This window comes from Diadema setosum, chromosome 19 (genome assembly GCF_964275005.1).
Source record: "Diadema setosum chromosome 19, eeDiaSeto1, whole genome shotgun sequence".
NCBI classification, from domain to species: domain Eukaryota; kingdom Metazoa; phylum Echinodermata; class Echinoidea; order Diadematoida; family Diadematidae; genus Diadema; species Diadema setosum.
The window spans coordinates 22,860,404-22,932,492 of record NC_092703.1 but is presented as its reverse complement, the minus strand read 5'-3'; the positions used below and the strand labels follow the sequence as shown (position 1 = coordinate 22,932,492).

The window sequence follows — 72,089 nt, the reverse complement described above, 5'->3', positions numbered from 1 at the left end:
GATGATTATGCAATGAGACACGAGTCAATTGTCTTTCTATCTGCGCGGCAGATCCAGTTTTCCACATGCTTCAAATACTTTCGAGTGGCGGCATCAAACGTGACTTCAAAGGAAATACGACAGTTGTGACTCCACTCTCTTGAACCTCCTTGATTATACGTACATCGTATATGATTATGCACATAGTACATGTACGTACATAATTATACATACATATATGTATATTCATTTATATGAGCGCGTGCGCATGTGTATGTGTACTGCAAAATTAATCATACATTTTACGAAAACAAGCCTATCTAAACCATTTCGCTAGATGGTATGTATGTATGTATGTATGTACACTCTTTCTTTTCATCCCCTCTTCTTCTTTCAACAGGACAGTAGAATTCTCATATACACGACGTGCGGAGTGGTTTTGTTACGACCGTCAGGGTCTTCCAGCGTTGAATCGATTTAATGGCTGATTCGATATTTGATTTTGACTTCAGTCGTTTGAATGAACAGGATTTCAATGATTTATTTGTATCTGATTCAAATAATCAGAATGCCACTGCTTCACTGTCATTTGACAACCTAATATCCAAAGATATTAATTTTCATACAAACGATATTTTTAATGATAAATTTCAAGATATTTCTTCGCCATATGTCACTGTTAATCAATTAAAGTCAAAAGATGTTAGCGAAAAGTTCTCCCTGATGTATATGAATATAAGAAGTTTGAATAAAAATTTTGAAAATTTGCGTATTTTTAAAGATAATTTTATAGACTCATTTTTTTCTGTAATTGGGCTTACAGAAACATGGCTCACTGATAATACTGCCTCTTTATCTAATCTCCCAGGATATCATTTGATAAATAATGACAGATGTAATAGAAGTGGTGGGGGTGTTGCTTTCTATGTTAAATCCAACTGATTTTTTTCATTCGAAAAGATATCTGTCGAATGGAAAGTTTTGTTGAATCCTTATTTATAGAAATCAAAGTGCCTAATCGGAAAGATATTTTATTAGGCATAATATACAGGCCCCCTGACGCTAATATAAAATTATTTTTTTTTATCATTTTAATGAATTACTACAAGAATCTTCAGTTTTGAATAAGGAATGTTATTTAATGGGTGACTTCAATATTGATTTAAGTAAATGTAATGATTTTTACTATCCCGAGGAATTTCTCAATATTATGCTCTCTGCATATTTCTCACCCTTGATATCAAAACCAACCCGTGTAACAGAACAATCTGCCACTTTGATAGATAATATTTTTTGTAATGTAAACCCTCTTCCTGATTCTGCTATTATACTTACGGATACATCTGATCATTATGCTATTTATATGTGTTCATCCTTACAGTTAAAGAATAAAATAGCTCAGAATTATGAAAGAAGGCGTAAGTTCACACCTCAGAATATAGCCCAGTTTCAAGAATCTTTGATGGAAATTGACTGGTCTGACTTATATGTGGTGTAAGATACGAATGTAGCTTATGATTTTTTTTTTTTTTTATAAATAAGATTGTTACTTTGTTAGATACACATATTCCATTAGTTAAAAAGAAGTTGGGTAGTTATAAACGTGATCCAAGATTGCCATGGGTGTCAAAGTCATTATTACGTTCAATTAATCGTAAAAATAATTTGTATTATGTAAGTAAGGCTAAAAAAACACAGCAATCCCGTGATAAGTATACTGCATATAAAAATACTCTCACTATGGTATTGCGTAAAGAAAAAAGGAATTATTATATGAGAAAATTAGATTTGTTTAAAAATGATATGCGTAATACTTGGAAATTGATAAATGAAACATTGAATAAGCATAAGGAAGGAAATGTTATTTCTAAAATTAAGAATGATGGATTTGAAATAAAAGATTTACGTATGATAGCAGAAATATTTAATTCACATTTTTCAACTGTTGGCCGGAATCTTTGTGCAAATATTCCGTTGTCTTCTAAAGAATTTTACGATTACCTGGACGTAGGTAATCAAAATTCAATCTTTTTTTCCCTGTAACAGTATATGAGATTATAGATATTGTTCATAATTTACCGTCTAAAAGAAGTTCTGGTTATGATGATATTGATAATATACTGTTAAAAAATATAATACCTTATATTGTTGATCCTTTGTTTCATATTTTTAATTTATCAATATCACAAGGGCAGGTACCAGATGCTGTGAAAATATCAAAAATAGTTCCAATTTTTAAAAAGGGTAATAGGGAAAAATTGAATAATTACAGACCTATTTCACTTTTGCCTAATATATCTAAAATATTAGAAAAGATAATATATTCTCGAGTTATAGATTTCTTTGACATTTTGTCAAAATATCAATTTGGATTTCGCAAGAAACATAGCACAGCACGTGCAATATTATCTTTCACTGAAAAAGTATCTCGAGCAATTGATAAGTTTCAACATACTGCGGGAATCTTCATGGACCTCTCCAAATCCTTCGACACAATTAACCACGACATTCTTCTTTATAAACTTAATCATTATGGTATACGTGGGAAGGCCTTGGAGTGGTTCAGAAGCTATTTGAAAGACAGAAAACAATTTGTTTGTATAAACAATGAAAAATCTTCTTTGCGCTCAGTTGATTGTGGAGTTCCACAAGGAAGTATACTAGGGTCGTTACTTTTTATTATCTACATCAATGATTTTCCAAAATCTTCAATGTTCTTTCTTTTATATTATTTGCAGATGATTTTAATCTTTTCTTTTCTCATTCAAATCCTCATACATTAGTTGATGTCATGAATATAGAATTGAACAAGATAATGCAATGGTTAAGAGCAAATAGATTATCGCTTAATTTGCAGAAAACAAATGTGATGTTGTTTAGTAATACCCTTGATAAATTGCCACATGATATAATTTTTGAAAATGAAGTGATAAAACAGGTTTATTCCGTTAGATTTCTTGGTGTAACTGTAGACAGTAAGCTTTCTTGGAAACAGCATATACATTGTATATGCCGCACAATTTCCAGTAACATAGGTGTAATTAAAAAGTAAAGTTTTGTTTTCCTGTTAAAAAGTTGCTATAATGTTATATACAACGTTAATTTTACCTTATTTAACGTATGGAATTATAGTATGGGGAAACACACATTCAACTTATTTGGACAGATTATTTTTGTTACAAAAAAAGCACTTCGAGTAATATGTAAAACCTCCAAATATTCCCATACTGACGGATTATTTGTGGAGAATAAGGTTTTGAAAGTAAGAGATTTGTATTATTATCACCTTGGTCAATTTATGTACAGTTTGTATAATAATTCACTTCCTTTAGTTTTTGAAAATATGTTTAATAAGAATAAGAATATAATTCATAAATACCCCACTCGTCAAACAGATGAGTATCATTTGCCCCTTACCCGAACTCTATTTACAAAATCCACGTTTGTTTACAGTGGCCCCAAATTTTGGAATTCCCTTGGGAAAAATATAAAAGATTCCATTAGTTTGAAATCATTTTCTAGTAATTTAAAGAAATATATATATGTACCCCATGATTAGTTTGACTGTTTGGAATTGTTGTTCTTTTTTCTTCACCCTGCATCGAGAATGCTGACCTGCCCTTCGCTCCCTCTACTCCCCCCTCTCTCCCTCCCTCTCTCTCATTCCCAACTCTCTTCTGTGTGTGCACAATGTATGTGGATGGAAACATGTGTGTGTACGTGCGTGTGTGTGCGTATGTGTATGTGTGTACGTGCGTGTGTATGCGTAAGTGTGTGTGTGTGTGTATGTGCTTGTGTGCGGGTGTGTGTGTATGTGTATGTGTATGTGTATGTGTATGTGTATGTGTATACATGTGAAAGCGTATATTTCATGTAACCATCCGATTCGATTGAATGAAAACTGTATACTTTCAATGATTAGCTTATACGGTATATGTATCGTTGTATTGTGTTATAGTCATATATAATTAATGTATTGTAGTAATGTAACGTAAGTGAGGGGACTGCAATCTACAAGTTCGCTTTTTAGCAGCCCCTCAATTTTCATTTCCATGAAGTTCTTTTAAGAACCAATGTGTATTATGTTCCAATATATGTAATCATGTCAAAGTGTATTACCTGTGTTTGACTGGAAATGAAAATAAAAAAACATGCATGTGAACATGCATGTGTGAAATGAAATGAAATGAAATGGTTCGTTATTAAATAACCAATGCTGATAAACTTTTCAATTGGTAGGCTAAGGGTGAGGTCCAGAGTCTACAGTGCCACACAAAGCTATCAGCTCCCAAACAGATAAAGCTCTGGCTTGAGATTAGTTGCAGTTTTGATGAGGATATATATATATATATATATATATATATATATATATATATATATATATATATATATTTAATCTGGACAAATATTCAGTTGTTTCATTCAACTTAACAATATAACTTAATATAACGAACATGGTAATGCGAGAAACGGGTGTTCACGGAACAAGGTAATGCAGAAACGGGTGTTCAATACCCACGTTATAAGATGAGACATGGAACAGGTAGATATTGAAAAACGCGACCATTCACCTTACTCTGAGATTTGGATGCACGGTGACAACTCAGACTAAAACAACGTTCAAAGTTCACGATGCGTAACAATGACACGGCAAAATAGTGAGCAAACAGGACTGGCACAACATTGCTTATACGAGGAGGTACTAGGCCAGTCCCTTCTGTGGGTATTATATTAAAGTGACCCTCTTATTAGGCCAGGTGCTTCAAGTCGAGCTCGCGCTCCAAGCTGGATCGCCGCTTTAAATGACAAGGTAAAAATGTCATTTTATATTGAAGTCTCTCCAGGAGGCGCTATATTTAACTCCACCTTGCTCTTACCTGCAAGTTATAAGTATTATTTAGGCCTACATACTGCACGCTTATAATATGCTTCACATTTTCGTGGATTTTGGTGTGTATAGATTCTCGGGATTAGATTAAAACGTACGAGTATTCCTGCAGCTGACTTTACAGGCAAGTTCGCTCAGATTGTCAGATCTTCCTCAAGGTTCACTGATGCGCTTTCTACTATTTTTTGCTGTATTCAATCCACATATCATAATCCTTTTTGGTTTCATTCTTCCTTAATAACCAAACTGGCACAGCCGACCCCCTCGGTAGTAACATCACTCGGTGTTGACCGTCAGGCGGTCGTCAGGCAGTCGTCATGGCAGTCGATCAGGGAATCGACTACGCCGCCCTCGGCGCGAAGATTCGTGCTGCAGCAGCAATGGCGTTGGGATCTGGTGCCGGAGGGCCTGGTCGTGGGGGCAAACCCCCAGCCATGCCCAGGGTGCTCGGAGAGCCTGAGACGGCGGCAAGGACGTTGAGGGCGTTCAAAGACTATCTCAATTCGGAGGAAGTTCAGAAGATTTTCAACGAAAAGCTGGACTTCCGCGACGCAAACGTATTCGTCGAGACGCAGGTAAAGAACACACACACACTCACACACACACACACACACACACACACAGAGATCTTTCTCTCTCCCTCTCTCTCTCTCTCTTTATGTACGTTTACACATGGCTAAATAAGTACAATACATTTTGGAGATGTCAATAGCTGCCGCTGGGATTAAGACCCCGTTTACAGTGCGAGGCTCGGCCGCGGCTCGGCCACGGCATTTCGGTGTAAACGCGCAAAAGGCCAAATACCCACGGGACAAAACGCACGAGGAACAAATGGGTAATGCATGAGGGGTACATCGAACGTCACAGAACCATTCATGTGACGAATCAATTGCAACAAGGCCGGTACATATTCGTTAAACATCGGCTTCATGTCCTGTTCATGTGTTGTAGATATCCTGTAAATATGCTGTAGGACCTAATCACTTACAGTAGCTATATGGCCATCGTGTCCATTTGTCATTCGTTACTATATAAGTATCGGACAAGGGTCAGATCGCGCTATCCGGTTTTGGTGTTGTTGCTTTTTTTTTTTTTTTTTTGGTGAGAAAAATCTTTGTGCATGCACAAAGTTTTCTGGCCGCTCTGACGGAAATCACGGGAAGATAAACTTCTATCCACAGGATATTTTAACGGATGCTAATCCTGACATTTCCATCTCAATCTGATGATAATAAAAGAAGTAATAGTATAGTTGTAATAATAATAACAATAATAATAATAACAATAGTAGTAGTAATAATAATAATAATAACAATAACAATATGATGATGATGATGAAACAGCATTCACATAGCGCCATTTATCTGTTGAAACATTCACAATAATAACGCATGGTCAGATTTTCATCAAGCTTGCCGGGTATTCTTGCTGACGTGATCTGTCCAAGTGAGACCATTCCTAGGCAGATTGATCCCTGCAGTTTCATGACAGATCCGAGAGTGGGTCGGTGGGGAAGGTGGGGATCGCGAGGGGGAACAAACTGAGGCCAAATTTCACATTCTCATCTTCTTGAAAATGCATGTCAGACTTTCACCAAACTTGGTAGATAGTATCTTTGGAGTAAATGTTTGTACAACTAGGCACCATTCCCCCACTTGAGAGCTCCCAGTGGCACAATGCCCGTGAGTTGGGGAGGGTACTTAATTGGGGTGCGACAAAGCCCCCAAATCAGGAATATTAACAAATCTTCTTCTTTAGAACCAGAAGTAATAAGCTATAGTATGTAACTACTATGAGTAAGTATATTGCACACTGTATTTTAAAGGAAACCCAAACCCAAGAGAAATGTGGATTGCGTTAAAACACCAACATTAGTAGAGCACATCAGTGAAAGTTTGAGGAAAATCGGACAATGATGCAAAGGTTATGAATTTTGTTAACTTTTGGTGTTGGAACCTCTATAAGGTATGAGGAGACCACAAGAGGTTATGATGTATGTGTGGACAACAATATAAAGAAATACATTCCACAAAAGTTTCTTTTTCAATGATAATTATACATTCCGTCAACTTGATACTGACATATGTTAAGGGTAACAGTCCATTCCCTGAAATCGTTTAGTCAAGTGCTCTTTCATTACGCTAGAAAAGTGATTATTTTTTATTCAATTTATATTTTCTGACAGTTATATGATATGATAAGCAAATGGACAGCATGTGCCCTCAAAGTCCCCCCCCCCCCCTTTCCCTTACCCCTGTCCCCATAAACAAAGAAGTTTGGTATGTCATATTCACATATAGTTGTCAGCAGGAATGCGCGGAAGATGAACTCAGGTGAGTGCGTGACCCCCCCCCCCCCCCACACACCTCTTTTTCTAAATCGAATAATATTCATTTCCATTACATATCGCAGTAACTATCAAATAAGTATAAGAGAGTAGTTGTATATCACAATAACCAATCAAATTGTTTCAGAATTCAATAGCATCTCTTATCTATTGTTCATGCTTTTTTCTCATAATTTTTGTTTCCGTTAACTCCAGAGAGCTCAGCTGGAGCTAAGTCTGGAATTCCTCGATAAAAATGGATTGAATCATCTGAAACCCATGTTTGGACTTGACAAAATCTACACTTTGAGGGCTCTTGGCTTCGCTTGCTACAATGATTGTCCCGTGGTAAGTACACTCTATTAAATGAAATGATGAGTTGAGGTTTAAAAATAAAAAAATCGTAAAGGTGCATGGTCCCGGTGTTTTAGTCAAATGCGTACGCGGGCGCACGGCGCAAGTTTCCTATAGAGACCAAAGATAGTAGAGATAATAAGATACGTCCCGATACGAAGGCGCGCGATAACAATGGACACAAAATGGCTACCCTACATGACGATACAAAAGAGAGCTAAGTACAAACTCAGTACACCTAGGAACATCATTCATTTCCAAAGGTAGTGGTATCTTTATTATCTTAAAAAGATTTAAAAATTATAGTCGTAGCTTTTTTTCGATTAAGGGGATTATTTTGAAGAACGAGATTTTAGAGTAATAAGGATTATTTCGTGGAGGTAAAAATTTGGCAACGACATGATCTCACAATCAAAACGCTTGATAAACAACAACAACATTTTCAAAGACAGCGCGTCTCAGGCAAAGGCACACATCACCTGAGACGCGCTGTCCCTGAAGCCGCTGCTGTTGTTTATCAAGCGTCAAGGCAGCGCGTCTCAGGTGATGTGCGTATACGCTTGAAGACCGCGCGCTGTCCATTTGTTTTGTACAGGATTAGCGCGCACTTTCGTGTCTTATTAGTTAAGCGTCTTTCAGCGTGTTTCTACAGAGAATCCGATAGACCTAGCATTTGCAAGCGCGTAATCAAACAGTGCGCTAACGCAGAACCGGGTTGTTTCCACAGAAAGCGCATAATCGGATTGAATCCGATTCTTCACCTGAATGCAGGTGTGACCGGATGTCTGGAAAGTTGGCTGGTGCATTGTGGGCCCTAGCCCGGGTCAAGCATCTACTGATGAATATGCGGATGGGGTCCTACTAATTGACGCAAACTAATGCAAACTAATACAAACTAATGCAAACTAATGCAAACTAATGCAAACTGACGCAAACTAATACAAACTCAATGCAAACTCAATACAAACTACTAATCAATGCAAACTAATGCAAAATACTAATTAATGCAAACTAATACAAACCATTAGCGGTGAAAATTAGGGTGAATTACAGTACCTGGACCTGGCTCTTCCGAGGCCACTCTCACGTTAGTCCTCTCGAAACAAAAACTAGTATCGATCAAGTAAATCCATTCTATCGAAGAATGACTAACGCAACTGCTCAACAGTCAACACTAACTTGAAAAAAAAAAACCAAATCACACATTTTATGAAAATATCATTAAATTCACATTTCTTGACCAAATAGATATCATTTTGAATATATTTCGCTTTCAAAATTCAGAAAATGTAAAGCAGAATGATGCCCAGAAATACGGATATTAATGATCGATCATAAATGCCGAAATACTAATTGATGCAAACTCGACGCAAACTCCAAAACACAACGCTATCCTATGCGAAAACAACCTATATCGATTACAAATATCGGGAAATGACACCCCGAAATACTAATTAATGCAAACTCAACGCAAACTCAAAAACACAACGCTATCCTATGCGAAAACAACCTATATCGATTACAAATATCGGGAAATGACACCCCGAAATACTAATTAATGCAAACATCAATGCAAACTCCAAGACATAACGCTATTCTATGCGAAAACAACCTATATCGATTACAAATATCGGGAAATGACACCCCGAAATACTAATTAATGCAAACTCAACACAAACTCAAAAACACAACGCTATCCTATGTGAAAACCTCCTATATCGATTACAAATATCGGAAAATGACATCCCGAAATAATACTTAATGCAAACTCCAAGTCACAATGTTTTCGAATGTGAAAACAATGTAAATTGATCATGAATATCGGAAATTGACACATTGAAACACTATAGTAATGCAAACTCCAAAACAAAAAGTTTTCCTACGTGAAAACTATCTAAATTAATTACAAATATCGGAATATAACACCTTGATATAAAAAGAACAAAAATTGTCTCACAGTATTCTATCACATATATCAAATTTCACTCTTGCAGAAGCGCAAATTTATTTAACTCCAGATTGAATTGCAGTTTCAAGCAAAAGTGGGGGTAGTGATGTAGAAGAATTTTCATTCTCTATTTTAGAACTCTCGAATTATCAAGCAGGAGCTTTATTTTGATAAATACTCCCAACACTTAAATGATTCTCAGATAATTTTTTAATGAAAATTCTGTTGTGTTAATCCCAAATTGCCAATTGTTTCTGGAAGATGATATAATCACATTCCTGGAAATTAAAGATTTTGTACCCACTGCAATAAGAATGATATTGGCGATGAATTTCATTACCTTTTCATTGCAGCCTCTTCAATGAACAGCAAAAGAAATACTTAATAAGATATCACAGGAAATACCAAAAAATGAAGGTGGATCAATTATCTAATTGTGAAAAGAGGGCAGTTCTTTCTAGTTTAACCAAGTTTTACAATTGATAATGACATTATTATATAGGCCTACATGAGTATATTTCGACCTTCTCTTAGTTACTTGTTTATGTCTTTTTACAGGCCGTGCTTCCTATATATTGAGTAATCTGCGGAACTTGTCTTCCCACTCTCCCCTCTTTCTCTTCCTTTCTCTTCTTGCTCTCGCATGCCCATATATTTCCTTCATTCTTTGTTCACCTATTGTCTGAATATATTTCTGTACTTTTTTTAACGTTACTTAATCTTTTTTGTTGTTTTTATCAATGATATGTCACTCGTATTTCTTTTATTGTTAATATGTCCAAGGAATTTGTCATCAGCTTTGTGTCCTTCTCACTGTTCCCTATTACTTTTTATTAATCCTCTCTCTCTCTCTCTCATCTCTCTTCATATTTTCTTGTCTGTTTTGTTCACTATTATCAAACCGTGTATTTCTGTACATTCTTCTTTGTTTTTATTTTCATCAATCGCACTTCACTCCTATTTACCTTATCATAGTTGTTTTGTATAAACTTAAAGTTACTTGCAACTCTGTTTGATTTATTGAAGTAATAATGTGAAATATGACTTTTAATTGGACCCCGATAGCCAGAATATGGGTTGTTGAGTAAAATGAACTTTGAACTTTAGACTCAGTAATATCACAGTCCTGCAAACACGTCGTGAAAGGAAGGTGTCGATCGATTAACCCTATAAAGCCCGGGGGGGGGGGGGGCACATTGTGCCCCCTACCAGATTTCATTCGCCACTCCTTCGCCCTTAATCCAATTTCAACCAAATTTTGTGACTTTCCCTAAAATCTTATTCCAAACATTTTGATATATAAGTTAGCTATATCTGATATTGCTGGTTGCCATGGCAACCATAAATGACAACCATATCAGTCAGATTTTGCGTATTTTTCTGTTCAAATTCCAATTAACAATATATTGTGTATGAAATGGGCGTTTCTTGGCTGAAATTTGCTGAAGAAGCAAAATGTGAAGTAATTATGGCCCTGAAATGTTTTTCCTATTATTTCCTTTGTTTTCATGTGACAATGGCATAAAACTATAGAAATAATAGAGATAATTGAAAACAACAGTATTTTCCAAAGATTGCCGTTCTATTTTGCGTTATTTTGATTCCTTCACCCAAGTTATAACTCTAACATCATCTCTTTATCACATTATCAATCTGCAAACTTAAAAATCCAATATTATGGAAATATGAAATGTGATAACTACGCATATACCTATCCAAAACAATGCATCGAGGTCTCATGATGTATGTCTTTATGTTGTTATTACGTAATAGCGCCCCATGTGGTGACCCTGAGAAATTTCAATCATAACAAATAACTTGCACATCATTTGTGGGAAATATGAAAATGATTGATCCATCATTAAACACATACACTTGGGATAAAGAAGTTATACAGAAAAAGCATTTTTTTAAAGCATATTTCCTATGTATTTCTTCATATTTTGGTGAATAGCTCCCTCTATGGGTGACCTTGAGAAAAATCAAATGTGCAGTCATGTAGAGTATGAGATGCTCTACTTATGTGCCAAGTATGACGATGAAACATTAAACAATAACAAAGTTATACAGGGGGGGGGGGCACAATGTACCCCCCCCCCCCCTTGGGCGTGGGAAGGGTCAAAATAGCTTGGGCTTTATAGGGTTAACAGGTCGTCAATGCAAACTCCTGAGCGCATTTGATCGATTTTCTTTATAAAATCTGATTCCTACAAATTGCTGTCGATGACTGTACCGAAACCATGGAATAGTACATATGAGTGTATCTAAATTGATAATTGAGTTATATGTGTATGTTAATACTTTCATAAATGCTTGTTCACAACAACAGGTAAAACAAAATGCACCGTAGATCATAATAGTAACCAATTTATGAATAACTTAGTCACATCGACAGTATGTCGGAAGGGGCGCAATTTCTTATGTTTATTTTATCGCTGCGGTGTGTCATGTCTGCGCCATTGTCAAAGCCAACAAAGTTCCACATAATTATCAGTCTTAAGTATTGTTTCCTAACATATTGAATCTTTCAGTTGAATGCAATGCGCGTAATATCATCAACATATACTTCAACGACAGTAGTCATTGTTATACATTATTATTTTTTATAGAAGTAGCCAACTAACCGACAAAATCCAACAATAGGCATATTGCCACAATATTTGATATTATGGTACTTGGTGTACAGGTGATAATAGAGCTCCCTGTTCGTCTTTAATTTACAGCTTCATCAATTAGTTCGCTGAATTGACTTTGTATTACTTCTATGTATGAAAAAGATAGTTAGAAAAGGAATGGAATATGTTTGATAAATAGAGTAATCGGGAAAATAAAAAGCGGCAGGTATGGTACATTAAAGGCCTTTTACAGGTACATGTACTTTACTCATCTCCTTACTAAACAATGCTAAGTTAGGTAAAAGAAGTCAGGTATATTTGGAGGATTATGCTGGCCCATGTCCTTACGGGGATATTGGATTTCCATGGAAGTATTTGCGGCTATTTAGTGTATATATTCAATACTCACCTACTGAATTATTCTCCATAGAATATATTTTGACATTCGAAGTGTCTTCTTAACACCCTGTCATACACTGTAACAAAACTGGAATCATATTGACGGAATAAAGTATCAAAGTCTGCATGACTTGAACACAAAAAAAAAGAGAAAATACAAACAGCTGGACTCCTTTACATCTATATATTTTGAGAAAGTGAAAATAGTTACTCTGTTAAAAAGATCATTGCGCTAGTATCCTTCTTTTTCCAAATTCCTGCCCGGACTCTTTAACAAAAAAACAAAACAAAAAAACAGATTACTTTTTTCTAAGTTACTTTTATTCTCTGTGGCAACTTTATTTCCACTTTTCATTACAGGGATACTTTTGTTGAAATTATGTTATATAAAAATGGACATTTTCCAGGAAAATTTTACCCCTAAATAATTTCGTAACACTTTGTTAAGGCAGAGGTAACGACCAATCGGGAACCCGAAGTACTAATTACTGAAAACCACAAAACACAATGTTATCTGATAGGAAAATGACATGAAGCTCGCCTATAGCACCTCCTTGATGGAGCGATATGAAACAAAAATCTGTGTTAAAGAAACAACTCAAGTTTCCATAAAGATAAATGTTTTATTATGAAATAAAATTCCTTAATACACTCTTCATGCTACCCTTTATAATCTTATGTTACTATTCTGTATATCACTATAGTCATAGTCTTTCTACGTCACAGTTTACCAGGCATGCGATTCGCTTTCATATCGATCTCATGTTTTTTTTTTTATGTTCCCTTAGTTCTTTCATTTGATATACAGTATGAAATATTTGGCATATCCCATTATCATCTTACCGTGAGTAATGTCAACGAAGCTTTGAATTTGATTGATAGTTCGATTCGGAACTGGCATACTGCATTGAATTCTTGACTACGTCTGGTCAAATTTCGAAATAAATTGTGTAAGTATTTGAATTATGTCTACCATTATCCTCCAGTATTTGGCACTGAAAATAAGCCAGGGCCACCGACTCTTTAATCAATATAGCCTATATAACGTTGACAACGTCAAGTGACATAGCCCTACAGGTATACATGCTATGACGCGCGCTACGTGGGACCATCTGCAAATTACGTAGGAAAAAAAAACAAAAAACAAAACAAAAACGAACAACAACAAATGATACCGCCATAACTGACCCCCTCCATTTCCTGAATCATTGCAAACGATGATGACCCTGATGACTCAGTCAGGATGCATCTATGGGCATACACAGCGATGATCAGGGGCGTCGATCCTACGGGGGGGGGGGGGGGGGGAGTGGAGGGTGTGCAAAGGGCCATTTGCCATGCCCTCATGGAAATGTTGGGGGCAAACAACCAAACAATTCCCGAGATGAGGAAAAAAAATACATCTCGAACTTTCTTGATTGGAAATTGTCCAAAATAAATACCGCCAAAAATTCTTATGCACCAGATCGTTGAATTGCAATCATAGACATACAAAAGCTTCCCCACTGGGTCCCTTTCGACAGACTTTGTACACTTTTGAGATTGATGTATTTCCTGATGTTATATTAAAAGTGTGCAGCAGATATTTCACTTACAAAAGTTTCCTCATAATAATGCAGAGGCGTCGATGGGGGGAGGGGATGGTTCCCTCCCATAAAAGTATTGGGGGCAAACATTATTACTTTGCCCCTCCTCGTTATTCCGGAGATGTGGAAATTTTCTCTCTTTTTTTTTTTAATAGAAAACTGTCTAGATATATTACCCCAAGATGGCAGAATTTCAATTTTGAAAATACAAAACAGTCAACAGTCAACAGAGGGGAACAGTCCTACCCCCTTCCATACCCTCCTCATTCTAACCTTTGTACTTCATACACTTTTAGATTTCCAAATATTTCATCTAAAGTGTGCACCATGCAGGTCTTTCATTCGGTCAAAAAAATTCAAACGTTTCTTCTGGTGGGTGGGAGGAGATAAACTGTGGGGTTCTTCCACCTCCACAGATTTAATTAGTACTCACTTTTGGGATTGGAATTTTCCCAGATTCCATCATGAACGTGTTTACGAGATATTTTCATTTTGATTTGAATAAACACATAAGCTCCCTCGTATGCAGGGGTGTCGATCCTAGTAGGGCTATACAGGGGGCAAACATGTCATTTTGTCCCCAATATTTCCCGAAATGAGGAAGATTTTCCTGCTTTTTGATTGAAACCTGTCCAAATATTTAACCCATATTATGCACCTGGTCTTCGAATTTCAATATTGTCAAAATGCGAAATTTTTCTTGCGTCGGAGGGTGATACCCCTTTCCACACTCTTCCCCATTTGCCTATTATATACTTAATACACTTCGGAAAGTTGGGCAAATGCAGAATATTTCATCACAAAGTGTGCATCAAATCTGTCACTTCAATTCTAATAAACTCAAATGTTCCCCCATCCTCTTTAAATTCGCCCTTTCCTCACTCGGGTCCTATCCTTAGAATTAGATCTGGCATACTTTGGTGATTGACAATTTTCCGAACATGGCGCAAATGTGTGCATCAGATCGTTCTATTTCAATTGTAAAAATGCAAAAAGTCTGTCGTGTGCAAGGGGACTATCCTCTCCCACATAGTCACCTCCCCCCGTCAACTTCCATATATTTGGTACTGAGATACCGCGATTTAGTCATTCATAGTATATGTGAATATTTATTTTTCTTAGTTTTTTTTTGACAGGAAAATAATCCAAAAATTTCACCAAAAGTGAGCACCAGATCTCCGAATTTCAGATCTGAAAAAGCATATCTTCCTCGTGTGGGAGTGGGCACAGTCACTCCCCCCCCCCCCATTCTTCTAATTCTAGTTTATATTTTACTATAGAATACTTACGCTTTTCACAAAAACAAAACTCGAATATCTCACCAAAAGTGTGCACCATATCTCTGAATTCCAGGCCTCCCTTGCGTGAGAAAGGACCTATCCCCCTTCACAGCACATTTTCGTGAATACAATTTAATGTTTCTTACTTTTGTGACAGAAGCAATATTTCACACACACACACACGCACACACACACACACACACACACACACAAAATGTGTGCACCTAGATCTCTGAAGTAAAGGTCTGATATTGCAAAATCTCCCTCATGTTGGAGGGGGTAACTCCCTCCCTTATAGGGGCGTCGATCCTGGGGGCGCAGGGGGTAGTTACTCCCCCCCCCCCTAAAACATTGGAGGGGCAAACATATTATTTTGTCAAATAATCAACCAACACTTGTTGTGACATTGAATGATACATACAGAAGATTAGTCCAAATTGAAATAACACATGTTCTTAAATCATCTGTCGTCAAACACAAAGACATACCTTAGCTTTTTTTTTTTTTTTTTTGGCAGACACACTCACACACACATCCATCTTAAGTGTACGGAGAAATAGAGATGAGAAAAAGAAAGGTAGTGGAAGAAAGGAAGTCTAGTCAGTCATGGATACCTTCTGTCTAAATACACTCTGTTTATATAGAACTTTACACCTAGAAAATGTAGTGGTAGATTTAAGGTCACCATCAATAGAATTACATGTTTTGACACCTGTAAAATATATAGATTGCAATCCGCTTAGAGTTGAATAAGTCAAAGGTTTACGAAAATTATAGCGTTCCCGAATTGGATATGAATGGAGTGAGGAATTCATCCGGAACATGTATAAACATACATAAACAACAAAACATTCAGTTTGACCGGATCAAAAATTGGAAGCATCCGAAATTGCACAAAGAGTGGTGAACTTGTTAATATAATGACTATTGCTTATTATACGTAAAGCTCGTTTTTTAAGCATATTATAATCTGTGAATGTGTACCCTGTTTGTGTTCCCCCAATTCATTGCAATAATCAAGATGAGGTAAAATTATTGCATTATAAATTTTTACCAAGATATTAGAAAGTAGTACACTTTGGCAGTTTGAAAAAAAAAAGACTTAAAACACTATCACGTCTGATTCTGCAGAAGAATATGATTGAATATTCCTTCTTGATTTAGGAGGTTTGGGTCCCCTAGGGACCCAAAGGGGAGCATGGTGCCAATTTGAACACATTGAGATTCTATCCCCTGGGAATGCTACTTGCCAAGTTTAGTGGATATCCAATATGTTATTATCAAGGACAACATGAAAATGTTGAAAGTTTAAGCACGGCGAACGCCGGACGAAGAGCGATCGCAATAGCTCACTTACTTGAGCCTTCGGCTCAGATGAGCTAAAATGCAAAAGCTCCCTCGTATACGGGGGCCTCAATCTTAGAAGGGGGGGGGGGGCAAACATATCATTTTGTTCCCCTAATGATTCCCGCAATGGGGACAATTTCTTGCTTTTGATAGAAAACTGTCCAAATATTTCATCAAAGTGTGCACCAGATCGCTGAATTTCAATTCTGAAAATGCAAAATCTCTCTCGCCTGGTAGGGGGATACCCATCCAAAAATGTTTCATCTAAATCGGGGTTCCCACTGTTGTGTGATCCATTGCGAACGACACGATTGGACATTCGTAACTGATCGTGGAAGTTTTGTTGAACTCGTCTGAAATTCACGTTTGCATACGAGGTTATGCCAGTCAATACGTGTTGGTTCGCTTGGATGCGACATGGTCACGATCGGTCTATTTCAAGCAATACGATCTGTCACGATCTGGACTCCCTTTCAAATACGACCAGATAGGATTGTCCCGATTGAGTCTACGATTGGTTTTGATCTTATATGATCATTACTATCAGGATCCCCGATCTGGTGCGTGCAGCTACGTTCTGATAAGTTCCAATACCAAGAGTCCTATGAAGGTGATTAATGAAGTTCTCATGCAGAGTTAATGATAAATCAGAACAAGTGAAGGAAATATCTCAGCATGGTATCTTGATCCAAGATCTGTACATGTTGATTATGCGTTTTATGATTTTGTTGTTGTTGTTGTTGATTTAGGCCCCAGTCTTGCTGGTAATGTACCAGTAACATCAGATAAAGAATTTCATTATTTTCTAATTGATCCAAATCCTCAGGAGGTGTTTTTTATTCCCATCCAAGAATACGAGGTGAGGGACGTAGTTCACAAGTTAAAAACAAAAAAGAGTGCTGGAAATGATGGCATTACGAATTTTTTATTGAAAAATACTATATCCACAATATTGTCTCCTTTAACATAATCATATATTAAATTTGTCCCTTGTTACTGGCGTAGTACCCAGTCAAATGAAAATTGCTAAAGTTGTTCAGGTTTATAAAAAAGGTAATAAAGAAGAAGTAAGTAATTGTCGTCCAATTTCTCATTTGACCGCGATTTCCAAGATTCTCGAACATTTGATATATTCTCTTGTTATTAAGTTCTTACACGAATGTAATACTTTTTGTGATTCTCAATTTGGATTTAGAACAAAAAGCCACACTCTACTACTCACGCTGTGCTTGCTTTTATCGATAAAATAGCCCACGCTATTGACGACTCATCACATACAGCTGGTATATTCCCGGACCTGTCCAAGGCCTTTGACACTATCAATCACGATAGTTTGTTATATGAACTCTCGCATTATGGGATACGTGAAAAGGCCTTGGACTGGTTCAGGAGCTACCTAACCAACAGGAAACATTTTGTCAATATCAACGGCTCTATAGTTCAAGTTTAAAAACACTATCTTGCGGGGTCCCTCAATGATCCCTCTTAAGCCCACTTTTGTTCATTCTTTGTATAAATGACTTCAAAAAAAAAATCATCTAATGCTTTATCTTTTCTTCTTTTTGCCGATGATTCAAATATCTTTTTTTTCACATCGAAACCCTAAAGCCCATTTAGATGTAGTGATCAGGGAATAACGTCGGTTCAAATGTGGATTCAAGCAAACAAATTGCCTCACATGTAAACAAAACCGTTTGTATATATGTTATTTAGTAATTCTGTTACCCACTTGCCTGAGGATATAAAAATGAATAATGATTGTTTGATTCAAGTTGAATCGTTTAAATTTTTAGGTCTATGTATTGACCATGAATGAGTATGGAAATATCACATAGATTATTTATCGAAGATGCTCTCAAGAAATACTGGGATTTTAAATAAGCTAAAACATTTTTCCCAAGTATATTGTGAAAAACTTATATTTAACGCTTATTTCACCCTATCTAGGTTACGGTATACTTGCCTGGGGAAACTGTGCAAAATCACACATTGATAACATTTTCAAAATACAAAAACGGGCTATTCGTGCAATCAATCTAGCCGATTTTTATTGCCACACGAATTATTTCTTCTTTGAAAACAGACTCCTTATGGTTGCTGCTTGCTTGCCTGACGTATTTACCATGGGCGTATGGGGGATGGGGAATATATCCCCCTCCCCCCCCCCCCCCCCAATGAAGGTGGGGGATGGCCTGTACAATCACCCACCCCACCACCCCCCCCCCCCCCTGAAATTTGGAAAATAAAATGGAGGAAGCAGAAATGTGATTGTATCAATTTTGGTATATTGCATGCCATTCTTACGGGGTCATCCCACTAGACCGGCACCCATGAATCACACGGGGGCATCCCACGAGACCGACACCCACGAGTCATACGGTCCACGAGACCGACATCAATAATAGGTCCATGAGTCATAGAGCCCACGAGTTATACGGCTCAGGAGTCATACAGCCCATGAGTTCGACACTACGCACAAAAGGCTCATGAGACCGACACTAAGCAAACATAGCCCACGAGACCGACACTAAGCAATAAAGGCTCATGAGACCGACACTAAGCAAAGAAAGCCCACGAGACCGACACTACGCTAAAAAGGCTCACGAGACCGACAATAAGCAAAGAAAGCCCACGAGACCGACAGTAGGCAAAGAAGGCCCACGAGACCGACAGGATAAACAGCGCCATCTACATGTCAATCACCTGTACAGGGTGTTCCATGAACGGAAAAATAACATACTGGCGGTTGTAATTTCGTCATGCTATCAATTGAAAGATGGTGACCTTCTACATAAATATGAACGACGTCAAACATGTATTTCTACATACTGGGGGGGGGGGGGGGGGTGGGCAAGTGTGTCAGGGAGTGACGTTGTTTCCAAGTAGAAAAATAGAAATGTGTTCTTCATGCCCCCCCCAAAAAAAAAATAGAAGAATTAGTATTCTTCATCCCCCCCCCAAAAAAAAAAGCGACAAAAAACAACAATCCACAAATGAATTAAAAAGAGGGCAAGAACGATGTATGGATTAATTTTAGAGCTTTGATAATGCCATCGTGCTATTTTAATAGGCTTTCCCAGTTTTTAGCTAGAAGATGGACAGGATTTGATTTTAACCTCTTCTCTTTTCCGATTCACTAGTTCCTTTTTCTGTTAGATATTCTACGCTCCTGCTTGGAAGTTTTGCAGTGAGATCTATTTGTACTTTTCTCTGTAACTATAATGTAATGCTACTGATTAAAACGTTTTATATCGCAGGGATTCACCTCAATTTGTGGCTTGTGTTATTCTCCTGCAAACAGTACATTTTTTCGTGAAATACAATAGCTGTTTTCATGGATGCATCTAATATTTTCCGAATCCCTTACGTACCTTAATAGACGATTACGTTATTCTTATTTTTAATTAATACTAATTCAACACCCTCGCAGGTTTACTGTGGAAAGATCTGTTACACACTTTTACTGTACTTTGTTCTTTTTTTTTCACAAACAAACACCCATGCAAACACAATTAAAGATCCTGATCATTTCAGGGGGAGGGGGGGGGGGGGCAACTGATGGGGTTACACCCTGCCGGAGATGGCAACTCTTCTTTTCCATCTCTCATATCTTCCTCTGCTATTATCAGGACACCCTATACAATTTATTGGTCTGTAGGTGGCGCTGTTCATCCTGTCGGTCTCGTGGGCCTTCTTTGCTTAGTGTCGGTCTCGTGAACCTCTTTTGCGTAATGTCGGTCTCGTGAGCCTTGTATGCGTAGCGTCGGTCTCGTGGACCTTTTAAGTGTAGTGTCGGTCTCGTGGGCTTTGTTTGCTTACTGTCGGTCTCATGAGCCTTTTGTGCGTTGTGTCGGTCTCGTGAGCCGTATAACTCCTGGGCTTATTTTACTTGATGTCAAACTCGTGGGCTCTATTTACTCAGTGTCGAAGTCGTGGGCTGTATAACTGGTGGGCTGTATGACTTGTGAGCTGTATGACTCGTGGGCTGCATGACTTGTGAGCTGTATAACTTGTGGGCTGTATGACTCGTGGGTGTCGGTCTCGTGACGTGCACCCAATCACACAGCCCACGAGTTCGACATTGAAAACAGGTCCATGAGTCATACAGCCCATGAGTTCGACACTAGGCAAATAAAGCCCATGAGTTCGACACTACGTAGGGAACAGCCCACGAGTTCGACAGATACAACATGGCGCGTAATGTGTCGGTCTCGTGGGCCTTGTTTGCTTAGTGTCGGACTCATGGGCTGTGACTTGTGGGCTGCATGACTCGCGGGCTGTATGACTCTTGTGAGCTGTATGATGTGTGGGCTGTATGACTCGTGGACGTCGGTCTCGTGACGTGCACCCGTTCTTACGCCCGCCTTTAGAGAGGTAACAGAGCTGAACAGTATTCTGTCTTGTAGGATAATGTATACATTATTTTCTCAAGCGCTCTGATTGACAAATTTCCAGATATTCCAACAAAAGTGTGCACCATATTATTAAATTTCAGTTTGAAAACTGATAAAAGCTCCCTCGAATATAGGAGAGGTATCTTGCCACCCTCCTTTTGCTTGGTCCCCTCTACAGACTAAGTACACTTGAGGGAATGACAATTTGTGAATTTTCCACAAAAAGTGTGCTTCAGATCGCTTTATTTAAATTCTGATAACACAAAAGCTCCGTCGAGTGGGAGGGGGAATCCCCCTCCCACACCCTCTCTTTACGCTCTACCTTACTATAGACTTTGTACATACACGCACACATGATGCACACTCGGAATAAGAGCTAAATTCCGTGATTTTAAAACTTCCCTGAAAAAAACCCAATTTATTTCCATTTTTTTGGGGGGGGGGCGCTGAAAAATAAGTGTTGCACCAAAATGTTGCACCAGATTGCTGAATTTCAGGTCTGAAAATGCAAAATCACCTTCGTGTGGGAGGAGAAATGTTCCTTGTCTACGCTGTCGTGTGCTTGCTTTTTCTGTTTAATATACAGCGTTCATGATAATTATTGCAGGAATTAATACAATTAGTTTATTTAAATGATAACATTTTATAGGCAAATTGTTCAATTTAATCTACATCAAAACATACTGTTAAACAAGTGGGACTGTTTCAAGTCAATAAAACACGCAAACAGGCATAAAATATACGGTTATACGGCCCATGATATTTTTCCTCACCAGAAACCAAGAACATCTAGTTATATATTACCGCAACATGTAGCAAAGCTGAAGTCTTTTAAAACGGAGTATTATACTTTTTCAGTTTTGCACCATAACATAAGGAGTTTGATTAAAAACATTGATCAATTAAACTTTTTTCTTGATACTTTGAATGTAAAACTCTCAGTATTGGGGTTGTGTGAAACCTGGATGACCAAAAATTTCACTTCTCTAGTACAATTAGACGGTTATACACTGGTCACAAATAATAGAGTTTGTAAAAGGGGTGGAGGTGTGGCATTTTATGTGAAGAATGATTTAAAATTTGAAATGGTAACCCAGTTGAATTACATGTCGGATTCAATTGAAAGTATTTTAATTGATATAAGTATGCCAGACGGTAAGAATGTATTAATAGGAGAAATTTATAAGCCACCGAACTGTAATCATTCTGATTTTATGTCAATCCTTGAATTTATTTTAGATTCGCCCTATCTCCGCAACAAACACAGTTATATAATGGGCGACTTTAATTTAGACTTACTCGATTATGAAAAGCCACAAACACGTGATTTTCTAAATACCATGGTATCATCCTTTTTCACTCCTTGTATCACCAAGCCAACAAGATTATGTGGAGCTTCCGCAACACTGATTGATAATGTATTTTCAAACAATCACACTTATGGTGATCAATGTATTGTTGTAACAGACATATCAGATCATTTTCCCGTTATAGTTTCTACTAATCCTGTTATACCTGAATCACAGAAACAAAAGATGTGTAATAATTCATCGCAAACAAGAATATTTTCTGATTATAATATTCAGCTGTTTAAACATAGTTTATCCTCAATGGAATGGAATGAAGTTTTTGATTCCATTGACCCGAATGATGCGTATGATAGATTTATGAACACTTTGTTACCCTTATTTCACTCACATTTTCCATTGAGAAATCAAAGAGGAAATTATAAAACAGTTCCACGATCACCTTGGATAACTAAAGCTTTACTTAGATCCATAAACAAGAAAAATACTCTGTTTTACAGATATAAATCACATAACACAGCTTTGAATAAATCAAAGTACATCAAGTATCGAAATACCCTTACATCCCTGTTACGTAAAGCGAAAAAGGATTATTTTTGTTCTTTGTTTGAACAGCATAAGTCAGATGTAAAATCTACTTGGTGTATAATTAATAATGTAATTCATAAACATGAAAATAAAAGTGTAATTGATAAGATTGTCTATGAAGGCAATAATATAACAGATGATGGAGAAATTGCGGAAGCATTTAATTCTTTTTTTGTTAACATTGGTCCAAATTTGGCACGCAACATTTCGTCTGCACACAGACCTTTCCACTCATACCTACTAAATTCCAATCCTCAGTCTTTATTTTTTCTCCCTGTATTTGAAGCAGAGGTCTTAGACATTATCAATTCTCTTTCCCCCAAGAAGAGTGCAGGTCACGATGGATTTTCTAATCATCTCATAAAATGTATTATAAATGAAATTCTTTCACCATTAGTCCACATTTTGAATTTGTCTTTACTTACCGGCATTGTGCCCGCTCAAATGAAAATTGCCAAAGTTTTACCAATCTATAAGAAGGGTAGAGAGGATGAGTTGGGAAATTATCGACCAATATCATTACTGTCTTCTTTTTCTAAAATACTTGAGAAGGTGGTTTATAATCGTTTACTTAAATTCTTAAATGAATGTGATATTTTAGCTGATAATCAATTCGGATTCCGGAAAAAACATGCAACCACTCATGCTATATTATTATTTGTAGAGAAAGTTGCGAAAGCTATAGACTCAAAGTCGCATACAGTCGGCTTGTTTCTGGACTACTCCAAGGCCTTTGACACAATAGACCACGAAATACTTTTGTACAAATTAAATCATTACGGCATTCGTGGAAAGGCCTTGGAGTGGTTCAGAAGTTATCTTACCGAAAGAACTCAGTTTGTTACTGTGAATAGCCACGACTCAGAAATAGGTTCGATTTGCTGTGGCGTTCCACAGGGCTCCCTCTTAGGTCCTCTTTTATTTATTCTTTATATTAATGACTTCCGCAACTCATCCTCTCTGCTGTCTTTTCTTCTGTTTGCGGATGACACAAGTCTTTTTTATTCTCACTCAGATCCTTATGTGTTGCTTGATTCTGTGAATAACGAACTGCAACTGGTATTTGAATGGATACAGGCGAATAAATTATCGCTCAATATAAACAAGACTAATTATATGGTTTTTAGTAATACAATAAAGTTTCTTCCAGGTTCAGTATTAGTGAATGGTTTGCAGTTAAATCAAATAGATTCAACAAAATTTTTAGGTATTTATATTGATAGTAATCTTTCTTGGAAGGTTCATGTTGATTATTTATGTAAGTTGTTGTGTAAAAACGTTGGAGTTGTTCACAAATTGAAGTACCTCTTCCCCAAGCCAATATTGCATTCCCTCTATTCAACTCTATTATTACCTTACTTAAATTACGGAATATTGGCCTGGGGTAATTGCTCTAAGACTAAAATAGATTCGTTATTTTTTATTCAGAAAAAGGCCTTGCGGATTATAAATCGTGCACATTTTTTGGATCATACAGATGAATTGTTTGTTTCCAGTAAATTACTAAAAGTTTCTGATTTGTATTTGTATCACGTTGGAATTTTTATGTATAAGTTGAGCATTGGCGATCTTCCTAGTTTATTTTCCTCAATGTTTGTTAAAAACAGTGAAATTCATAATTACCCTACAAGACAAAGTGGATCATATCACTTTTCTCCCGTTCGTACAGTTCTAGCCCTTAAGACAATTACTTCTACCGGTCCTTCTTTCTGGAATGAGTTAGATTCTGTTCGGCTGCAATCAAGTTCTCTAAGTTCCTTTAAGCAAAATCTAAAAGCCATTTTTTTACAATCTTATGTATAGTTACTTGCTGTGACCATTTTGATATATCTGTTCTTATTCTCAATGATGCCTCGCTCGGGTGTCTTCATTTGACTTCATTTGACTATATTTCTTTGACCAATAGTGCAATTTTATGGAGCATTGAATCCCTGAGTTTTACCTTGACCATCATAAACTATTTTGTACATTGTGTAGAGTTTATTATCATCTCGACATACCGATTTTCGCTTGTGTTTCGTCATCTTTCGTAATTTAGCATGTTGTACTAAACGCTTATATTGTTTCTTTGGAACCTACATCCTACAAGCATTGCTTTTTAGTAGGTTCCTCATATTTACACATCATTTTATTACATGTCCTTATACATTTGTGAAATTATGTCTAAAATTGAATGTTGTGTTATACATATTTTACTCTGAAATCAAATGGAATATGAAGCCTGAATATGGAATGTGGAATATGGAACTTGAATAAAAAAAAAAAAAAAAAAAAAAATTGCACCATTTACAACTTGCATCAAAAATGCAAACAGTTCTCATCGTGGTATGGGAACACCTCCCCCCTTCCACACCCCCCCCCCCCCTTGCTCGATCCACGCACTTGAGCTCGGTCGCATTCATGACATTCAGTGTAACAATTAATACAAGAAGTTTATTCAAAGGATACCATTTAAGGCGAATTGTTCAATAATAATCTACATCAAAATAAATCACTACCTTCAAAACAGTGGGACTGCAGAATAGATAAAACACGCAAAAACATGCATCAAATTACACCTTTACATCATCGAAATGTGAAAAGTTCTCACCGTGAGAGGGGGACACCCCCCCCCCCCTCCCACACTGAAGTTTACAAGAAAATGTTTCACAAAATGGCTACTGTTGCAGTGCACACTTGCTTTGCATGATATGTTAGGGGAACAGTCATCTGCAAAGCTGTTGATTTAGTATAAATTCGCAGAAATAATATGTAATCGTCTATAACATCAAGGAATCGTTAAGGATTCGGAAAAAAAGAACATGAATCCATGAAATCAGCCATTCTATTTCATGAAAAATGTACCGTTTTGAGGAGAATGATTTAACAAATACAAGCCACAAATCTAGGTGAATCTCTGCGATATAAAACGTTTTCATCCTTTGAAATGTCATACATTATAGTTACAGAAAACAATTACAAACTGAACTCCAAGGAGGCGGGTATAAGCAGGAGGATAGGTTCTCTAATCCAAATTTCTTGGAGTCATCATTGATGATCATTTAACATGGAGATATCATGTCAACGAAGTATGCTGCAAAGTCTCCAGAGCAATAGGTGCAATCAATAGCATACGTGCAATCGTACCCTCTGAAATTCTTATAAAGTTATATTATACTTTGATTATGCCTCATTTATCTTACTGTAACATAATATGGGGAAATTGTGCAAAGTATCTCTTAGAGCGCATTTTTATTTTACAAAAGCGTGCAATTCGTATGATTAGTAATCGATCATTCCTTAGCCACACAGGTCCTTTATTTAAACAGCATAACTTATTGACGATTTTTGATATGCACAAATTCTTTCTCGCTGTTTTCATGTACACATATATGAACAACATTTTGCCAAAGTTTCTTGATACTTCCTTCATCCAAAATAAGAATTATTACAATACTAGACAGATGAATAGATTGCATATCCCAAATTTTAAATACTGTGTTTCAAGATATACTTTTAAATATACGGGACATGTCTTATGGAATGATTTGCCAAATGTAGTAAAGTTGTCTAATAGACTGTCAATATTTAAAAGAAGTTATAAATTTTTTCTTGTTCATAAAAATATGCTATAAGTCTCAAGTTTTATTCAGTGTATAAGCATGCCATTATGGAGACTCTTGCCTTCTTAAATGTATGTGTTTTTTCGGTAGTATAGTTTTCTTGTTTGTATTCCATCAATGTAACTATCTTATTTGTAATACTTGGGATCAGCCATAGAAAGACCAAACGGTCTATGTTGATCCCCCCACAAACTGATCGAATTGCTTTTATGTTGTGTATGTATGGTGTGGAATTGTTATAAGTTGAACATTTTTCTGTATTTCAAAAAATTCTCATCTAGTTGGGCTGTTTGGTTCAAATTCTTCCAAAAGCACCAAATTTGGCTCATAGGTCCCTTGTACCATACTCTTTCGATTTTTGATGGGCGCCAAGACTAATAACCCTTGGGGCCGCCATATTGGTGAAATCCAATATGGCCGCCATCCGGGTTAAGGGTCAACTGCAGTTACAAATTGAAAAGGTTGATTAATGTTATGAATATAAGAGAAATAAGAGAATGTGATTCTAAATATCATTTCTGCAATTCAAGGTTACTCTCACCTCTCAAGGTCACTTTCAAGGTCAAATAAGGGTCAAATCAGGCATTTTGTGCATTTTTCGAAATGGTGTCTGTGAGCATTAAACTGCAGTTCACTGGTACCTCTATTTTGTCCCATCTGTCACCTCTTCCATACTCCTTCAATGGTGAATTAGGGCCAAGAGCGGTTCCATTCCCCTACATATCAATTATGATTATGAAAAATAAATGAAAAATTATATTTGATACATATATATTTATATTCAAGTTGAAATCTTTGAGCACAGAACACGGGCTTCCATTGGTTTCGTTTTCTTTTCTCATTTTCTTTGGTGAAAGTTTTCACTATTTATCAATTGTTTCTGGTCAGTTTTTCCTTCCTTTGTTTCAATATATAATATATATATATATATATATATATATATATATATATATATATATATATATGTATACATGCTTAAATGCGGCCGCCACCCTATTCCAAGGTGCCGAATCAGGGTGCAATGGTAAATAGGGTAATAACACGCCTAATCTTATTTTGTCTTCGTTTTTCCGTCTGACGAGATAGCTGGATAGCCCGTATACAACTAGCTGGTCAGTTGTATGTACTTGGGGTGGACCACTTTACCGATTTATGCACCTTGAGTTTTCCGATAACGAAATGCCGATTCGGGATCTTTTCATGTGTCTGGGTTTGTGATTCTTTCACACAAGGGACTTCCACTTTTTATATCCAAGTGATGAGGTGCAAAGTGTTGTGCCTCTACCACACACACCATTGCTCAGCTAGACTTGAGATAAGTGGGATTCGAACCCGCGCCGTAACACAATTGGACCGCAAGCCATACGCTACCGACTGAGCCACCTCGTCACCTTTCATGGTCAATTACATAACTTTCCAGCTGGCAAGCGATATGATTCTCCTCCTGCTGAATTGGTGTACGCCTGCTCTCCCTTGACAAGACAGCGTCTGCTTCTTCAGTGAAGGAAGCAATGGCCGAAGCTTCCAAGGAATCGAGCTCCTCAATCCAGGTCAGACCAATATTCTAGGGGCAGTTAACTAAATTCGATAATTAAAGTCCTTTAATTGCAGTATATCATCAGAGTTGGTGAAGATTATTCAGCTGAAGGTTTTTTTCTCATCTCTTTTTATTCTCTTTTTATCAAACGGAACCGTTTCTGTACTGAAAGCGCAAAAGACTAGGGAAACTGAACACCTATTGATGTTGTATGGGATACTGACCCTGAAGAAAATAATCTTTACATTTTTGCGCAGCAACACTGTCCAGTCCTCTGACAAGAGATGGTGATGGCACCACTCAAATCTCAAGTTATGATTGGAAGAGCGTAGCGTCTTCCTGAAAATTAAGATTGAAATATAAAGAACTGCCCTCATTTATCAGCGCACAAATATCCAAGAATAAATGGGACGGACAACTCATCCTGAGCACCTTATTCGAGACGGAAATATCCAACAGGAATTGTGATCTTACAACCCTTCAGCTTTCCAACAACTTACATGCGATCTACGCAAAGATATCCTCACAAAGGATGACATAATGTTTTCTGAAAGCATTTTCTGAAAACAGTGTACAATCGCACGGATGAGCATAACATTACATTTTCGGTAGTATGCTTTTTTTTTTTTTTAAATCCCTTTGATCTGAGTTACGGGTGGGTTGTCATGGTCCGTGGTATTGAAAAGATAGAGACCTTTTCAGCTCTTTCCTGTACAGCATACCTCTCTTCCAGAGCACAACATCAGGCACTGACAGGATGCGACATTACTTCAGACTTGCTTTGATGTGGCATGCAAAATGCCTAAGTAGTATGGGTCAGCAAACCAGAGCTCACTGACACATTAACTACTTTAATAATCGTGCTCATGTCCAGCAAGGACTGATGAGCAACAAGGTTTATGGGGCAGCCAGCGTCAACGAGGGTAGGCATCATCTCGTCATAACGTGGGAGCAGATCATCAGAAACCACCCTATCTGCTCAAGCGGCGCTGTATCAACATTTTGAAGATGAGTGCTGCTGCAAGTGAGTTTCTACTGGAATCATGACAGCATGGGTCATGATGTGATCCCTGACTTCAGGGAGTGGAGCTGGAGGAAAGATGGCACAGGTACATGGCGATTACTAGTACTATCAGCCACTCTCCGCAATGCTTCAGAACCAAATTTCATTCTTCTGCACCACAACTGTTTCAAGGTATGCATTGGGAGGTGGAAAACATGAAAATGGAAAAAAAAAGATAATGAAATGAATGAATGAATGAATGAATGAATGAATGAATGAATGAATGAATGAATGAACGAAGGTGAAAATGCACAATGTAGAGCAGTTGTCAGACGAGCCATGGTCAGTAGTTTGATATTGCTGCAAACTTAGAGTGGGGGTGGGGGAGGGGATTGAGGGCCTATCTGACGGGAGGAGACATTGCCGCAATACCAGCGTCTCGAAGAAATTATTTCCAGGGCGACGTCCATGACGTCTTCAAACAAAGGGACAACTTATTTGCTTGGAAGTCACGGGGATGTTGGCACGGCTTTTGCAGTCGCAGGGACTTATCAGAGACGTCTTTTCTCAGCGACTTCCCCCATTCGTCGCCATTATGTTATTACGGTCTCCACAAGATGCGGGGACATCTCGAAGCTGTTGCAGACAAATTTAGTCCCCACGACATGGCCATAGTAATGGAGACTTCACATAGACGTCTCGGAGAGCTGGAAGACGGAAATAGTTTCAAAAAATCAAAAATGTTCGATTCTCCTGTGAATCCCGGAGATTGGGCTCGTCTCCAGATGCGTCGTATATAGAGATGTTGAGGAGAGTAGAGTTGCAACCTATAGTCTTCAGACCAACGAGATACCATTTTATAAAGTCTTGTGATATCATACCAATTTGCGTCCAAGCACTTTGGATAGAATCTTAATAGACCCTAGAAGGTGTCATGAAAGTTTTACTATAGCATATCTAATCTGTACCCTGTTGGTGTCACTGTGGCACCTGTGAAATATGCTTGTTCCCTAAATGGCGTTACCAGGACCGTCATGTTCTCTGAACGGCATATTTAGCTGTGGAGGCACATTTCCTATATGGACGTTAGAGTCGAACTTTCTTACACAAGTTCGAAAATAGCAAATTGATGCCAACCTGATGTTCTTACAAGTATTATGATATCACACAGAAATCATCTTTTAAGGAAAACAATCTGTCTGACATAAGTTTACCTCAGATATTTCTTTTATTGTACCAGACAACAGTGAGTCTATTCTCTTTCTCTTTTTTATATCCAATCCTATGCATTCATACCGGCATATGCACCCAATCAATCGCAATATCAAACCAGGGAGCGTTTTATTGTTTTATTATTGCATTTCCATCATGAAGTACAGTATGCTTGTGTCCACGATGGCGTGTGTTGTACCATAGTCTCATTTCCCCCTTTTTGTTCTTTTTCTTTCTTTCTCTTTCCTTTTTCTTCTTTTTTTTTCCTTCCTAAGTTAATTTCATGTCAGTTGACATTGGTTTCTTTGATTTTGTGTACGTATTTTTCGAGGGTCCCATACCCTACAAGCTTTGCTTTTTAGTGGGACCCTCCATTTCCATTCCAATCTTTGTATTAGGTATACCTTAGAAAGGAAATTCTGTTGTTACTTGTGACCACTTGTACGTTTTCTTTGAAATTGTTACAAACATGTTCTGTAAATGTATTGTATATAATTTCTGTTTATTCAATGGAAATGGAAATAAAATTGAATTGAATTGAATTTAATTGAATAAAAACTCTCTTAAACACGACAGATTTTTTTTTTCTTTTTTCATCCAGATGAGGGGTGATCTTCATAATTATTATTGCATTGAATTTAAATCTGAATTATGAATATCTACTGTGATTGAGGATCCCTGAACTGCAACAGAGAAATAAAAACACTTCTCTTTTTAGTGGCAACGTCAAGGACGCTGGTAATATAGAGAGCAACCCCCCCCCCTTATTGCTAAACTATTAATATATTAGGTAGCAATAGGATCCTATTTCTTATATATGTATGTTTTCATTGCATTCCTTGCAGATGAAGATGAAAATAATCCGATAATCAAATCTTGAAAACTTTTTGAAAGGGCATTACCCATAATTCAAACTAACTCTTTTGGCTGTCATTAAAGCAAATGCAAATATATTGAATTCCGCAAATATGACCAGTCGGTGAGGACATTTCTTCTTAGCGCCTGTAATGCAAAAATGATTAATGGAATGACTGTGACATGAACTATGATATTTCATAGCTTTGGACAGACCCTCACTAAAAAGCTTGTGTAGCCATATTATAACAGGCCATAATTGAAATGATGCAGAAAAAAAAAATCACCGTAAGTAATCATTAAAAATGAAATTGAAGGGTTACTATGAAAGTCTTCAAATTTAATTGTGAAATAAGGATCTGAGTAAGATCCCTTAAACCTAATTACTCTCAGAAAGGGATCTTATCATAATTCATGAGTGTATACCTAGTGATTGAAATCTTAACACGAAAGCAGATATATTGATGTTACTCGTGAGAAAGCCCACCTCTCCCTCTCTCACAGCCCTCAACAACTGCAATTCTATTAGCAGGGCTGGCATTCCTCCTATATTGACTATAGGCAAGCCATTTTCTAAATTACCTATTGTGAATATAATGGTTTGACCCCAAATGACCTTTAGGGAGACGTGGTAGGGAAAAGTTGACATCAGACCATAAAAATAACTTCAGAATCTAATTCCTTGACCTATAAAACCTCTAGAGCTGACTTTTCAATTCATTGTAACACTTTAAAGGCTTTTAATTGTTATACTGACCTTTAAACGTAAGTGGCAGCCATATTGGATTTTGCAAATATGTCGCCCCGGAGGGCGCCTTTCACAAGAAATACGCCTTCTTTTTTTTTTTTTTTTTCAGCCGTCGACAACTGCAATTCTATTACTAAGGCTGGCATTCCGGGAATACTGACCACGGGCAAGCCATTTTTTTCAATAAACTGTTATGAATACAATGGCTTGACCCCTATATGACCTTAAGGTGACCTTATAAGGAAAAATTTACTTCAGACCATGAGAACAACTTCAGATTCGAATTCCTTGACCCAGAAAACCTCTTAACCTGACTTTTCAAATGATTGTAACTCTTCTATGTTTTTAAATGCAAGTGACCTTTAAACCTATATGGCGGCCATATTGGATTTTGCCAATATGGCCGCCCCAGAGGGCGCCCTTCTTGGCGCCCATCAAAAATCGAAATAGTATGGTTTGGGCTACATGTGTGCCAAATTTTGGTGCTTTTGGAAAAATTTGAACCACAAATCCCTTGCGCCCCCACTAATCGTGGGACGCACAAGAACATGCATCATGTTATTGCACAATGCTCTCACCATGGCAGGGGGAATCCCCCCCCCCCTTCCCGCTCGCTCCGCTCGTTCGATCTCGGTCGCGTTCATGATATTCGGTGTAATAATTAATACAAGATGTCCATTCGAATGATACCATTTTATTGCCAAATTGTTTAATAATAATCAACATCAAAATGTATTACTACCTTAAACAAGTGGGACTGTTTCAATTCGACAAAACGTGCAAAAACATGCATGAAATTGCACCATGCACAACATCAAAAAGGAAAGGTTCGCGCCATGGTAGGGGGAATCCCCCCTCCCGCACCATCCTCCCCCCCCCCCCCCCCCCCTCGCTTGCTCCGCTCGCTCGGGTTCGGTCGCTTCGCTCCCTCGCATCTAACCCCCCACCCTCCCGCCAGGATCAAATCCTGGCTTCACCGGTTATAGGCCCAACTATTTAGTAGGCCTACACAGTGATGTCGCACAGGCGGAGCAAGAGCTGAGATACCACGGTTAAGTCATTCAATGATATATGAATATTTCTTTATCGTATTTGTTTTTTGATAGGAAAAATCCAAAATTTCACCAAAAGTTTGCACCAGATTGCCGAATTTCAAGTCTGAAAATGCAAAATTTTCCTCGTGTCGGAGGGGGGTATCCCCCTCCCACACACTCCCCCCGCTCCGTTGCTCGGCTCCCTTGGACAGATATTCCAACTCCAAGCTGCTGCCTCACCCAGCATCATTAAAATGGAACGATGCCCCTGGAGATGATGGCTTTATTGACTTAAATCAAGAAAATTGAAAAATACAATAGCTACGTGAAAATATCTACTGCATTATTACATACAAAGAAATGGAGATCCATCTTACCATTCTATTGATTTTATTTGAAATAAAATCAAAAGACAAATAGAAACAGCAACAAAATAGTCTTACTACTTTTAAGGTCTGATTTTCCGCCGAAAGTCGGCTGACAAGCAATAAAAAAGCAAACATACTGCATGAACAAAAAGTCGTCACACTTTTGCTGCCACTTAATTCCCTCCAACTTTATATTTCATGCAAAAGAGTGGGGGATGCAAACATTTGTTCCCTTTAAAGTGTGCGTGTGTGTGTGTGTGGGGGGGGGGGGGGCATGCAGCCCCCACCAAGCTTCTCTCCCCCCCCCCCCCCCCATCCCCCACAAGGCTGCGCCGGTCCGGTTATGGCCTTGTCAATTGTATTCGTGGTGATGATGACTATCGCCGACCATCCTCCCCACTCCTCAGTACGGATTTACGTCGTTGGTATAAATCCACGTGTTTCAGAAAAAAAACCAAAAAACTATGCAGTTTATGCTTACCCCATAAGACAAAGAGACTAATTTCACCTTCCACGTACTCGCACACTCCTTAGTCAAAAACACTGTATTGTTTTTACCGGACCCAAATTCTGGAATGATCTTCCCGCAGACTTAATCAAATGTTCTAATTATTATGTTTACATTTAAACAAAAATTAAAATCAACGTTACTTAATGAATATAACTTGCCTGATTAGAATTTTTTGATATGCTATCTGCAGTATCCTCATCCAATGTATGACGCATCAACCTGCAGTGTATGATCGATTTACCTCTGGTTTATTATCCCATTTATATAATCCCTACATCAGTATTTACATTTTGAAGTCGTTATGGACTTGATTCTAGATATGTGCTCGTATACTTGTGTATCTATATGCTATGTTTACACTGAGTTCTTATTCTGTGGTTTCTTGTTTTTCCTTTTTCTTTTTCTCCTCTTTTATTTCTTCTTCCCTTTGTACCTTGATTTAAATATTTTAGATTCCATATAGTTTCGTCATTATTACTGTGTGTCCTATCTCCATTGATTGCATAGCAAATTTACATTGGTAATTTTTTCCTGGAAGCTGCGCTTACAAACTTTGCTTTTGCGGTTCCATCATATTTCACACGTTATAGACAATTGTCTTATGTACATGCTGACACAGTTTCTATTCATGACCCGACTTATATCATATTTTGTATCTCGCTTGTTTGTATTCTTTTTGTGATGTATCTTGATGTCAAGTGAAATATGAAAATAAACGTGCTGGAACTGTTCACTGTGTCTTGAGTGTAAGACCAGTGCCGTTTCAGTTATTCAATTCAAGTATTCAATTCAATACGAATACCGCGAACCAATGCGGGCTGTTGAGATAAGATACAATATCTTTCACAATCGGGATCGGGATTGGACCTGAATGGGAATATTATAGTTCAGCTGACAATTGATTTTATTGTTTCGTTAACTTCTGCAGAGTGATTATAGGCCTACTATCCACAACCATCGATGATAGCTGAGGGTTGGCAGGTTTATAGGATGATGACAACGTGACCTGTGCAGTATTGCGAATGACGATTACGTTATCATCAGAGAGAAGTATCACCTAGGTCAGCCACAACTTCAGATTGGCCCTCCATTCATTCAACCTAAAGAAATTAATAGATTATTGAATCAACATGCTCGGCCTTCCCCTCCCCTTCCCCCACCCCCCCCCCCCCAAAAAAAAAACAAAAACAAAAACAAAAACAAAAACAAAAACGCATACAGAAGATCAGGGGCCCGTTTCATAAAACTTGTCATCAGTAACAACTACTACATTTCTATGACAAATTCGCTCTCAGCCAATCAGATGCAAGGATTTCAGCAGCTTGTCACATCTATGACAACTTGTCACTAATGACACGTTTTATGAACGGGCCCCAGATCATCGCCCCATCTTCCCTAGAAAAAAAAAAGAAAGATTAAGATAAATGCTTTCGCCTTCCTTTGAAATACATGAAGAAAATATGATGAAATGGGAGATAAAAAAAGAGGATGGAATCTTTTTGAATGCTAACATGATATACGTTCAATATAAAAAAGTTGGCCGAACTGATAGTACTGCTTATATGTTTGCATTCATAACTGCATAGTATGTATCTTATGCCTTTTTATTTTAAAATGTCGTTATCTCATGGGGTATTGAAAGTTTGGTAGGTTTGGCTTGATTTATTGTTTTATTTAACAGTATTTAACATAACCGATATACACACTCCCCTAAAATAATCTCACTTAACGAAAAAATAAGTTTTAAGCAAAATCAATTCGCAGGGATATTGCTACACTTATTGACAAACTTCTATGTGGAAAATAATTACAGTGATCTTTATAGTCATGTAGGAGTGACAATGGTCACTTTTCAAAAGTCACAAAAGTTACTTTTGTGGGGTTCAGCTTCCGGTGAATGTTTTAGTGGTGTTGTTATTTCATGATTCATTGTACCACCACTCCCTTATTCAATATCAAGAGTATAGTTTTGCAGTTTTTACTCCATCTTTAAAGTGTACGTGCTTACTCAATGAAGACACAACTACTCTTTCTTATTCTAACTCGACATGGGTTGCTAGATCTTGGCTGCATTATCTTACAACAATCCTAAACTAAATGGATTTTGCAGTTTAATGAGAGTTGACACAGCTATTTTCCTCACAAAAAAAAAAAAAACATGAAAAGCGTCACAGTTGATGTGAAGGGGTCGAAGTGATGGATGATGAAACAGCAACAGCGATTAATCATTATATACAATACACAACAAACAGCATACGTGACACCCCCCCCCCCCGAAAAAAAAAATAAGACCGTAATATACTTTCAAAAAGTAACCAAATTTGCCTTTGATGTGTGCTCACTCATCCACGATTCAGGAAATCATTCTCATTTTTGTACTGACGTTAGTCAATACGTGCAGACATACCATTGCCATTTTATTTTTGCTCCTTTTTATTTTCGTTTAAAAAAAAATACCAAATTTTATTACGGTGAACTATTGTGAGTGTGTGTGTGTGTGTGTCTGTCTGTGTTATGGTAATATGATAATACTGATATTATCTCATGAAAATATCTAATTATTTATGATAGAACTTCATTTCATGAAATTATAAACAAATAGATGTTATACCTTACGAATAATGCTAATAAAATGCTTATACACAATTATACAATTTACCACTTGGAAATGATCATCTACTCTCTAAAAAAAAATCGAGTGAAAATAATAGATTATTCACTCTTAAAAGAGTGAATACAAAAAAGAGTGAATTTAGAGTGAAATTGGAGTGAATTTTGAGTGAAAATGTTCATTTTCACTCATTTTAGAGTGACCTCAGGGATCACTCGAAGATTTATATATATATATATATATATATATATATATATATATATATATATATATATATAGAGAGAGAGAGAGAGAGAGAGAGAGAGAGAGAGAGAGATATATAAGGATGTACAATTGCTAATTTTCGCACCTTATGACATTCTTTCCCTTTAGAATAGAACACACCAGGATGATCTAAGAAACCAGATTCTTTCATGTCATCTCAAAGCCTGGTAAATTTCCTTTCAGGAAATGTATGGTTTGGTGCCTGTTGGGTGACTTTTGACTGATATTTTGCATTTGACAGAGGGACTTAAAACTTAAAAATAAGGTAAAATAATAATCAATAATCAAAAATAAAACAATAATCTAATATCTGACCTTGGATCTGACATATCATGGGTATTTACCACAAAACTATAAGAACTTTATGAGCACGTATGAAATTACAGAGAACAATTGAAATATCAAAGCCCTAAATTGACGAACGTCCGTGATGCTTTTATTTCTATAGCTGCTGCAAATTCCACTTTGTTGTCCCAACTGTATACGAAAATTTGGTGTTTCAGTGCAAAAATTGTACGTCTACTGACTGTACATGGGACGTAACATTCTTTTATGCAAGATTATACTCAGTTTTCGTCACGGACGTGCGTCCGCTATTTATGCCTACTAATAGAGATCGTATCAGAACATTAAACGTTATTGGCGATATTGTTCTGAGTCGTAATCAAGTAAGATCTAGCTACACGATAATATGTACGTTTTGAGTTTCTTTCCATCCCTTGTCAAATGCGAACCAAAATGACATTTTTAGCCTAATCTCCGAGAAAAAACAGAACATCCGTGATGATTAAACCTATCAAGCCCAAGCTATTTTGACCCCTCGCAGGCCGAAGGGGGGCACATTGTGCCCTCCTATATAACTTTTTTATTATTTGATGTATCATCGTCATATTTGGCACTAGGTAGAGTAACTAATACTCTACATGACCGTACATTTGAATTTTCACAAGGTCACCCATGGAGGGCGCTATTTACCGAAATATAAAGAAATACATAGGAAATATGCTAAAAACATGATTTTCTGAATAATTTCTTTATCCCCATTGGATATGTCTTATCATAGACCGACCATTTTCATATTTGCCACAAATGATAAGCAAGTGGAATTTTGTTATTTTTATGTTTGAAATTTCTCAAGGTCACCACATGGGGGCGCTATTCATATCAACACAGTGATACATTATGAGACCTGAGATGAAATGTTTGGGATGGGTACATGTATAGTTATGGCATTTCATATTTGCATAATACTGGAATTTTGAGATTGCAAATTGATAATAAGATAAACTAATGATATACTCAGTAAGAGGCATAACTTGGGTGAAGGAATCAAAATAACTCAAAATATAAGGGCAATCTTCAGAAAATATTATTGTTCAATTATCTCTATTATATCTATTGTTTTATGCCTTTGTCACATAAAAACAAAGGAAATAATTAGAAAAACTTTCCAGGACCATAATTGCTTCAAATTTTGCTCCTTCAACAAATTTCAGCCAAGAAACACTCATTTCATACACTGTAATGCTGTTAAATGAAATGGGAACAGAAAAAAGATGCAAAATCTGACTGACATGGTTGTCAGCTTATGAATGCCATGGCAACTAGCAACATCAAATATAGCTAAATTATGTATCAAAATGTTTGCAATAAGATTTTAGGAAAAGTCACCAAATTTGGTTGAAATCGGATTAAGGGCGAAGGAGTGGCAAACGAAAATCTGGTAGGGAGCACAATGTGCCCCCCTTGGGCTTTATAGGGTTAAAACGTTATCGAGTGGGGCACCATCTTGCTTTGATGGCGAAGGTATACATTTTACCTTTGGCTCTCTAGCCGAGGAACTGCATGTCATGTTTAGAGCGGACTGGGGCTCGTCTGCAGTTTTTGGAACATAACGATTCACCGAAAACCTATTTTCTCTGAAAATTCATCCTCTAATCCCTCTCTGAGCAATATATATGCTGAAAGAGTGTCAAATTTCTTATAATTTGCATTGACAATACCTTTTCAATTTTTGGAAAGAGTTAGGAAGGCTACGTACTCTCCGTCGATTAGTTACCCGTCCTGGAACATGACCCTGTGTAGTAGTATACAGAACGAACGTCCGTGACGATAATCAGCGAACGTTCGTGACGTATGCAATCCGACCGATAGGGATAACTTGTTTCGAAAGTGTCCTTTAAATCTTTTAGCTCCAATAGCGACAAATAAAATTTTACAAAGTAAGCAATGAGCTTAGAGCAGTAGTTTCAGAATTTTAAAGGCGGTATTTGATCGTGATGAACAGGCAGCTCAGAATTTACTCACAAATTTATGCTTGTTTTTCTTCTGATTACATAAAAACAGCTAAACACTGAAAACAAGGAAAATGGAATTTTGCGTAATCTGTAATTTCTGTGCATTTGAATTTCTTTCTGATGAGGTTTTGGAGACAATTTGCACTGTTATAGGTTCTGAAAATTTCGCTCACGGACGTTCGGTCGGAGAAAGGAAATTTCTGATAATTACAATATATCACTGTATACATTAAGTTAATGTTACTTGAAAATATTACCAAATCACTGAGTTTCTCATACCCAAAAGTGAATAACGTTCAGCATTCGATTTACCTGTAATAACAAAAGGAAAACGTTTTGCTCACGGATGTTCGTTGGTAGAATATGTCCATGGATTACATAGTAGGAGATAGAAGAACAGTGCCACTTTTTTGTGACAGATGCTCCTCGTGTATATCTTTTGAGTAAGGTAGCTGCCATCCAGTTTTGGTCTCCATCACGGACATTCGCTGTTATTGTCATAATATTCTCATGCCTTGATACATTCTCATTTTTCTCTTCACAACGATTTTTCTCTCATTCCCTAAGTAGCCTGAACATGCTGCGACCAAACAGAAAAGTGCTCCGCAGTAACATTCAGAATATATTGAAACAAAAAGGATGAAATGAAGGAAGAAGTCTGTAATGGGCATGTGTCAAGAAGAAACGTACAAGTTTCAAAAGGACGTGGAAGCAGTTGAATGAAAATGAGAAGAAACAGAGAAGGGATCGAGCTCCAACACACAGAGAAAAGAATTGCCAGTGCAGTCCCGTTATACCAAATTCCTCTGGAGGAGCTTTTTTGTTTGTTTGTTTGTTTGTTTATTTTTTATTCGTCGAAATGTCGTCATAAGCGAACAAAAATAATGCATTATACGATTTATTGTCTGATGAAAACACGCAAATCTTCCATTTATCATGACATGGTGTTTTTTATACTCATCAATGAAAAGCGATGTTACTTTGCAGTTCTGTCCGAATTGTTGTTTTTTTTTTTTACCTTAAAGAGACAGAGAGATCTTCAAGTTGTTTGTGCTTTTGTGCTTACTTTGAAAACACATTTTAAAAAAGTGATGATCTAATAACAGGATTACACTCTTAAAAGGAAAAGGGTTAATCAACATCTAAAAGGGGCGAGGAGTGACAGCGTTTTTAAAATGTTGTATTCACCCTTTTATCCAGCTGAATCCAACAGTTAGATGTGCTAGATACAGCAAGAAATGGGGTGAATACAACATTTTTTAAACGCTGTCACTCCTCGCCCCTTTTAAAACGCTGATTTACTCTTTTCTTTTTAAGAGTGTAAGGTCGCACTTTGATGCGTTCGCTCTTCCAAAGACTCGTTACTCCGAATGTCCAAAGGTTTGTTATTCCGAAAATGAAAAAAAAAAAAAAAGGTTCGTAGTTATTTCAGGATTTTTCTTATCAAAAATGTTCATATTCCGAAAGTTTGTTAATCCGAAAATGAATTATTAAGATTCACTATCCTTTAGGTCCGCATTCTTCTAAAAGTGGAATGGGCCTTATTTTAGTTTAGGTGAAAGCGATTATTATGAGGTTTTGAAATCTGGGGGATTTGGTTGTTAGTTTGATTCTCCACATTTGGATAAACGAACAGGATTTTTCATGTTCCAATTAACAATCCTTTCGATTAACCTTCGGAGATTCCTATCATTTACCGAATAATATAGCTTCATAATTATACGAACCTTAACCAATTTTCGGATTGACAAACCGTATGAATAGCGATCCTCCGAAATGACGCGCTTATACAAAATGTTTGTTATAACGAACAATATTGTATAATATCGAAGTCGCAAACATCCATCCAAGTTATATGGACTTACTGTGTCTTGTTATGACGAAACTTCGGAGTATAGGACCGTATATCATTTCTGAATAAATAACACAAATTCTCCTTGGTAACAGTGTGTAACACAAGGAGCAAACGCAGAGGGATTTCTTCCTATACACATTGAAAGGTATTCGTTTGCCCTCCCGAGCTAAACATCGTATACGATAACGGAGCACATTTATTTTGTTTTTCTATGTCAATTCTTAATTGTCATATTTTGCTGTGACCATGTTCGTTATAAGCAAATTTTGCATTGTAGACTTTAGATAACAAATTTAGGAGCTAAATCTTTACTTCATGATTACAAAATTTTGATAAATTATATTCCTTCTTAAGGATGCACAGATACATCACTGAGATTACACGTACGTTTGTACGTTCATGTACGAGAGATGGAAAAAGTGTTTTCTTTCATTCCTCAGCATGGAAAGATAAACAAACTTTTATAATTGAGAATCGGTAGTAATTATTTAGGACTTTGCAGAGGAGTTTGTTCTCGACATGAAATCGCTGTTTGTTGTGAGTAGAATGCTTTTCCAACTCAAAAGAACTGCATTGTTCAATATCTTGTTTGCTCCGAACGTCCGTGAGCTATATGCGAACCTCCGTGATGAAAACTATGTTATATTTGTTGGGTTATAGCGACTGCCCAGATCAGATACATCTTTAAAAAGTATCTTATCATTTTTGAGTAAGGTTTAAAGTATGGGATAGTGAAATAAGAGGTCGAAATATTGAGTTTCTGTAAAATGCGCGTAAATTGGAGAAAGTATTTTGTGAATAGCGGAAGAGTAATATTTCAACAGAAATGACGTATTTGGTTAAATAATCAGTTGTCTACCATAACGTACAGGTTAAGAGTACAAGCATAATATTCTGCCAACACATACACATGTCCCATAAGATATTTGGTTACGATTTTGAACTGAATCAGATTGTTGCAAGCATATGAAGGGGTCGGTGTAATATAGTGCTAACCCACACTTTTGTCAAAATTGAGTTACATGCATTTTCATAATCCTTATCCTTCACTCTAACCTCCGTGAAAATATCATATTTGAATTCAACCAATGAGATGATAAAAATGCATGCATTCATGTTTTATTAATGTACAATGTATGGACTTTCCAAACATTCAACAGCAATAATCTCAAAATGACTATTGTGTGGGTTAGCACTATATTGCACCGACCCCTTGATATGTTAAATGGTATTCAAAATGTATGTGCAGTGCTATTCCTCACGGACGTTCGCTGCTCTGGACATGGTAAACTTCCGCGGTGAATAAAAAATTTGTTCCTCTGGGAAATTCCTAGTATAATTGGGTTCATATTAATGTTTGAATTATACTCAGATAAAATAAATTATTTTGAGGATTTCCTACTTTTTAAATTTTGCGTTGTTTTGGCTCAATTGTACATCGTTCAAAATTCTGACCCATATATATTATGTATATATACATACATTTTGACCGGTTGTAGGATATTTAGTAGCCTAAAGTGAAGCGTATCAATAAGGGAATTATTCGCTTCTCAAAAACAAGCGATGATTATTTTGATAGCCAAAGAAGGTAAAGATGTGTTGCAGAAAAAAAAAATGTTTATCGGCCCATTTCTTTGATGAAATTAATGTGGATTTTAAAATTCTTTCTGATACCCCGTCCAACCAGAGGCGGAATGAGCCGGAATGTCGTTGGAATGAAAATTCTTCCTGCATTCCTGCATATTCGAAGTGCATTCTAAAAATTTTGACGACATTCTGAGTGTGTTCGGGCCCATTCTTGAGGCCAGCTCGAATGTTTTACCCATGCCTAAAACATTCGAGGAGCATTCGAAATGGAAAGTATTGATCTGCATTCGAAGAGTATTCTAATTGGACTCTGATTGCACTCTGATTGCAGCCGCTTAATAGGAAATATCATTTCCTCTCCTCTCCTTTTTCTAGATGTTCAGTTTGTTTTATCGTATTTCCAGATGTTTGTACATGTGCGTTCACTTCATTTTTATATTTGACTGTATTACGTGTCCCGTTGCTGATCAGCCACAATTTGTAATATCTATTTTTAAACAAATTGTTTTCTTATTGTTGGTGTTGTTACCGTTGTTGATGTTGTTCATGTTTCATGGATTTTTATGAAAACAGAGCCCTGAGGAAGACCGGCAGTTAGTCTATTTTAAATCTGTGTGATTGTATGATATTATTTTATTTAAATACTTGATGTGTGTGATTACTTTATACTGTTTTGAAATGTAATATTTTTTACTGTTTATATATTTCATGCTGATCAGGCTACTCTGGATAAAGAATTGCAATAAATAAATAAATAAATAAATAAATAAAATTGCATCATAAATATTCCTACGGCATTCTAAATATTCCAACGGCAGTCTAACAGCATTTGAAACAATCTTAACTTGAAACTGCAATTCAATCTGGTGTTGAATAGATTTGCGCTTCTGCAAGAGTGAAATTTGATACAGGACTGTGATAGAATACTGTGAGACCATTTTTTTTTTCTTTTTAATGTCGAGGTGTTATTTTCCGATATTTGTAATCCATTTAGGTAGTTTTCACGTAGGAAAACTTTTTGTTTTGGAGTTTGCATTACTACAGTGTTTCGATGTGTCAATTTCCGATATTCGTAGTTCATAGCTGTAACATTTATCGAATTACACATACTGTCGTACATGTTTTGAATTGATTGTAAGCGCTTTAGGCCTTGTGGGAAAAGTGCACTATAAATAATAGTAATAGTTATAATAATAATAATAATAATAATAATAATAATAAAAATGATAACAATAACAATAATAATCATGATCAATTTACATTGTTTTCACATTGGAAAACGTTATAATGTGACTTGGAGTTTGCGCATTCGGGGTGTCATTTTCCGATATGTGTAATCGATATAGGTGGTTTTCACATAGGATAGCGTTGTGTCTTGGAGATTGCGTTGAGTTTGCATTAATTAGTATTTCGGGGTGTCATTTCCCGATATTTGTAATCGATATAGGTTGTTTTCGCATAGGATAGCGTTGTGTTTTGGAGTTTGCGTCGAGTTTGCATCAATTAGTATTTCGGCATTTATGATCGATCATTAATATCCGTATTTCTGGGCATCATTCTGCTTTACATTTTCTGAATTTTGAAAGCGAAATATATTCAAAACGATATCTATTTGGTCCAGAAATATGAATTTAATGATATATTCATAAAATGTTTTTTTTTTTTTTTTTCAAGTTAGTGTTGACTGTTGAGCAGTTGCGTTAGTCATTCTTCGATAGAATGGAATTACTTGATCGATACTAGTTTTTGTTTCGAGAGGACTAACGTGAGAGTGGCCTCGGAAGAGCCAGGTCCAGGTACTGTAAATTCAACCTAATTTTCACCACTAATGGTTTGTATTAGTTTGCATTAATTAGTATTTTGCATTAGTTTGCATTGATTAGTAGTTTGCATTGAGTTTGCATTGAGTTTGTATTAGTTTGCGTTAGTTTGCATTAGTTTGTATTAGTTTGCATTAGTTTGCATTAGTTTGCGTCAATTAGTAGGACCGTGCGGATGCGATCACCGGTTAACGAAACTGAGCACAGGGACTGCCGGCCCTGGGCCGGTCCGGCGCCGGCCTAGTGTGGGTACAAGTACAACATACAAGTTACAACCGGCTGCTGGACGAATTTGTTTTCATCTAACTTAACGTTAGGGCTCCTACTCTAACGTTAGCTCTTCACAGCGTTTATATGGATTAGAAACTAGTTTTCTACCAATACGTCAATTTTTCACGGATTTTAAGATTGGATTTTTGTAACTGGTGCCGAGACAACATCAGTTCACAGAGACACAGCTTCTGTCGCGTCTGAGTTCTGTAAGTTCTATCTAGATTCTAACTAGGATCTAGTTCTAACAAGTTAGAGTAGAAGTAGTTTTCTAGAACCTCTAACGTAGTGACTCAACTGTTGGGCTAGGCCCTACGTTAGGCATATTTCTAGTCTAACATTTAACGTTAACAAGTTAAGATAAAAAATTATTTTAGATTAGGGCCTAGGCCTACACGTTTTACTAGGTGTAACGTTATGATAGATAGATCTAGGGCCTATATCTAACAATTGTTAGATGATCCCATAAATAGGCCATAGGGCCTAACTTAGAGTCGTTAGGCTTACTGCGACTGGATACTATCTAACTTGTTACAGCTCTAATATTACTTCTACTTGTTAGATTAGAGTCTTTCTATTCATGTTACTAGTTAGTGATTTCCACATCATTACTTGTCATTAGGCCTAACGTTAGATTCTAACGTAACTAAGGCCTACGAGTAGGCCTACTTTTACTATTAGGCCTACTAACGATAAAGGGGCCCTGAAATCCAATTTTATTTGAAAACATCACTTTTGCCGTGAAACAAATATCTCCATTGTTACAAGGGGGGTTCTAAGAAACATTCCATAGGCTCTAGCCTACTAGATTCTACTTTTTAACATTTTTTTTCTTCTATTTTTCTTGAGATTACTTGGGAACGCCCACAAAAAAAAAAAAAAATCCTTCTAAACTAACATGTTAATCAATAGACTCTAGTTTTAACGTTAACGTTAACAGTTAGAACTAGATCCAGTCTAAGTATTATTCTGATATAAATATTCTTGAGATGACATCATCTGTCAATCATTGCTGAAGTAGGCCCCTACAGAAAATGAGAAATGTTTAACAAAAGACATTTGGATTTGGAATGCACCTTCCTTTCGACTCAGCATAACTTAGATTAGAAGTTGCATGTTTCTATCATATAATATCATTGGGACTAACAAAAAACATGGCGAGGGAAGGTGTAACTGTTAATGTTATTCTAAATCTAATGTATTTTGTTAAATATTTCAGTATTTTAGTCTTTACCAATGACTGACAGATGAGGTCATCTCTAGAATAATATTGATTAGAAATGTCTTAAAGTAGATAGGACCTATAGCTGTTAGCCCGTTAGAACTAACATGTAAGTTTGAAATGTGTGTGTGTGTTTTTTTTTTTTTTTTTTTTTTTTTTGGGCGTTGCCAAGTAGAACTCTAGAGTCTAATCTGAAGAATACAATAGTCGTTAAAAATAAATGGAATGTTTATAACGTTAGAATATTCGTTTCACCAATAAAGTGATGTTGAGAACTTGAGGGTATTTTAAATCAACACAAATCAACATGCATTTGAATTTCAGGGCCCCTTTAAATTAGGCCCTAGACCTAGAGAACCACTCTAACTTAACAAATTAGAATGTTCAGTAGTCTAACTGTTAAGAGTATTAAACACAAACGGCCTAACGTTACAACTAAACTAAGGATCGACTGTGTGTCATTGGATTTATAAGTAACGTTAGAACAAAGGCCTAACGACGTTAACGTGAATAGGGCTAACGTTAACTGTTAACTGTGTTAGACCTCTTTCTTTGGGCAGGTAGGATTTAATTCAGGTAGAAACTCGGGTCTATGTAACATCTACTACACTAGAACTGTAGTAACGTTAACGTTAGTTATATTCCAAGTCAACGTTAGATTTTAGAATAGAAGTAGCTGTTGCTAGGATGCCTCACAAAACAGTTAACGGTTATCGTTAGATAGCGTTGATTTTAAAGTTTGTTAGTTAGGCACCCTGCCTCTAAATCTAACGTTAACTAGACATCTAACGTTACACCCCAAGTGGACTCACTTTTTCCGTTATTGGATTGACAAAATGTGCTTTAAATGTTTCGAAAAATCAATGTTTTAATTTCCTTTCATTTTCGGACTAACGAAACGTATTTTTATAGGCCCTACCATCAAGATCCATATTTGATTCTTTGTCGGATTAACAAACTATAAAAGACCCTAGTAACGAACCTCTAGAATAATGACAAAAAGTTCGTAAAACAAACCCTAACACTAGTTTGCCAGTGCTAGACTTGATTAGAGTTTGTCTTTTCCGAACTAAAAAGTATTACTAATAAATTAGGCCTAGAATATTTATTTAGACCCCAATGTGCATCTCACACGTATTGTTAGCGCTAGTAGTAGTAGGTATTCCTATAGTATTGTCAATAATAGAATGTAACAAGTTAGTCGTACTCGTACTAAGTCGTAGAACTAGCGATAGGTTCTAGACTGAGTAGTCTAGATCTAGGCCTAGTAGATCTAGGCCTAGCTCGAATCTAACGTTAACTGTTAGGCCCTACTAGTGTTAGTTGCCTTGGTTTTAAAATCACAGCGCAACGGTGTTAAAATAACACCCCTGCCCCTGTTCGTGTGTCTTTTCTTTATGCTAAAATTCAGAGTATTTTCTTTACAAGTTTGTCAAATCTGAGGCAAATTGTGACTAGTAACGTTAGAACCTGATACTCGGCCGTGTTGGAGACACCCAACTAACGTTAGATAAATAGCTGCAGCATGCATGCAAAACATAAAACTAAAGTCATGGCCACATTACCGTACACGTGTGTGTCAAACTGGTGATTGTCTTCCGGGTCAGTATCGGATTATTGAACCTGGCGTGTTTCTACAGCGCTGACACTGGAACACACATATCTGTGCACTGGAAACTGCCCCGGAAAGAACTACCTCATTAGACGGTTAAGTTAAGGGTTGTTTTACAATCAGGGTACGCACTTCAGATTTGGACATTATCAGCGTCCAGCAAAAAAACAGTGTACATTAATACAAAATCTGGTATGGCATGTTATTAGGCCTAGTTACCTCAACCTTAAACAGCGAAAACAATTTTGATAAAGCTTACAAAATTTTCAAAATATGTCAAAATGAGCCAATTTGGGCAGTTTTTACAGTCTCATTTGATTTTTTCAAAATTTGAGAATGAACATCTATGAAACCGACGACCATAACACAGAAATAGAATATCAGAATGAGCAAATGAAATGTGGATATTAAAAACTGTGTGTGTCATGATATCTACGACACAGTTTAAAAATTTGGGTTTGAAGCATGATTGATATGCATATTCCGTCCAAAAATGTCCTCTCCGAAAACAGTTTAATAACTTTTTTGAAGACTTCAGAACTCAAACAATTACATACCCTCTGCAGAGTCTCACTCATACCCTACACATACAGGGTATTTGTGTAACCCACACTCATTTAATTTTCAGGCAGTGCACATTTGAATTTTGATGGTTTCAATTCCGTCCAAAAGCGTCCTCTCCGAAAAATGACATATTTGTTCAGTACTCCACAGGAATATGTACGTTTTAAATCCTAGTTGTGTTATTATCAGTGCTAATAGTTGTCTATCATTTACATGTATCAAGACTTATTCATATGCTTTTCTTCATTTATTTAACTCATGTCAAACAAAAAATGTCCTCTCCGAATGGTAGTTACACATGAATGAAAATGAGAATTAGATGTAACAAACTTACAAAATATTGCTAAAAAGTGAGTTATGATTTATTGAAAACATTTTACAATCATATTGCCCCCATATTTCATAATATGAATGCTTTTGAATGGAAATGCCCCTTTGACTTATAATATCATTTTAAACTCCCATTGATGAAACTGCAAATAAAAAAAGAAGAAGTGAGGAACATTCAGCATTCTTTGTTTTCTATTAGTATGTATATCATATTTAATGATGTTCATCACACACTGAACATAACCAGAGTCCTTCGGTTCGCTGTACAGACATTTATATTCACAGAATCAATCATTTCGGAGAGGACAATTACTTTGACACATTCACCATATGAATGGAATATAAACAAGAAAAATGAATGAAAACACACAGTCACCAAGATTTATGCACAAGCACACAGAAAACACATTACTATGGTTATGGTTTAATTACCCTATCCCCCCAACAAAACAGATGAATCATAAATAAACTCCACATGTGTAAATACATAATACTCTGCATTGCAGCACAATGTAGTGTGCTCCCAAAAACGAAAATGTACTGGGTATGATCCATGCGATATAAAATCTGAAAGAAAAGCTCCTGTAATAGGTTACATTATTTCACATTGCAAACAACTTGAATTGAGAATTCTGCCCTCATAGTGCATTAGGAGCCCTTCTGCCTTAACAACCATATAAATATTAGAAGCAAAATGTTATTCTGTGGAAACTGGTCCAAAACATTTTGGATTTTGGGCCTATTTGATTTTTCTTATTTGTAATACATGTTGATTTAATTCAAAGACTTACTACATGTGTAATTAGACATAATAAAGAATGCTTTTATCACACACGCACACACAAAGAATGCCTAGATAATGAAACAAAAATGCCTTCCCCTTTTACTTGTTCATGCAGGCATCTCAAATAATTGATATATCAAGAGTATTACAAGTTGCTTGTTCATGTAAGAAACTGTTTGGATTTCAAAAAATATAAGAGAAGTCAGCTTGGAACACACCATACAATGTTAATTTACACTATGTGAACATGTTTTACCATGATAGGGTTTAATTTGTAATGTGATGCAATATGATAATCAAGAAAGTCATAAGCATCACTTTTTACTGACACTTTGTAAACTGCAGATAACAATGAAGAGCCACACCTGCACCCATTCTCTATGTATACATCTATCTTGAGCGCAATTTTTGTGAATGTCAATAATATGTCCTCTTTGAGAAGAGGTATACTCTCCAAAGTGACATTTCAAATGTTTTTAGTAAACATTATGTCACAGTGCATTTAAGATTTGCATACAAAAACACCTCTGGTGCTACACAACATTATTATGCAGTACTTTACCTGAGATACAAACTTTTTAAAACTTTCGCCTCTTTGAGGATTTACAGGACTTGTAATTTATGTAGCCCAATCTAAGTATTCTTCAGGGATTCTCAGTATCATCCAATTCTTTGATTTTTATTGAAATTCATAGAAAAAAAATTGAAAATATGTCCTTGTTGTTGAATAAATAATGCTACTTTTCATAAATTGAAAAGGGGAAAGAGTATCATGTTTTCATACAGTATCTTTATGTGTCAAAAAAGTCCTCTCCGAATGATGTACACATATACACAATGTACATTGGTCTTCTAATATCTCATTTACCACTTATCAAAGGACATTCAAAGATTACATGTAAAACAACTCTTTAAAAGTGTTGTGAAGTCCAATCAATCTGGCACAACTGCATGTCTAAATTATGGGTTGCGCTTCTCTTTTCTTTTCTTTTTCTTTGTCACAACCTTTATGGGGGTGTTGGTATGGCTTGTTTATCACATGATGTGAAATTGCTCTACATTTCGATAAAATGTATCAAAGGAAATGTTCTTTTTGAACTTGACAATCATAATTTTCATCAATCATTTAAGGGCTAAACATTTTAAAAGTATTTGTTATGTTGTTATCTATATGTCAAAAAAATATGTCCTCTCCGAAAAAGAAATGTCCTCTCCGAATGATTTTTTTGACACTACTTATCTCGGCAACCATTAACCACAGGGCATTCAAACTCTGCCTGTAAAAGCACCCTTGATATGCCTATCGGGGATATAAAAGAAATCTGGTATAACTGATTTGTGGAGTTTAGGATCATTAATTCTTCAATGTCATGGTGACTGCCTTGGGGATTTTTCCATGAAAATCATGAATTTTCAAGAACAAAAGTGTTTAAAACTTAAAAACATGACTTGCTTTCATATTCACCATCCTTCAATTATCAAAAAATGTGTTAATTTTTCACCTGAAGTTGTAATTTCTAGTCAGGGTGTGGTAAGATGGTATCAGAGGTCTGAGGGCTAGATTTTTATCACCACTGGCATGTTTCATGCAATAAAAAGAAAAGTTGAAGACTTTAAGCTCCAATTTTTTAGATTATTTAAATTTAACTATCCTACAATGCAGCGACAAAAAATCAGGGAATACGAAAAAACTTTTTTTTTCACCCCCATGAGACAGAAGTGCGTACCCTGATTGTAAAACAACCCTTAAGCGGAATCGGTATCAGAATCTGCATCGGAAAGAAACCGTTACTGGTGTGTTTCTACAGCCCCCTCTATCGGATACAATCCGATAGACCCGGAATTTGGGGTTCAGTAGAAACACGCTGTTTGATAGAGACCTACCACAGATATAAAGAGATTTTTCTCCTCCCCACCACTAGAGGGCGGACTCTACTATGGAGTCAGTGATTTCAGGCGGACTTTGCGTACTATGTATACATTTCTACAGCATTACGCGAACTTCTGAACTTTTACGCGAGTACGCACTTGATTTTGGCTGCTCCTCGGTTGCTCGTTTGCTAGCGTGTTAGCACGAGGGGTGAGCCTACCGTTGTACCGCCTCGTTGTCATCCAATGCTCCCCTTGCGCTCACAAAGCAATAGTACAGGGCGTATGAAGACTCCGCACTCTAGCAGTCACTGGGGAAAATCTCTTTGTACGCTATCGACTTCTCTTTGGCGCTTACGCTTTGGCCCACTTTACCGAGTCCGAAGAAGTCCGATTCAGTGTAGTCAGTGGTCCGATCACAGTTCGGCTCATGAATCGGCTGAGGGGGATGACAGCTTTAGCAAACTTCTTTTGTGATGTCACAATAACAAGCACATATGCACGCACCCTGGCATTATTACAGACTGCGCGATGCGCTAAGAAGACAACAAAGGCAACGTTACTTAGCAACACCAACGCACTTTACTCTTGATGACAGCTCAACTTCGGTAATCTTCGTATCAATGCTAACAATGATCGGCAGTATCATCAACAGCGCCATCTACACTACCGGGACTATGCCCCTTTAAAGGTGGATAGTCCCGGTAGTGTCAAAAAATACGTCTTGCACATCTACAACCCAAGGCACACATCTGTGCCAAGTTTTATTGGAATCGGTTGAAAACTGAGGAAGTAGTTCGCGACGCAAGATTTGCAACGGACCGACCGCCCGACCGCCCGACCGCCCGACCGCCCGACCGCCCGACCGTCCGCTGATTCCTATATACCCCCTTCAAACTTCGTTTGGCGGGGGTGTATATATACGCGTCCCGGTGTTTTAGTCAAGAATGCGTACGCGGGCGCACGGCGCAAGTTTCCTATAGAGACCTACGCTATCGACTCCTCTTTAGCGCTTACGCTGTGGCCCACTTCCGAGTTCAAAGAAGTCCGATTCACTGTAGTCTGTAGCTGTGATAAGAGCGATGGTATAATACAATCAGTATGTTGGATCTTTGGTAACTGAATTTTCCATATCATTGTCTTTTTTGTTTGTTTGTTTGTTTGTTTGTTCAACGGCGCTTCAATTTATCTTCCCATTGATGTTCTCTACCAGAGGGGGCCAACATTCTACAAACTCTGCCTTTTTAGTGGGTCCCTCCATTTTTTCTCACTTTGCGCAATGTTGTATTTTGGCCACTTCTGTTTTCATTACGACCTATCAAATAGTACTATAAGGTTCCTCAATAATATTGTGTAGTCTTTTTATTCTACAATGTTCTGTTTACCTAATTCTCTGTTCTCAAAGGAAGTGAAATGTGTATGTTTTGTCGAATAATGAAATAAACTTTGAATTGTCATCAACGATAACAAGTATAATATATCGTCAACAATGCAACTGTTATTATCACTATCATGACATTTTCAATGATACATCCACGTCCTTCCACTTTCACCTTGAATACATAACAGGTGATGAAGGAGTTAGCGGATCCCATTCTGATGAGGAGCTTTCTGGCGCAAACAAACGCGGTAGCCGTCGGCGACACTGTTCCCAACTTGAACCTCGTAACCCTGGACGGATCGACAGTAAGTCTTCAAGACTTGCACGTGAACAAGGATCGCCCGCTGATGATTTTGGCTTCGTCAGCTTCCTGACCCCCGCTTAGGGTGAGTATATATATATATATCATGTATACATAGAGAGAGGGATGAAATATGTATATAATATGTGATTATGAACTTACATAATTTTTGGCAAAGATGGAGCTCGCTGAAAGCTATAGAGAGAGAAAAAAAAAAACCCATCAAAATAGAGCAACGTCCATGTAGTACATCTCAATTTCTTGCGCCGCTCTCCCTCTCTCCCTCTCTCTTTCTCTCTCTCTCTCCCTCTCTCTCTCTCTCTCTATATATATATATATATATATATATAATATATTCATATTATTGTGTGCAACATCGTGACGTTTTATACTGGAAGAGTAGATGTTCAACGAATAGTGGCTAATAATTATTGTCCCTTTACTGCTCTAAAAAAAATGGTGAGGTAGGTAACCCTTTTCGTGAATCTTACTCTAGTTCTCTGATGTCCCGCACACACAGTGTCAGTGTCATTTAATATGATGTGGCTGAAGTTAGTTGGATAAAATCGTGGATTACAGGGACAATACATGAGTTTCAAAACTATTCATTGTAAAAAAGCCTTTTGCTACTTCTATGTTTGTTTCTTTCTCTCACCTCTTGCATACAACTAATGCTCTCTTGATAAGTCCTGAGGCCAAAATGCATGCTGTTTCCACATATTTGTTTTCGAGGTTTGCATCCTGGGCAAGGCTGTGATAAGAGTAGCGTTATTGTCTCTTGCTTTTTTCTTTTTTACTTTGCGGATGTATGCATGAGATAATGTTATGAGCATGTATGCATGCTCATATTTCATGTATGATATGAGCATGTATGCATGAGATATGAACATGAGACTTGTATGCATGAGATATGAGCATGTATGCATGAGATATGACATGTATGCATGAGATATGACATGTATGCATGATATATGAGCATGAGACTTTCTACCCAGAGCTTGACGACAGGCACCAAATGAATAAATGGCTATACATGTTCCTTTTTGTGTCTTTGGTCTTACTGATCATAACCTTGTGATTTTTTTAATGCAACAACAGTTTATAGTGTACTATACCAAAGCAGGCTTCATATGCAAATCAGGTTCTACTTTACTTCGGAATCCAAAGATAGCTCGGTCACAGTAATGACTCATATTTTAGTATAGTTTTTTTTTTATCTTTTTTTATCACATAGGCATACCACGCTTTTCTTATTTGGTACCATTAAATCGCCTGGTCTTATCTTCTATCCGTTTCTCAAACACTGATTACTCGGGTCTTAGAGCCAAACAAGCTAGTTGTCATGTAGGTCCCGTCATACTTCTCTTTGTTCAACCCCATTTCGATTTGACCAGTTATCATTACAATCGCTGTGTTATCACCATGTATATTGTTTGTTTTCTGCACATTGTTTACAAGGTAAAATTACTTGTATTATTATTTTTTTTTTGTAATATTCATAAATGAGAAGTATGAAAATAACGTCGTCTATCAAAAGACAACTCGTTAAAGATTAACGTGAGGCCTACATCCTGGAATAATAGAAACATGTAATTGTTATATCGCCCATATTTATTTGGCAACAAGCAAACATGCAAACATGACACTAAAAAAAAAAAAAAAACAAACAGGTCAAAAGGAAATGACACCCGAAATTTTCACAAAGTCACCTAACTTGGAAAGAAGAATGAGGTCTTGGCAGTGCCCCCCCCCCCTCAATGCTTTAGCTTACCTTATAGTATAGACACACATGTTTAAAAACCGGATCTGTTGAATAACAAAAAAAAAAAAACTAACATTCTACAAGCATTCTATAATTAAGTCTTTTATGGACCTGCGTAGTTACAGAACATTATCCAGACATGACACTAGTTGCATGCCACAGAAAATCACAAGGATATAACTTATGTCAAAAAGTACTCTCACTTCAATAACTTGGAAAGCAGGTTGTGGTCTGGGCAATGTGTGCCCCCCCCCCCCCTCCCGATGACGTGATAAAAAGCACGCAACAAACGTCATTTGTGACTTTGCTTTTTTGTATAGGCCTGCGTATTAGGCGGCACGCTGGCGTCTCTCGCCCGTGACTTCCGAAACCAGGTCGATTTCCTCGCCGTCTACTTGGCCGAGGCTCATCCGGTGGGTGACTGGGCGATGGGGACGAACGTCAGCTACATGAAGCAGCACCAGTCGCTGCAGGAACGAATGACTGCGGCAAGGTGACGAACGTGTTGTTCTATTTTTTATTTTGTAGACATTATACTCCCCCTATATCGATGATGATGATTGGCCATTGATTGTCGGAGATAATTGTGACTATCTTCACTACTATCATCATCATTGTGATTTAATCATATCAGTTTTAACTGTAACAATGATATCTGAAATAAAACTGGGGCCTTATTATGATGAAAGTGATATCAAAGATGAGACAAATATGCTTAGAACGAATCATTATTCGTTACCTTGTCAACATCCTGTCCTGTATTCATCTCCTTCCCATTACTGCCTGTGTACGATCAAGTGATTATACAATAAGTTTATCATACGTGTACAACAATAACTTACAAACTTACAAACTTGTCTTGTGTGTACTACACAGCACAAATAAAAATACAATCGGCTAATTTTCAGAGGTAATATTTGAATTTGTATCTGAAATGTAAGCATGTCGAAGGATTTGTCACTGTTGTACCAACATTCATTTGCAAAAAAACAAAACAAAACACAAAAACATACATGTGAAGAGTTTGTGTGCAAAAACCGATAAGTCCATATTTGCCAAATGGAGATACTTGAGATTAAAGTTCAAGAAAAATAAAGAGAATAATAAGAAAATTTTTGCTTCTTTTGACCATAACTTCAAAAATATCCCTTTATATGTAGTGACCAATATATCATTTAAAAGGTATTATTTTGTTCTTTTTGACAGAGATCAAAAAAAAAATGGACTTATCGGTTTTTGCAAACAAACCCTTCATGTAGATTTTTAAGACTTGACATTGCGGATGATAAAGTAAACCTCGCTTGAAAACCTCAAAGTCGAAGAAGGATTAGGATAAGAAATAAGGATCATAGCGCACGTTAGTTATTGGCGCCCGAAGTGCACAAGGTGTTGCCTGGTATCTGTAGGCATCGTACTTACAAGCAGAATATTGGTCTAACTCAACGCTCTCACGGAGGGCCTTGAGAGGGAGTCGATCGAAGTTCTGACAAGCAGTCGAGGGGAATTCTTTTCTCTCAGAATATGTCTACATAATAATTATGATATGTTCACCAACAACTGTTAAAAAAAAAAAAAAAAAAAAAAAAAAAAAGGTTTACCTTATTGAACAAATCAGGTTTGAGTCGCGCCTACCGGCGTAGAGCGTAACTTGAGAAAAGAACAAACCCCTTCCTTACAAGCCTTTGGGCCTACCGACCTTCGCAAAACGTCCATTCACTATTGCCGATATCACGGAGCTTCATGTGTAGCCCCATGTCGAAACTGTCAATGAACCTTACATTGTCGTTGGGATTGGTCGTACTCCTTATAAAAAAAAAAAAGAAGCTATCACGTCATGCCTTCGTCACTTTCGCAGTCGTTTATGCGCAGTATTATTGTCTGTCTGCATAGACCCCATTAATCGGTAGGCCTGCTTTGGTTACGAAAGTCAACTTGTATTTTGCAAATGAAATCCTAGATGTCTTTTGATGAATAATTGCAGGGACTTGCTCGATGTTGACGAGGCTGCTCACTCATGCATGACCGATGACGTCACGGACATATCCCAGTTTCGTCTCGTCGTCGATCAGATGGACAACAGCTTCTCGAGGACCTTTAAAGCGCACCCGGATCGCGTGATCTTCGTCAAGGACGGGAAGGTCGCCTACCTCAGTAGAACAATCCTCCAGCAGACCATGGAGCCAACCCGCCTGATGACGCACGAGGCACGTGACTGGTTGCAGGCCAATCTCTAAACTCAGCGAGGGCGTTCTGAAAATGAATGTCCATGATTGGCTAATTCAACACAAGTCACCAATAGAATTGATAAGTTATTAAAGAGTTTGATCAAATTATGTCTACTTTATCCATAATGAACTTGTCCATAATTGCGCTGCGATGCAGTCAACAAAACTCAAGGGCTTCAGTCACGAATAGATATCATTATGGTAATAAAAGTATTATATCATCGCAGAGTATGAGTTCTGTCATTGGTAGCATTTTTGACAGTTCTTATCTTCTCTCTAAGTAGCAAAAGATGAATGTAAATCAAAAGTGGGGAAACTTAATGCGCATGATGGCCAAATTTAGCAACTGACAAAGAGACAAACGAAAGTGCTTACTGACCTCTATGATCACTCTTGGTGTCTTCAAACTAGAATACTACAATTCCTCTAGCGAGTTTGTTATGTATACTATAGGGTCTACGTAGTTTGTTTGAAGTTGTTTTATAATCAATTGTCGGAAATCTTCCTCTTACGTTGTGGGGTGTATTTTCCTGCTCACAGTAGTATCGCTTCGCCTCCACTATACCATTGTTCAGACGTCATCACTCGACTGATGTAAGAGTTTTAGATTAAACTAAATTACCCAAAATTGATTTGTGTTATGTGGCCACTGAGAAAGCAATGGATTCTTGAAAGCAAGGCTTAGCAGCACCTTGCACCTTCAAAGGACTGTGCAGGCAATCAGGATGAACTATCTGAATTTCCTAGGGTGTTGTGGCTCAACCACTGTAACCATTCATGCCATAAGTGGAATATAGGCACTTCCTGATTAAGAGCCCACGGTTTTACCCACAAAGCCACAAGAGCTTCTTAGAATTTACTTCATGTAATATGTCAAAGGAATGTTGTGAGTTTTCAGAATAACAATAATGAGAATCTCATTATCATCATCATACTACCGTTAATTATGAGAGTCACAATATAATGCAGCTGTATTGATGTACACTAGTAATAATGATAGTAATGAAATATTGATAATATTTGAAATAAGCTAGAGTATTGACAGTAACGGTATATGTGAAGTAAGAAAAGGTGCAAAAGGAATCCATTATACGAGCATTTTTCAGTTGACAAAGTCTATGACACTTTTAGGCGAAAACTCGTTCTTGAGAGCCTACAAAGCAGAAACAAACTGTTTGTTACTGAATATCCGACGCTTGTAAATGATGACTCCTTTTCTCTTCTTTTTGTGGGTCAAAATGTGCCCAAAGTTACAGCAAACCTGAGAATAAAAAAGATTTTGAAACATGAAAGCTATTATGAGTGTGCGTCTGTTTGCTGCCTATGTGCAATCCTGTTTTTTTTTTTCTGTGCTTGTTTGGGTTTTTTTTTTCTTTGTACGTCGTGTAATTATCCGCTAATGACTCTATAAAAGTAAATTTTGATTTACGAAATGGGTTAGGCGGGATAACTTGCTTGTCTAAGAACACTTTTTGTCTACCCCTGTCGCAATATAGTGCGGCCTCGATGAAGCGAGCTCACAGTATTAACTTGACATAGAAATGCAGTCAACGTAGTCTCCAGGACGGACACTCAACCAGTCATTCACCCAAACCGTCGCGTCGTGTATCGGCGCATTGAATTTGCGTGTAAATCTTTGAAGAAAACACATAGCCGACTGAGTTTGAGGAGTTAACTGGACAATTCGTGTAAACGTTATGGATTTTTAAGAGGTATCTGGATGTCTTATTGGTCCTTCACTCTGTGCAAAAGCCGCCGCACAGTCATTGTCACCACGCACACTTTATAGGAAGTTGCAGGCATTCTCCTGCAGAGACTGTCGCAAGGTCACAATACATGCTAACAACACGCTAACTTTAGAGTCTCGTGCCAGTGGCAGATCCAGGAAGGACCGCACCAGGCGCCCCCCTTTGTTTATTTACTTATTTTTTTTTTACTTATTTATCTATTCTTTATTCTATTTTTTTGTTTTGTTTTGTTTTGTTTTGTTTTGTGTTTGTTTGTTTGTTTGTTTTTTTTTGGGGGGGGGGGGGGAAAGAAATAAAAAGAAAAAAGGGGGAGGGGTGCGTGCCCCCCCCCCCCCCATTCAATTTTGTAAAGGCGCGCCCTCTTTACGGAATTCCTGGATGCGCATCTGAGTACCCAAGATTAGTGTATGAGCGATGTACGTGGTAAGATGGCGGCACAGTGGCTTCAAAGCGACTTAAATGCCGGAGATGAGATATCCAGATCCTTCAATTTCCGGGTAGAGATCAGTTGTTCAAGCGCATAATGGATTTGAAGGGTGCCTTTTCCGGTTTTTTTTTTTCCTTTTTTTCAGAGAGGGAGGAAAAAACAATCATCAGATCTGTGGCTGTGAATTATGCGAATATGTATCTAAATGGATAACTATATAGGTCTATCCTGTCCGCTGTCATATCTGATGTTATTGGATTCAGTTTTATCAGAATGTGCATTTGTCATGTTTGTAGACCAACCTGGGAAAACTTTTGACTTTTGATCGATCCGTTGAAATGTTATGGATACTTTTTAAGAGGTATCTGGATTATTATTGGCCTTTCACTCTGTACAAAAATGAAGCCGCCGCACAGCAATGTTTGTTTGTTTTTTTCTGCCTCCTGGGAATTATTGAACATTCTGAAAATGATGGAACGCGTCATGCACTCATCCAAGAGCGAATTTTGTACTAAAAACAACCAACTAAAACCGTGTATGTTTCACAGGGGGACCGACCTTTCGTTAAAAGCGAGACTCTAGCACCTCTTCCCAACGCTGAGAACGACTTCTCTATAGCGAGTGCCCCCTAAATAACCATGAAATCATTGATGAAGACTTTTGAGATGCGTACCTTTAATTACTATTAAAAGTGCCACGTTATTTCAGAAAGCGAACTAGGTATAGAGCTATATTTTCATTTGATTCATTCACAAAATGCAAAATGATACAGCCTACATTGTATCACACACACATTATTGGCATAATGTTGTACATGTACAGCAGTATATAAAGAGCTTCCAAAAGGCTCTAAATCCATCAAAAAAAAAAAAATGATGGATTTAGCGCCTTTTGGAAGCAAACTCTTCATATACACTCATAAAAAAAGAAAGTGAACACTTTTTGAGTTCATATTTTTCATATAAAATTTAGATAAAAATCAAAGTATCATATACCAAAAATAAAGGTAATTTTGTTGGCTATCAAGCTAGTAGCTTTAATAATACAAAGGGAAGCTTTACGCATAAGTGAACACACTCATTTTTGCCCTCCAAAGCACAAAATAAAAAATCGAAAAAATGACATATTGTGTTTCATTTGTCATGACAACGACAAAATAAAAGTTTAACACAATGAGAGACAAGAATGAAATAGCAAAAACAACTTTTTGTTCTCTCTATCTCTTTATAACCTCAAACAAAAACAAAGTGGGAAACTGAAGGGAGAAAATAAGAATTTTCTGTGAGCTTTAGCTTCAAACAATATAGGGAGTGATGGTATAGAGATGATTGAATAAACAGAATTTTCTTTATTTCACTCTTTTCATTGAGTAGGGTACTGCAGGTAATATGAGACTATTAAGCTCATTTGCATAATTGGCATGAAGATGCATACAGAGAAACCCATCAAACTTTGTTTTGGGGAATTAGCAACTATTCATCCTTCCTTTTATAAAGCATTTGCACCAATCAAATATTTTTGTTGACAGTTAATATGCAAATTATGACATCATCGCAGAAGTCTCATATTACCTGCATGTGCAGGTATGAGACTGTGCATGGTAGACATTGTGTCAATGTTAAAATGACAATCTTATGTCTTAAATTCATGAGTTTTTTTTCTATTGGTGTTGTTTGACTATTTAATTTTAATATATATCATATAAATATTATCTAAAACTGAGACAAATAACACAATTTTAAGTCAAAAATTGATTTTAAGCATGAAACGCTATTTTCCGTGTGTTTGTACACAAATCTCAGAAATTCTTAAATTTGACGCCGACATGAGATTTCATTACCAACATGAGATTATTACGTAAAGGTCTTTTACTTTTATTTTTAAAAAATAGGTATCAAATGTTGCACAAAAGTTCAAAGAAAAAATGTAAGATAATCCTGATGGGTATTTTATTATGTTTTATTCTCCTTCTTTTTTTGCAACTGAGTTAGGCCTGGCCTAGCTCAGTTGCAAAAAGAAAATTGATAAAAATAATAAAAACCGCGGAAATATCACACAAAACGTTGAAACCCCAGTCTTTTATGTTAAAACTATGAAAATTGTGAATTCAAATGTTTGAAGTAATCGTATACAGTATCTAACACATATAAAATAACACTTAAACTGAAGATTATAGCTCACCAAATTAATTGTGGCATTAATTTGGAAGCACCCTATCTAAAGTACACAAATATCAATTTACATACATGTTCATATACCTGTGTGTTGTACTTTGTGATACATTTTTCATATACTTTGAATATAAAAAACTGTCAGAGAAGAAAATGAGGTATTTTGATGTTGGCTTCTATCTAATTAGGCAAGTCACTTGAAATCAGAGATGTCAATAAAACCTGTCCGCCATATTGAAGTCTCATATTACCTGCAGCTTGTTGGGTCTTGTTGGTCACCTTTGAAGCCATATAACACATATTTAGTACAGTACATAGACCAAAACACACTTTCTTTGATTAAACTATTCAATGAGCTTACGTAAAATGCAAAGAATTGATTTCACACACAATAACTTTACTTACACCAGTGTAATTGGTGAAATGTCAAATCTTAATATATCAAGGCTAAAAATACTGTAATTTTTACATATCTTGTCAGTATCTTGTCAGTGAGAATATCACCAAACTTTCAGTCAGCGAGCAGGAAAATCATCAAGAACTAAGCACAGTGATGATATAAAACTATGATAAATGGCGCTATATGCATTTTGGAAATGGTTCAGGTGGAGTAATAAGGGTTTTTAAGTCACGCGTGCCATATTACATGCAGTCTCATATTACCTGCATGTACCCTAATTTAAGGATTCCTGAGACAAATTTGAGAACCAAAGTAAAAAAATATTATCTATTATTTTCTTGATTAGAATCAAATTGAAATTTCTAATTTTTGTTTAAACTGCTTCTTGGCTTGTTTTATTTGAATTAGGATTTGGCCCAGGATTCTTCATTTTTCTCCTTTATATTTGGCCTTTATTGATATTTTGGGCTACAAACCGATTATAGAGACAGAAGGTTTATTTTTACAACTTAATTCATGTATCTAATTGTGTTACATTTGTCTTTCCTTCTTATTGTTACAAGGATCCGAAGAGAACTTACGCATGAATGACGAATTGTTCATTTCTGCAATTTTAACTTTTGTCACTGTTTGTGAATTGGAAGAGATAAACAAAGGTATTCACTCGTGCGTAAAATTTCCCTTTTTATTGACCTACCAGGCTAATGGCCAATTAAATTACATTTAATATGGTACATAATAATGAATATTAACTTTTAGCCAAATATTCTATGAGAAATATAAACTTAAATAGTGTTTACTTTCTATTTCTGCGGAGTGTATATGTACATGGTGTAACATGGAATAGTCATGTATATGTAAAAAAAAAAAATGGGAGTGGATCATCATAAGCTATTCAAAGCTTGACTTGGGCGTCCATCCAGTAGATGAATTAAAACTTATATCTAGTTATGTGCATTAATTTCACTACAATTAATCATCACTACATTCATAATACAGTCCCCTGGCGTGATTCATAATGTATGTCGTTCTTGGATGATCGCTCTCGAGATAGGCCTCTTGACAAAAGCTATAAAGGCCCGGTCTCATTGGCCGATGGACACAATACGTATGCAGAAAGGACACAGCGGACGAGCAAAATTTCGGGATGGCTCCATCCGCTTTCATCCGCTCCAGAAATTGACAAAATTGACGAAAATTGGCGAAAACAAAACGGAAAAAGAACGGACGTGGGTAGTATGTAGCGATGATGTTAAACGGATGTTCATCGGAAGCCTAGCGGATGCAAGCGGATGGAAGTGGATGACAGCTCCGAAGGGGTTACCGGAGATAATTGCGAAACGGACGCATAGCGGAAAGAGCGGATGCAAACGCCTTGTCCGTTCTACATACTTTATATAAGAGATGCATACGCTTACATCCTTTCTATTTCCGTGCTATTAACGATGTATAGACGTTCCATGTACCATATCTTTCCTCCCTCTTTCCGTTTTCAGCTGCAGCGGATGTGAGTTGCGAGGATGCAGAGAGGATGCAGAGAGGATATACAGCGGACGTTTAAGGGATGAGAACGGACATACAACGTTTGTTGCTCGCATGTCGCGGATCTACATCGTACACGGCGGAAAGTTCATCCGTTCTAAAAGATTTAAGCAGCTTAAAACTTTTTGCGCGGATGAAATCACAGTGGACGGATGCTCGATGGATAGAGCGTAAAGACGTACGCGATGAAGACTTTCTTGCCCAGTCCTGCAAATGATTTTCATTAAAGATGTTTTTCCAAGTTTTGTGTATACAGTGTATTATTTTTGTATTGTAAATATTTTTCAAGCAAATTATGTACATTCATCAGAAAATAGAAATAAAAAATACAACGTTTATATCCTTCATGGCGTTCTTTGATACAGTTCATATATTTGACCATTGATCCGAATAAAGTTGAAACTTGTCATCTTTCCGTCGCCCGTTATAGCCAAGAATAAAACTTTTCAATTAAGATTTTACAGTTTCTTCACAGTTACGGATTATGCTATTACAGTGTATACACCCAGATTATCATGCAGAACTCCTTATTTTAACAAAATTCTACCTCTTCAGGGCAGTATTCGCTGGAAAAGTTTAATATCATTAATGTGGTGATAAATCTGACCTCGGACTCTTAAAAGTGAGGTTCCTGGTTCGATTCCTCTGATAGCAGCTGATTGGCCTGAGGCCTCAGAGCAAGGTTCTTTGTCACCATTGCCTATACCAGAATCTGGTGGGAATTAAGGTCAATCGGGCCATTACTTAGAAGGTGGAGGCCCCTAAAAATCGGCAATAAAAATACCTTGTTGGCAAAAAATCCCTCAACCGTTTTTCTCTCGACAGTCAATATGTAAACGCATAAACGTGGACGTATATAAGCATATATGTAGGCCTATATATGCATATATGTCCATGTGTGCGTGCGTGTGTGTGTGTGTGCGTGTGCTTGCTGTCTGCCTTGTTGTTATAGATGAGCTATACAATATGAGAATATGCGCTAGATTTCAATCAATTTTTGATTTAGGCCTACTTGGGCGGTTAGTTTACGTATATATCGCTAAAAATGTTAGTTACTGGGAAACCACTACTACATTTTGTTTTGTCTCGAAAACCCTAAAACTTATCAAAGTAAAGTAGGAAACCAACGCATGGATTAATTACCCCCCCCCCCACACGATTCGTCACTTCCATGTCATAGAAAGTGTAGAGTCATGACATTTTAAGCAAAGGCACCACTCCAGATTTTGTAGTACTTTTTCCTCTTTTTTTCCATTTTCCACGGAAACCTTTAATGTTCATCTGTGTACAAATCGCAATATTGTCGGGAAAAGCCATTTGGTTTCATAGTTAAGCCCATCTACTCTATACAATTTGCATAGTTATGAGCGTGACATTGCATATTTGGATGGCTTACATGTACACGATAGTAACGCGCTTGCGTTAGAGAAAGTTGCGCGCGCTCTTTCCGGAGGCATTACGTGGAGAGACCTAACAATCCTATCACGTTAGTGCAGCATGTGACCACATGAGGACAGAAATGTCTATAAAACATTCACCGATTTTTACTTCTTGGGCATCTGGTTTCTATCACAGTGCTTTCACATAAGGAACGCTGTCTTTTTAGTCAATCTACTATCAAATTAATTACAAGGGTGTGTTGCTTGAGCTCATCAGGGACTGACTGGTGAAGTATCATCATGGCGAGCGTGAAGATCATTGTATTGTTGCTCACAATCCTCTGTACAAAGACGTTTTCTCGCCACACCGAGGACATCCCAACGGAAGTAGTCAATTTACAACGTGGAGAGAGCATAGTCTTAGAATGTGAGGCGGGTGTTCAAAACACCGATACTATCTACTGGTTGTCTTTGCGATATCATCGCATTATCAGTACGAATGGAATGTATACATATACCGACGACTTGTTTTCTAGAGAAAATTTCCACTTGGTTATCGAACCAGAGCTGAGAAGATATTCTCTTCACATTCGAAAGGTATATGAGAACGTCACGGGGACATACCAGTGTGTCAGGATAACGAACAGACTAGTGATGTCTGCGGTGAGAACTGTCTCTGTACAGGTACCGGCACGGTTGCCCAACGCCACAGCTCCCACGACCAGGCCGGAGACTCCTCGTGAATCGCCGTCCTGCTCGGCATCATTCCTACCCCGCGTGATGAACATGATTAATATGAACGAGAGGGAGGTAGAGCTGAAGTGCAGCTGGTCTACCACCGCTCTCCCGGACGCGACGCCAGAGCTCTTCTGCGACAGGCAGAGAATTCTCAGCAAGATGTTCGTTGGAGGTAGGGCTATGGCGAGAGTGGCGCTCACAGACTGGTCGCAGTGCCAAAACTTTACCTGCAAACTCAGGGGAAAAGAAGGTGGTATGGATTACGTGGAGTCGTGCTCAACGAATGTCGATTCGACAAACGCATCGACGTCCGACATCGACACCCGACACAGTATCCGAGTGGAACCGATGTATACCGTCATCCAACAAGGAATGGATGCCATGTTTCTTTGCGTAGCAAGTCCTGACGCTCCACATGGCTCATTTCAATGGAAGATGCTTTCAAGATTAGTTGATACAACGGAGATAGAGTCAGACATGCACACAACCAACTACGGCGGTGCTAGTGTTCTATTTCTCAGAAATGTGAAACTCACAACAGAAGAACCCTATCTCATCCAGTGCAAGTACGCCAATGATTCCTTTTCAGTCACCTCCGATTCTCTCCTCTCTGTGATTGAAGCCGTAGAGGAGATCGATGATATCATTCGTGTTCAGCCCTCATCAGTTGTGATAGCATTGTGCGCCACCTGTATCTTTCTCTTGATTGTGGTCATCTGCATGTTCTGCTGTGTTTGTGTATCAAGTAATTGGCCAAAATCATCGACAAGAGACAATAAAGACGATGAGAGCAGTGTCCAGAGGACTCGAAGTGTGCCACGCTATTTGTCTATGAAAAGACTAGTCTCGAGAAATTGTACTTCCCCAAGAGGACGGGAAGGTGCAAGTAAGAGGCTCTCTCTAAGCAGTCCAAGTCAAACATTTAATTCCACCGCACAATCTCCTGCAGCGTCCCACAACCAAGCGAATACGTCGTCAGCTTTAGAAGTCGAAATTATGCCTGGTAAATTAGACATGGCCTCTACTCATTCCCATACAAACATCAGCGAAGTAACAATTGACGATAGTCACGTCGTCGGTGCTGGAGCATCCCCCGTCGTCGTACGAAGAAAGGGGAAATTGGGTGAGAAGGCGTCGCACTACTACTCGTCGACGGACGTGAAGGTGGGAAGCAGGGATCTCTGTCCTGACATCAGGAGCGAAAGCCTGGCCGAGACCGATAGATTCGGGTATCTCATTCCCACGGGAAGTAGCGATCTTTGTCCTGACCATGGGAGCGAAAGCCTGGCCGAGACCGATAAATTCGGGTATCTCATTCCCACGGGAAGTAGCGATCTCTGTCCTGACCATGGGAGCGAAAGCCTGACCGAGACCGATAAACTCGTACCCGACAGTAATAACCCTGACCTAACCGAAAAAGAATACTCGTATGTGGAGGACAAAATCAATGCAATGAAAAGAGGAAAGTCAAAAAGTTGTCAAGAAATCCACACTTATTCGTACATAACATAGATCAAGGTTTGTGCTTGAAAGCCCGAAAATATCGAATGAAAGTGTATAACCGCTGTTAATGAACAAAATCATCCGCTCTGACAGGTTAACAAATAGGGCTCAAAATTAATTTTTGTTAACAAATATGAAAGGGTGAGGGGTTTTATAATTATGTATATTTTGAGATCAAAAGCTGCTGCATGCCATTCAGTCTCGCGTGATAGATACTGCTCTATGGCCCGATGTATAAATCGTTATACAATCAAGTATAAAACTTCACGTAGCAACAACGATCGGATATGCTTTGACATTGCATGTCCTTCTAGCGCACATTTTGGGATAATATTTTGCATTTTCGTTGTTTCCGACTGAAATCACATGGGCAGCGTTATCAATTCACGCATTCCTCACTCATGTACGTATCCATATTACAGTAAAATTCAACAGTTCCTGCAAGCCGATGAGAACTGTGGTTTGCCTTTAATGATTGTTAGTACCCCGCTGGAAAGAACAGTGTCGCGAAATGTGTAACACAATGTGAACACAGTGTGCATTCTCTTTACACTGTTAAATTCTAGCGTTTTGAACACACTGTGAATCATCATTTCACAATGTGAAACAATATTTCTATAGGAATGCCCTGTGAAAACCACACCACAGTGTGAAATAATCTTCACACTGTCAAATAAATTGCTGTTGAATCTTCTCCAAAATGTGTCATTTTAAGAAACTTCTTAGATAGTCTTCCAATGAATGTTGCCTTAGATGTCACAGTCCTATAAATTAAGTCTGCTACAACATTTATGGGATAACCGAATACAAAAACCTTCTCTTGAAACCTCATTTTGATAATATTCGTTGTACTATATCCCGAATGATAGGAGTCATTAGCAAAGTGAAATACAATCTTCAACCAGCGACCCTCTCAATTTTGTACTCTTCTACTACCTCTATTTTACACTACCAAATGTACTTTGGCGTGGCATAAAACACAATTTTGATATATGTCGATATAATATTTCTCCTACAGGTACAAGCTTTGCAAACATTTTTGTCAAACTTCTTGAAGATCGATTATATTATTAATATAAACTGGAAGAAATGATTTATCTAGGAATAGATACCCATGTTGTAAAACTACTTCAATAATGATTATATGTTCTGAAAAGAAAAGAACATTTATTCAAGATATAAATATATAAATCTGATATGCAAAATATTTGGAAGGTTTTAAAAGAGGCCAGAAGTAAAAATTCAGATACTATCAATTCTCAATTCAATATAGGTGAGATATATGCTCGAAATATCCCTGCTAGGCTTCTACACAGAACCATTTCAGTAAATTTTTAGGTTAGTATAATCCCAACTCCATTTTTTAAATCCTACTAATAGATAATTGCTATTGTTTCTTCTTTAAAGAACTAACGAAGCTGTGGTAATGATGAGATAGATAATGTTATTCTAAAAGGTGTTATAACTTCGATTGCTGACCCACTTGCTCATATATTTGATTTGTAATGTCTCATGGCGTGTCCCATGGGTTGATAAAATGTTATTGACCAAAGTTTCCCAATAATTAAAGAAGGGCGATAAATTTGATATCAGTAATAATCGTCCAATTTCTTTATTATCTCCGATGTCTAAGAAGAACTATCTTATTTAAAAGAGAATAATTCGTTTTTTGAAACGGCACAAAATTTGTTACAAATTCTCAGCTTGGTTTTCGTGAGAAACTTAGCATAACTCATGCTCTTTTAAGTTTCGTTGAAAGAGTGGCCCTTGCAATTGTTAATCACTCTCATTTGATTGGTATTTTCTGGGACTTTCCCAAGACCTTCGATACAATTAAGTACGTTTTTTTAGTTTACAAGTTATCGCATTATGGAATACGTGGGAAGGCCTTGGAATGGTTCAAGAGTTATTTAGTTATTATAAGACAGTTTGTTACGATTAGAGATGATAACTCATGAATTAGAGAAGTCAGATGCGGGGTTTCTCAGGAATGTATGTTAGGACCGTTATTATTCATCATATATATCAATGATATTTGTCAAGTATCTGAAGTACTCTCCTTTATATACATTTTGCCGACAATACTAATGTATTTTTTGCTCAAAACGATATTGGTATTCTTGTACAAAAAAAAAGTTAATAGTGAATTGAAAAAGTAACAGACTAGGTCAGAGCTAAGAAGTTATCGTTGAATGTTCAAGATATGCTTTTTAGCAATACTGTTGGCACTTTCAAGTACATACATAGTTTTGGATGTCTCTCTAAGGTCTCTCTAAGGTCCTTGGTGTCATTGTAAATAATAAACTTTCTTGAAAATTACATATTGATTATATATGTAATACAATTTAAAGTTATATAGGCGTTATATATAGACTAAAGACTTTCCTTAAAATATCATTACTTACATGACTTATGTTATACTCGTCATTGATATTGCCTAACCTTAATTATGGAATCTTAGTTTGGGGCAAATGAAAAAAAAAAGAAATAAAAATTTGAATTGATATCAATTGAATTGAGAGCTTCTACGGATATATTACTTCTTTTCAGAATAAGGTACTCAAAGTCTTTTGATTTCTCTCGCCATTACTTAGGTGAATTTATGTACATGCCAGAATATTCAGGTCTGTCTCCTTTTTCCGACATGTATCCAAGTACCAAGTATACGAAGCATCCAACTCATCACTGGAACGAATTTCATTTACCTTTTAACGAGAACCATCCTCACCCATTCCGTTTTTACATCGGCTGGTCCCAAGTTTTGAATTTATTTTAATGGATGCATCGAATCGGCACCAACCATTACGTCATCGGGTATAGATTCTAATCGTTTCTGTCTAGTTCCTTTGAGCGGTCATCAGAGAACCAGAAGTGTTTAGTTCCCAAATCTTTTAACTTTTGTACTTTGATTTAGCCACTTTGTCCAACCAAAGTCCGACGTCACCCAGTGCGCGTACGTTGTATTCTTCTTTCTTCAAAATTTGCGTCTAGTGCGAGGTTCTGTTTCTTTTCATCAACGATTTGCTTATACTTGTTTATACTAGGTGTTACAAAAAACATTTACCATTTTTTATCCTTTATAGTTCAAAAACTATATATCAGATAACACTAACATTGACAATGAGCAATAGCTGAATAGTGTACAATTTTGTTGGAGGGATTTTGATAATGAAGACATGATTCAGTTTCGTTAAATTGAACATTAATTTTTCAGTAAGGTTTCAGATTTTGCTCTATTTTCAACCCTCTGTACAAAACTTCAACTTTGCACAGGGGGTTATTGGTGTGTATAGGAGTGTGTTGCTGATACCCAGACAATGGTCCTGGACAATGGCCAGGATTGGAATGCTCTATTACATATTCATGAGGAATTCCACTATCACAGCTAGTCTTTATTCATTCTGAAATGCGGTGGATAGAAGCACATGGAAACATGTGCTCACTTTTCTCATGTGCATGCATTTCACCCTGTGTCATGAATTCAGACTAGCAGTGCTCAGGGCAATCCACATAATAAAGCATTCATGTGCCTTGCAGCAGAGCTCTGAACAGGTGGTAGACATGTCCATTCTTCAGGGTCATTGTAAGCACACACTCACATGTACATCATTGGTTCCTGTGTAAAGTTGAAGTTTTGTAAAGAGGGTTAAGATTTGCTCAAAATCTGCAACCTATTACATAGAAATAAATCATCAATTCCATGAAACTAAAATAAGCTTTCATATTCAAATCACCTCCAACTAAATTGGACACTATTCAGCTATTACTCATATCAATGATAGTTTTATCTGATATATAAATTTTAACTATTAAAGGACAAGTCTACCTTCATATACATAAGGATTGAAAGAATGCAGCAATGTTAGCAGAACACATCAGTGAAAGTTTGAGGAAAATTGGACAATCTGTTCAAAAGTTACGAATATTTTAAGTATCTGCTCAGTCACTGCTGGAAGAGAAGACTACTACCGTGTATGATGTCACATGCGTACAACTATATAAGGAAAATAAAAAGAGAATTTCACAAAAATTTACTTTTCGAATAAAGTGCACATTTCTTCGACTTGCTACTGACGTATGGTAATATTATTCCCTCTGCCTTCTGAAAGAGAGAAGTCGAGTGTTCTTTTGTTATGCGATAAAATGGAAATATGTTGAATTTTCTTTATTCTTTCTTTATATCGTTGTACTCATGTGACATCACAAGCTATAGTAGTCTTTTCATCCAGCTGTGACTGAGCAGAAACTTCAAAAATTCATAACTTTTTAACGGATTGTCCGATTTTGCTCAAACTCTCACAGATGTGTTCTACTAATATTGCTGCATTCACTCAACCCACATGTCTATGAAGGTGGACTTGTCCTTTAAGAATCGAAAGTGGGAAATATTTTTTGTAACATCTAGTAGTAATGGTGGTAATCCGTTTCAAAATTGACTTATGATGCCTTCCTACGTCCCTCCTTCCTCTCTCCCATTCCTTGCTGCAAGAAGGCAATCTCCTGTAGGGGTCCGTTAAGGTTTTTAGTTTCATCGAAGTGTTGTTATCACTGTGTATATACATATTTCTCTGAAGGTAACATTTTTCCGTACCATGTTGATACTTATTGTTGTCGGGGTAATGAATTACAAGCCCTGCCTTTTATTAGATTATTCAGTAAATATCATGTATCTTGGCTTTATGTATTTTAATATAGGAACTATGTTGTACTTACAGTATGGTATATATTGGTCTCTCTCTCTCTCTCTCTCTTTCTCTTTTAGAAGACATACTTTGTACATTTATATTCTAAGTTGAAAATGAACAAATGAATAATTGATTAAATACACGAGTGAATGAATACGCTACAAGGCACCTTGTGACTGTGTGTGTGTGTGTTTGTGTATGTGCGTGTACGTTTAATCTCAACTGCAACTGTTATGGTATGTTTCCATCACTCTTTGCGAACTCATCACCACGTGTCCTACGTATACGAGATATTTAGCCTCAATCTGCACAGGTATTAAAAAGATTATTATTAGTATTCACTTCAACAAGTTGAACTCAATGTGATATTGATTAATCTCTAAAAGGTTCGTGACTTTTGAGCGGACAAATCGATATAAAGCTTCCGCAATTACTAACGTTTCCTTTCCAAAACTATTTGGAATAACAGGATATAGGCTTACTACTTTCTCGCATACTCAGTACTTCTCCCGGAAATACAACAGCTTTCCAAAGACGTTTAATAATTATTTAAACAAACTTGTTAGCGCAAGGTCTCGTGGTAGGGATCTTTTGTAGTTCTTACTATACAGTGCATTGCAAGTTATCACCACACCATTGCAGTTTGATAAAGGATGCTTGGATCGAATTTAACTCGCAGTATATTTTACCACTCATTATGGAATCACAAATTTGATATAATTGATATCTGCTTTAATTCTGTGTTATGAGATATCAATATGGATCCTAGTTAATGATTGGCTGAGAGCAATCACGTGACTAGTCTTTCATTTTGCCTAACATGCCAAGCGGTTATATGTTTTTACTAATGGCCGGTAGGGC

At 37.1% G+C, this 72,089-nt stretch overlaps 1 protein-coding gene across 2 annotated transcripts; it reads left to right on the top strand.

Annotated features, from left to right (window-relative positions):
• The first annotated feature begins 44,248 nt into the window (after positions 1–44,248).
• LOC140242623 (type I iodothyronine deiodinase-like) lies at positions 44,249–57,927 on the top strand. 2 transcript variants are annotated; one of them, XM_072322376.1, is made up of 4 exons: positions 44,249–44,291; positions 52,536–52,733; positions 54,731–54,903; positions 56,392–57,927. In XM_072322376.1, exons 2-4 carry the CDS (start codon positions 52,539–52,541, stop codon positions 56,642–56,644), a joined length of 621 nt encoding a protein of 206 aa, XP_072178477.1. In that variant the 5' UTR covers positions 44,249–44,291; positions 52,536–52,538; the 3' UTR covers positions 56,645–57,927. The 2 variants fall into 2 exon arrangements, with proteins under 2 accessions (XP_072178477.1, XP_072178478.1); XM_072322377.1 differs by lacking the exon at positions 44,249–44,291 and adding an exon at positions 44,700–44,794.
• The last annotated feature ends 14,162 nt before the right edge of the window (positions 57,928–72,089 follow it).